This window comes from Hyla sarda, chromosome 12, assembly GCF_029499605.1.
Source record: "Hyla sarda isolate aHylSar1 chromosome 12, aHylSar1.hap1, whole genome shotgun sequence".
Classification (NCBI taxonomy): Eukaryota; Metazoa; Chordata; class Amphibia; order Anura; family Hylidae; genus Hyla; species Hyla sarda.
The window spans coordinates 19680275-19752363 of record NC_079200.1 but is presented as its reverse complement, the minus strand read 5'-3'; the positions used below and the strand labels follow the sequence as shown (position 1 = coordinate 19752363).

The 72089-nt window shown below is 47.0% G+C and overlaps 1 protein-coding gene across 1 annotated transcript; it reads left to right on the top strand.

The window, feature by feature from the left end:
• The first annotated feature begins 32718 nt into the window (after nucleotides 1–32718).
• Nucleotides 32719–70711, top strand: LOC130296265 (NXPE family member 1-like). The gene is made up of 6 exons (XM_056547656.1): nucleotides 32719–33085; nucleotides 48214–48347; nucleotides 63771–64477; nucleotides 64813–64817; nucleotides 68403–68621; nucleotides 69994–70711. The coding sequence occupies exons 1-6, from the start codon at nucleotides 32719–32721 to the stop codon at nucleotides 70530–70532; spliced, it is 1971 nt and encodes a 656-aa protein (XP_056403631.1). The 3' UTR covers nucleotides 70533–70711.
• Nucleotides 70712–72089: the final 1378 nt, after the last annotated feature.

Below are 72089 nucleotides of genomic sequence, written 5' to 3'. Positions count from 1 at the left end.
CTTAAAAATAGAAGCCCCCAAAACTTACAAAATAGTGTTTTTTCATCAATTTTGTCGCACATTGATTTTTTTTCCCGTTTCACCGTAGATTTTTGGGTAAAATGACTAATGTCATTACAAAGTAGAATTAGTGACGCAAAAATTAAGCCATTATATATAATTTTAGGTGAAAATTTTTAAGAGTTATGATTTTTTAAAGTTAAGGAGGAAAAATTGAAAATGAAAAAACGGAAAAAGCCCGGGTCCTTAAGGGGTTAATCTTATTGTTTCAATGCATTCCACTGATGGAAAAACAGAGAGAGCAATAGCTTACACACATTATATGTCTGGTTCATTACACATCTACACATTCTAAATCCTTCCACAATGTGTTTGGGGAACAGGATTAAAATGTGAAATAAGAAACTATAGGGGATTCCTAAACTAAACACACTGAAGCCCAATGGTTTAAATATAAACTTTATACTTCATAGTGCATCACAAGATTTTGTTCTGCCTGAGTAGCCTGGAAAGGTAGTTTGTTGACACCCTCTTTGCATAGGCCAATCAAGTATATATTATAATATATATATATATATATATATATATATATCTGTTTCCAGGTTTAGAGCCTTTTTTGTTTTGGTAAAGTCTCAGAGATGCGTCTGTTGTGCCAAATTTTTTTGACTTTTGCCATGTTTTTTGCTTTTTTGTTTTTTAATCGATACTTTTCAGTATTTCACTATAGCCTCAGTAAGTGCGGCTATTCAAAAAAGAAAAAAGTTGCTGTCATATTACTGATGGCATGATGACAAGGGATTTTAATGGTCACTTCTGAGCACCATTTCAGTTATACACTTAGGCTGACATTTATCATTGTCTTTAGACTGTTTTTTGTGTCTACAAAAGACGCAAAAAAGGCGCAAGCAGGGTTTATTTGCCCCCTTTTTTGCGCCTTTTGGTTTACACATTTCTGCTGATTTTGAGTTGCAATCCACTGATTTTGGTAATACACAAGATATTGAAGGGTTTTAGGAACTGCACCTTTTTACAAAAAGGCACAAAAATGGCGCAAAGCCACTGAAAAGACTTAGCTTTTTAGTGTATGTGGAGAGAGAAATTTCTGAAAATGTGACCTGCACCAAATTCATCTTATGCTCTGTGACCATTTAATACATTTCGTGCTCCTGATAAATGCCGGCCATAGTTTCATTTTAACCCCTTAACCCCTTAAGGACCAAAGACGTACTGGTATGTCCTTGGTCCTGCTCTCCTGATATAATGCGGGGTTACACAGTAACCCCGCGTGATATCACGGCGGGCCCGGCGTCATAGTGAAGCCGGGACCCGCCTCTAATAGCGCGCAGCGCCGATCGCGGCGTCGCGCGCTATTAACCCTTTAGCCGCTTGCTCAGAGCTGAGCCGCGCGGCTAAAAGCGAAAGTGAAAGTTGCCGGCTAGCTCAGTCGGGCTGTTCTGGATAGCCGCGGCTAATCGCGGCATCCCGAACAGCTTACAGGACAGCGGGAGGGCCCCTACCTGCCTCCTCGCTGTCCGATCGCCGAATGACTGCTCATTGCCTGAGATCCAGGCATGAGCAGTCATGCGGCAGAATCATCGATCACTGGTTTCCTATGAGAAACCAGTGATCAATGATGAAGATCAGTGTGTGCAGTGTTATAGGTCCCTATGGGACCTATAAGACTGCAAAAAAAAAGTGAATAAAGATCATTTAACTCCTCCCCCATTAAAAGTTTGAATCACCCCCCTTTTCCAATAAAAAAAAAAACACAGTGTAAATAAAAATAAAAATAAACATATATGGTATCACCACGTGTGGAAATGTACGAATTATAAAAAATATATCATTAATTAAACCGCTTGGTCAATGGCGTGCGCGCAAAAAAATTCCAAAGTCCAAAATAGTGCATTTTTGGTCACTTTTTATATCATTTAAAAATGAATAAAAAGCGATCAATAAGTCCAATCAATGCAAAAATTGTACCGTTAAAAACTTCAGATCACGCCGCAAAAAATGAGCCCTCATACCGCCCCATACACAGAAAAATAAAAAAGTTATAGGGGTCAGAAGAGGACAAATTTTAACGTATTAATTTTCCTGCATGTAGTTATGATTTTTTCCAGAAGTCCGACAAAATCAAACCTATATAAGTAGGGTATCATTTTAACCGTATGGACCTACAGAATAAAGATAAGGTGCCTTTTTTACCGAAAAATGTACTACGTAGAAACGGAAGCCCCCAAAATTTACAAAACGGCGTTTTTGTTTTTCAATTTTGTCGCACAATGATTTTTATTTCCGTTTCACAGTAGATTTTTGGGCAAAATGACTGACGTCATTACAAAGTAGAATTGGTGGCGCAAAAAATAAGCCATAATATGGATTTTTAGGTGCAAAATTTAAAGAGTTATGATTTTTTTAAGGCAAGGAGCAAAAAACGAAAATGCAAAAACGGAAAAACCCCTGGTCCTTAAGGGGTTAAGGACCCATGACGTACCGGTATGTCATGAGCCCGCTCCCGTTCTATAACGGGCATGAGCAGTCAAACGGCAGAATCATTAATCAATGGTTTCCTATGAGAAACCACTGATCAATGTAAAAGATCAGTGCGTACAGTGCTATAGCCCCCTATGGGAGCTATAACACTGCAAAAAAAAAGTGAAAAAAAAAAGTGAATAAAGATCATTTAACCCCTCCCCTAATAAAAGTTTGAATCACCCCCCTTTTCCCATAAAAAAAAAAACTGTGTAAATAAAAATAAACATATGTGGTAATGCCGCGTGCGGAAATGTCCGAATTTTAAAAATATATTGTTAATCAAACCACGCGGTAAATGGTGTACGCGGCCAAAAAATGTTGTCACTTTTTTGTGACTTTTTATATCATGAAAAAATGAATAAAAAGCGATCAATAAGTCATTTCAATGCAAAAATGATACTGAATAAAACTTCAGATCATGGGGGGCGTGGCTTGGCGCGCTGGAAGGAAGAAGTGCCTAGTGTGAGCTCCTGCTAGGGCCAACGGATTGAGGGCTAATTATAAGTGTTATGGGATGCAGAAGCAAGCACAAGGGGCAACAGCAGCTCACCCAGGACACGGGGAACCCTCTGCGCCCGATCACTTCTTTTCATCCCAGACTGTGAACACGGCCACTAACTCTGCATCGAGTCCTGCCGGAGCAGTAATGGCTGCAACCGGATCGGGTTCGGGTCCCGCAGTAAGCGCGGCGCACGGTCTAGAGAAAACTGCGCTCCTCACAGCTCCAACAGCCGCACCAACAACAAGAACAGTGGTGGGACTGAACAGTGATGTAAACGGGGCCCAGAAGGAAGGTAGGAATGTGTCACTTACCTCCTCCGTTCAGACAGTAGAAGCTCCTGCTCCGTCCCGGCAGCCTATGGCTTCCTCCTCCCGTGCAGTGACAGAAACACAGATACAGCTCCCACTGCCGCCCGCAGCCCCAGTCACTGCACCTCAACAATATACTACAAGAGACAGCACTCCAAACCCTGTTGCTCCTCGCCCACAGTGGGGCTTAGAGGATTTTCCACCCCTGGAGACCCCTCATCTGCAGACTACTCCTCAGGCAGGCAGTCCCCCTGCTCACAAAATGGGAGATGACACAGACCCTGCTCTCCACAGTAATGTAACTCAGCAACTGCAGGCTCCCCTACCTCTTTCAAGTGTGCAGAGAGATGAACCCTCCACAAACGACATTAATGACACAACAAGCAGCAAGGTGCTCCCTGTTTCCCACAGTGCTTCTAAACATCAAGCTTCTGCTACAGCCTGCACCCAGGTCCCAGGTCCCCCACCCAGGAACGTCCTGGACTGGGCAAATGAAATGGAGATGGCGGATGATGGCTCTGACAGAAGTTCCTGCGACTCATCTGATGATACTGATACACCTGCATATTGGGGGGCTAGCCCACCGGCTAAAAAAAAGCTCTTTAAGACTCCTTTGAAAATCGGTGCCCTACGTACACAGGCTTCCAGTTATTCTTCCTCTGACGACTCACAGAGCTATTCAATACGCACGCCCAAATCTTCCAAAAACCGTGCTTCCCACTTGCCGTCTGGGCACTTGGGGCGGTTGACACAAGGGGAATTCAGCACTGCTCTACCTTCCCCAGAAATGGCAGTCAACACGCTCAAAGGTCATCCCAAGCTCCAAGCATTGCTGGCTCTCCTTCCGACGAAATCAGACATGCTTTCATTAGCAGCAGACTTGAAAACAGCCTGGAAAAAGGACCTCCAGCCAGTCAAAGCGGAAGTTTCCAACCTGCAGACTAGAGTACAGCAGCTCGAAGACTTTAAAGCCTCCGTCTCCATGCAAATGCAGACCCTACAAGAATCAACAAATGCCCTATCCTTGCAGCACGCCAATGTGGTCGACCATATGGATGATATGGACAATAGAAATTGTAGAAACAATATAAGGATTAAGGGACTGCCTGAAAAAGTGCTTCCCCAAGATCTGTCTGCGACATTGCAAAGAATCTTTAATGAGATCCTTAAAAAACCTCCTGACCACGTTATTGAATTGGACAGGGCGCACCGTGCGCTGAAAGCAAAACATCCAGACCCAAAACGGCCACGTGATGCTATATGCAGGGTCCACCACTTCTTACAGAAAGATGAGATCATGCGAAAAGCTCGCTCTCTCAAGGACCTCAAATACAATGGAATTGCAATCCAGTTATTCCCAGATCTCTCCCTCCGCACTCTTCGTCTTCGAGCAGCGCTGAGGCCTCTCCTGCAATTGCTCCAGAATGCAAACATCTCATATAGATGGGGATTCCTCTTTGCCCTTATTGCACGATACGGAGATACTACAGCGACCCTGAGGAAACCTGAAGACATCACTCACTTCTTACGTACCTTCAAGCTTCCACCTGTGGCTTTGCCCGATTGGGACTCTCTTTTTCCCAAGAACACTCAGCGATTACCAGATCTCCGGCCCCCTGTACCTGCTAGTGCCCGGGAATCCCGTTCTCCGAACCCGTTACCTCAACGTCAGAAGAGGAAGACATGATTGAAACCCAGTGGATGCTGTTGCCCTGCCGTGTCCTGCTCTGAAACACCGGTCCGGACGGTGTGAAGCGATGTTCTCGCTGCTGATTCATGTGGACTTCTCCTACGTAACGATTTTATGTTGTTTTCCCATACACACGTTATATGTTCATTATATGGTTGATACTTAATACTGCCTGACCACATATTGATTACACTTTCTGCACCTCTGCAGGACCAACACTGTAGACACCCTACTACCGACTTAATTTCTAAACATCGCCTTGGCGATACTATACTATGCCCCTGATCTCTGCCTCCTGCTCACATAACCGAGTTAACAACCCGACCAAATTGCCCCAGCCCTCTACCTTCAGTGCCAGCCCTCTGATCCACAGAGTGCTTGGCGTCATACGTAATACTATGGCCCTGGCCTTATCACTCCACCCTATATATACACATGCTTGCCATACAATTATATGTCTGCGTGGCTTACTACAGCCTCGCCTTCCATGCTACCCCCATTAGGATGCATGCCATGCTGGCCCTGGCATCACTGAGAGCCCTTATGGCTACTTCTTTTAGAACCTGTGCTGACGTGTCTGTGCGCCAGCTTCTTTGTCTTTTCTCTGCTCCTAACTACTGTTGTTCCCCCTCTTCTTATTTTAGGTCGAACCTGACAAATGCTCCTGTGCCTCTCGACGTGGACGACGGGATAACCCCTGGTCATCCGGGTAAGACGCTCACCCTCCAATACACACAACATGGCGGTTGACATCAAGGTGGCGTCCCTGAATGTCCGGGGCTTCAACACCCCAGAGAAAAGAGCCCAGCTACTATACTCCCTCCATAAGCAAAAAGTGCACATACTCGCTTTACAGGAAACCCACTTCAAAGTAGGGCATACTCCGTCCCTGGCCTCTAGATACTTTCCTCTGTGGTCACATAGTCCCAATCCCGAGGCCAGAACGAAGGGGGTCTCCTTGGCGTTTCACAGGTCCTTGCCGGTACAGATCACTTCCACTAAATCTGATCCCAATGCTAGATATTTGTTCATCAATTGTACTATAGCGGACCGACACTTTACTATAGCCTCCGTCTATGCGCCTAATCTCGCACAAGTCTCTTTCTTGATTTCCACTCCTACGAACTTTTGCGTCGGGCGCCATTATTTTATGTGGAGACTTAAATATACCGATTTTTCCCTCCTGTGATACCTCCACGGGACACTCAACGATCTCTCATTCTCAATTGAGAGTGTTGCGAAAAACATTACAGGATATGCAACTGAGCGATGTCTGGCGGGCCCTACACCCACAAGGTAGGGATTATACATTTTATTTGCACCCTAGAAACTCATACAGTAGAATAGACTATATATTTTTTCCGCATTACCTCCTCCAACACACCACTGCGGCCTCAATAGGGGTTGTGACACTCTCTGACCACGCACCAGTGTTCTGTTCTTTTACGCTCCCATCCTTGACCAAGCCCCATGCTTCGTGGAGACTTAATGAATCGTTACTCTTGGACACGCTTTGTCTCCAAGACATCAGAGACGCAATCCTTCACTTTGCACAAGATCATGCCGCTGATCAAACGGCTCCCACAGTGAAATGGGACGCTTTAAAATGTGTTATACGGGGTATCCTCATGAAGCATGGGGCTAGATTGAAGAGGGCGACATCGGTAAAGTTCCAATCGCTACTTAAAATCTTGCAGACGTTGGAAACACAACATAAACGAACACAACAAGATCAAGTATATAGAGAATTGATAAAGGTGCACCATGATCTGTTAGATCTCATGAACAAGAAACACCGCTACTATAGGCAGCTCACTGGCATTCTATGAGTGGAGTAACAAATCTGGTCGCCTTTTAGCTTCTGCCCTTAAACATAAGAAATCTTCCACTTTTATACCAGCCATTAGAACGAACTCAGGCACTACCTCATACCTTACCCCTGACATCCTAACAGCATTCCATAATTATTACTCAGATCTCTATAACTTGCCCAAACCGACTGCACTCTCTGGCCAGACACGACACCCACTCTCTCTCCAAAGGTACATAGAGTCGACAGCGCTCCCTTCACTCATGGCCAGTTCCGCCCAAGCCATGGAGGCTCCCTTTACACTGGAGGAGTTGGAGTCGGCAGTCTCATCGCTGCCTGCGGGTAAAAGCCCGGGCCCCGATGGATATACAGCAAAGTTCTACAAAGTGTTGCGATCGGAACTGTCGACTCCTCTCCTCATTGCCTTCAATAGTGTGTCTCAGACTACTCCACTCCCTCCCTCTTTTATGTCTGCCTATGTTACGGTAATACCTAAAGAAGGGAAGGATCCCCTGCTCTGCCCCAGTTACAGACCAATCTCTTTAATTAACGTTGATGCTAAATTGTTTGCAAAACTCATAGTGCACCTGGGTTCTCTCATTCATCCTGATCAAGTGGGTTTCATCCGCGGACGAGAGGCGAGAGACAATACCTTAAGAACCTTCTCCACCATCCATCATGCCAAACGTCAGGGAATTCCGCTCTTGCTCTTGTCTCTCGACGCAGAGAAGGCCTTTGATAGGGTGGACTGGGACTTCCTCTCAGCCTCGCTCGCCCAAATTGGCCTGGGGGACTCCATGCGACACCGGATCATGGCCTTGTATGATAACCCTAAAGCCCAGCTCCGCATTAATGGCCAACTCTCCGACAGTTTCCCCATTTGTAATGGCATGCGTCAGGGCTGTCCCTTATCCCCACTTTTGTATGTTCTCTGTATGGAACACTTGCTTATAGACATTAGACAGCACCCTGATATACGCAGAGTTTCATTGCCGCCGTGCCATTACAAATGCTCGGCATACGCCGACGATTTATTACTGTTCTTGTCCTCCCCGTTAATTTCATTGCCCTCTCTATTAGCTGTGATACGCAGATTTTCAGAGGTCAGTAACTATAAACTCAACCCCTCGAAATGTGAGGCACTGAACATTACTATACCTCAACACATCATACGATCCCTACAAGCTTCATACCCGTTCAAATGGCAACCCCATTCATTACAATATCTAGGCATTCAAGTCCCTTCAGAACTAGCCGACACATACCGCCTCAACTTCCCACCCTTTCTTCAAACGCTGCGCTCCGACCTGTCCAGATGGGAGCGCAGGGACTTCTTGTGGTTGGGTAGGATCAATGTGTTCAAGATGAACGTACTCCCACGACTACTGTATCTGTTCTCGGGTATCCCGATTGCACTGCCCCGCTCATTCCTGCGAGAGGTCACTGCGCTGCAGAAGGACTTTGTCTGGGCGCACCGACACCCCCGCCTGGCCAGACAGATCTTAATTAGACGAAAGGAGAAAGGTGGACTAGCGCTGCCTGACTTCACCGCTTACTACTTAGCTACGGTTCTAACTAGAGTGCTAGATAGCTGTTACGCCGAGCGCTCCGGGTCCCCGCTCCTCCCCGGAGCGCTCGCTACACTCCTCTCACTGCAGCGCTCCGGTCGGTTCCACGGACCCGGGGCGCTGCGATACCGCCTCTGGCCGGGATGCGATTCGCGATGCGGGTAGCGCCCGCTCGCGATGCGCACCCCGGCTCCCGTACCTGACTCGCTCTCCGTCAGTTCTGTCCCGGCGCGCGCGGCCCCGCTCCCTAGGGCGCGCGCGCGCCGGGTCTTTGCGATTTAAAGGGCCACTGCGCCGCTGATTGGCGCAGTGGTTCCAATTAGTGTTTACACCTGTGCACTTCCCTATATCACCTCACTTCCCCTTCACTCCCTCGCCGGATCTTGTTGCCTTAGTGCCAGTGAAAGCGTTTCCTTGTGTGTTCCTAGCCTGTGTTCCAGACCTCCTGCCGTTGCCCCTGACTACGATCCTTGCTGCCTGCCCCGACCTTCTGCTACGTCCGACCTTGCTTCTGTCTACTCCCTTGTACCGCGCCTATCTTCAGCAGCCAGAGAGGTTGAGCCGTTGCTAGGGGATACGACCTGGTCACTACCGCCGCAGCAAGACCATCCCGCTTTGCGGCGGGCTCTGGTGAAAACCAGTAGTGACTTAGAACCGATCCTCTAGCACGGTCCACGCCAATCCCTCTCTGGCACAGAGGATCCACTACCTGCCAGCCGGCATCGTGACAGTAGATCCGGCCATGGATCCCGCTGAAGTTCCTCTGCCAGTTGTCGCTGACCTCACCACGGTGGTCGCCCAGCAGTCACAACAGATTGCGCAACAAGGCCAACAGCTGTCTCAACTGACTGTTATGCTACAACAGTTACTACCACAGCTCCAGCAACCATCTCCTCCGCCAGCTCCTGTACCTCCTCCGCAGCGAGTGGCCGCTTCTGGACTACGACTATCCTTGCCGGATAAATTTGATGGGGACTCTAAGCTTTGCCGTGGCTTCCTTTCCCAATGTTCATTACACTTGGAGATGATGTCGGACCAGTTCCCCACTGAAAGGTCTAAGGTGGCTTTCGTAGTCAGCCTGCTGTCTGGAAAAGCCCTGGCTTGGGCCACACCGCTCTGGGACCGCAATGACCCCGTCACTGCCTCTGTACACTCCTTCTTCTCGGAGATTCGAAGTGTCTTTGAGGAACCTGCCCGAGCCTCTTCTGCTGAGACTGCCCTGTTGAACCTGGTCCAGGGTAATTCTTCCGTTGGCGAGTATGCCGTACAATTCCGTACTCTTGCTTCTGAGTTATCCTGGAACAATGAGGCCCTCTGCGCGACCTTTAAAAAAGGCCTATCCAGCAACATTAAAGATGTTCTGGCCGCACGAGAAATGCCTGCTAATCTTCATGAACTTATTCACCTAGCCACTCGCATTGACATGCGTTTTTCCGAAAGGCGTCAGGAGCTCCGCCAAGATATGGACTCTGTTCGCACGAGGCGTTTCTTCTCCTCGGCTCCTCTCTCCTCTGGTTCCCTGCAATCTGTTCCTGTGCCTCCCGCCGTGGAGGCTATGCAGGTCGACCGGTCTCGCCTGACATCTCAAGAGAGGACACGACGCCGCATGGAGAACCTCTGCCTGTACTGTGCTAGTACCGAACACTTCCTGAGGGATTGTCCTATCCGCCCTCCCCGCCTGGAAAGACGTACCCTGACTCCGCACAAAGGTGAGACAATCCTTGATGTCCACTCTGCTTCTCCACGTCTTACTGTGCCTGTGCGGATGTCTGCCTCTGCCTTCTCCTTCTCTTCTGTGGCCTTCTTGGACTCTGGATCTGCAGGAAATTTTATTTTGGCCTCTCTCGTCAACAGGTTCAACATCCCAGTGACCAGTCTCACCAGACCCCTTTACATCAATTGTATAAACAATGAAAGATTGGACTGTTCCATACGTTTCCGCACGGAGCCCCTTCTAATGAGCATCGGATCTCATCACGAGAGGATTGAACTTTTGGTCCTCCCCAATTGCACCTCGGAAATTCTCCTTGGACTTCCCTGGCTTCAACTTCATTCCCCAACCCTGGATTGGTCCACTGGGGAGATCAAGAGTTGGGGGCCCTCTTGTTCCAAGGACTGTCTAAAACCGGTTCCCAGTAACCCTTGCCGTAACTCTGTACTTCCTCCAGTAACCGGTCTCCCTAAGGCCTATATGGACTTCGCGGATGTTTTCTGCAAAAAACAAGCGGAGACTCTACCTCCTCACAGGCCTTATGATTGTCCTATCGACCTCCTCCCGGGCACTACTCCACCCCGGGGCAGAATTTATCCTCTCTCTGCCCCAGAGACTCTTGCCATGTCTGAATACGTCCAGGAGAATCTAAAAAAGGGCTTTATCCGTAAATCCTCCTCTCCTGCCGGAGCCGGATTTTTCTTTGTGTCCAAAAAAGATGGCTCTCTACGTCCTTGCATTGACTACCGCGGACTTAATAAAATCACGGTTAAGAACCGCTACCCCTTACCCCTCATCTCTGAACTCTTTGATCGCCTCCAAGGTGCCCACATCTTTACTAAATTGGACTTAAGAGGCGCCTATAACCTCATCCGCATCAGAGAGGGGGATGAGTGGAAAACAGCATTTAACACCAGAGATGGACACTTTGAGTATCTGGTCATGCCCTTTGGCCTGTGCAACGCCCCTGCTGTCTTCCAGGACTTTGTTAATGAAATTTTTCGTGATCTGTTATACTCCTGTGTTGTTGTATATCTTGATGATATCCTAATTTTTTCGGCCAATCTAGAAGAACACCGCCAGCATGTCCGTATGGTTCTTCAGAGACTTCGTGACAATCAACTCTATGCTAAAATTGAGAAATGTCTGTTTGAATGCCAATCTCTTCCTTTTCTAGGATACTTGGTCTCTGGCCAGGGACTACAAATGGATCCAGATAAACTCTCTGCCGTCTTAGATTGGCCACGCCCCTCCGGACTCCGTGCCATCCAACGTTTTTTGGGGTTCGCCAATTATTACAGGCAATTTATTCCACATTTTTCTACCATTGTGGCTCCTATTGTGGCTTTAACCAAAAAAAATGCCGATCCCAAGTCTTGGCCTCCTCAAGCGGAAGACGCCTTTAAACGACTCAAGTCTGCCTTCTCTTCGGCTCCCGTGCTCTCCAGACCTGACCCATCTAAACCCTTCCTATTGGAGGTTGATGCCTCCTCAGTGGGAGCTGGAGCTGTCCTTCTACAAAAAAACTCTTCCGGGCATGCTGTTACTTGTGGGTTTTTTTCTAGGACCTTCTCTCCGGCGGAGAGGAACTACTCCATCGGGGATCGAGAGCTTCTAGCCATTAAATTAGCACTTGAGGAATGGAGGCATCTGCTGGAGGGATCAAGATTTCCAGTTATTATTTACACCGATCACAAGAACCTCTCATACCTCGAGTCTGCCCAACGGCTGAATCCTCGTCAGGCCAGGTGGTCTCTGTTCTTTGCCCGATTTAATTTTGAAATTCACTTTCGGCCTGCTGATAAGAACATTAGGGCCGATGCTCTCTCTCGTTCCTCAGATGCTTCTGAAATTGAACTCTCTCCTCAACACATCATTCCTCCTGACTGCCTGATTTCCACTTCTCCAGCCTCCATCAGGCAAGCTCCTCCAGGAAGGACCTTTGTTTCTCCACGCCAACGCCTCGGAATCCTCAAATGGGGTCACTCCTCCCATCTCGCAGGTCATGCGGGCATCAAGAAATCTGTGCAACTCATCTCTCGCTTCTATTGGTGGCCGACTCTAGAGACTGATGTGGTGGACTTTGTGCGAGCCTGCACTATCTGTGCCCGGGATAAGACTCCTCGCCAGAAGCCCGCTGGTTTTCTTCTTCCTCTGCCTGTTCCCGAACAACCTTGGTCTCTGATTGGTATGGATTTTATTACTGACTTACCCCCATCCCATGGCAACACTGTTATTTGGGTGGTCGTTGATCGATTCTCCAAAATGGCACATTTCATCCCTCTTCCTGGTCTTCCTTCAGCGCCTCAGTTGGCTAAACAATTTTTTGTACACATTTTTCGTCTTCACGGGTTGCCTACGCAGATCGTCTCGGATAGAGGCGTCCAATTTGTGTCTAAATTCTGGAGGGCTCTCTGTAAACAACTCAAGATTAAATTAAATTTTTCTTCTGCATACCATCCTCAATCCAATGGACAAGTAGAAAGAATTAACCAGATCTTGGGTGACTATTTACGACATTTTGTTTCCTCCCGCCAGGATGACTGGGCAGATCTTCTACCTTGGGCCGAATTCTCGTATAATTTCAGAATCTCTGAATCTTCCTCCAAATCCCCGTTTTTCGTGGTGTACGGCCGTCACCCTCTTCCCCCCCTCCCTACCCCCTTGCCCTCTGGTCTGCCCGCTGTGGATGAAATTTCTCGTGATCTTTCCATCATATGGAGAGAGACCCAAAATTCTCTCTTACAGGCTTCTTCACGCATGAAGAGATTCGCGGATAAGAAAAGAAGAGCTCCTCCCATTTTTTCCCCTGGAGACAAGGTATGGCTCTCCGCCAAATATGTCCGCTTCCGTGTCCCTAGCTATAAGTTGGGACCACGCTATCTTGGTCCTTTCAAGATTTTGCGCCAGATTAATCCTGTCTCTTACAAACTTCTTCTTCCTCCTTCTCTTCGTATTCCTAATGCCTTTCATGTTTCTCTTCTTAAACCACTTATCATTAACCGTTTCTCTCCCAAATCTGTTCCCCCCACTCCTGTCTCCGGCTCCTCGGACATCTTCTCCGTCAAAGAAATTTTAGCATCTAAAAAGGTCAGAGGGAAAACCTTCTTTTTAGTGGATTGGGAGGGTTGTGGTCCAGAAGAGAGGTCCTGGGAACCTGAGGACAATATCCTGGACAAAAGTCTGGTCCTCAGGTTCTCAGGCTCCAAGAAGAGGGGGAGACCCAAGGGGGGGGGTACTGTTACGCCGAGCGCTCCGGGTCCCCGCTCCTCCCCGGAGCGCTCGCTACACTCCTCTCACTGCAGCGCTCCGGTCGGTTCCACGGACCCGGGGCGCTGCGATACCGCCTCTGGCCGGGATGCGATTCGCGATGCGGGTAGCGCCCGCTCGCGATGCGCACCCCGGCTCCCGTACCTGACTCGCTCTCCGTCAGTTCTGTCCCGGCGCGCGCGGCCCCGCTCCCTAGGGCGCGCGCGCGCCGGGTCTTTGCGATTTAAAGGGCCACTGCGCCGCTGATTGGCGCAGTGGTTCCAATTAGTGTTTACACCTGTGCACTTCCCTATATCACCTCACTTCCCCTTCACTCCCTCGCCGGATCTTGTTGCCTTAGTGCCAGTGAAAGCGTTTCCTTGTGTGTTCCTAGCCTGTGTTCCAGACCTCCTGCCGTTGCCCCTGACTACGATCCTTGCTGCCTGCCCCGACCTTCTGCTACGTCCGACCTTGCTTCTGTCTACTCCCTTGTACCGCGCCTATCTTCAGCAGCCAGAGAGGTTGAGCCGTTGCTAGGGGATACGACCTGGTCACTACCGCCGCAGCAAGACCATCCCGCTTTGCGGCGGGCTCTGGTGAAAACCAGTAGTGACTTAGAACCGATCCTCTAGCACGGTCCACGCCAATCCCTCTCTGGCACAGAGGATCCACTACCTGCCAGCCGGCATCGTGACAATAGCTTTCATAATAGGCTCGAGAAACAATGGGTGGCGTTCGAGAGTAGGGTCTCAAAGATTGACCTCAAGTCGCTGCTCTGGCTGCCGAGCGATACATTCACTAGAAAGATGATATTGGCCCTTCCACCAGTGGCCGCTTCAATTATCACTGCTTATAAGACCTACCTGAAGAGCCTACCCATTGTTTACCCCACGGGCCCGCTCGTACCACTGTTTGGTAATCCGTCCTTTCCGCCGGCTTATAACTCCTCAACGTTTCTATCCCTTAAAAGGAATGATGCACCGTCATTACATGACGTGCTAACTCGGACGGGTCTTAAACACATCTCTGATCTCTTCCGACACACCCACCCCACACCTACGCACCAAATGCAATACCACCAACTTAAACACTTTTACAATGCCCAGAAGGAACATCTGAGGTTCCATAGAGACCTCACTGAGTTCGAACGTTTATGCACATCCTCGGATGCGATTTACAGGCCCGTTAGCACCTCCTATGCTCTCTTATTAGACTCCTTCACAAACGAGCCGATGGCTTTCTGCTCTGCCTGGGAGAAAGAACTGAGTTGTCCCATATCAGAGAAGGAATGGAAAACGGTATTCTCACGGTGCCACAGGTCCTCCACGTCGTGCAAGTCACACGAGACAAACTACAAAATTCTCACTCGGTGGTACCAGGTGCCCTCTCTTTTAGATCGTTTGTATCCCAATGTCCCGGACGTCTGCTGGCGCTGTGGCGACCCTGGTGGCACCATGACACATGTCTGGCTTGAGTGTCCAGCCCTGATTCCCTTTTTGTCACAGGTCCTTGACATTCTATCCAAAATACTTACCCATCCGATCCCTAAAACGCCTAAGCTGATCCTCCTTTCCATTCCCCCGACCTCCCTACCGAACTTATCCATAAAATTACTTCTACATCTCCTAATAGCGGCTAGGGCGGTCATCCCTCTGTTATGGAAATCGTCCACTTCACCTTCCGTCTCGTCCTGGCTTCGGGAGGTTTCTCACATTCACAGGATGGAGGAACTCCTAGCTGACTCCAAAAAACAACTGGAAAGGTTTAATGCTGTCTGGAGGCCATGGACGGACTTCATGTCCTCCACGGACTTCAGGACGCTCCATTTATCTGACTAGTTGGGCCCACACTGTTTTGAGCGACTCAATAGCCCATGTTGGTTCCGCTGTGGTGTCCTGGGGTTTCCCGGTTCGTCTACTCCAAGAGGTAAGCACACACTCCTTCCTAGACCTTTCCTTCTCTCCCTACCCTCCTATCTTTCCTTCATCTCTCTGCCCCTTCCTCCTTTGGATCTTTTTTCACCCTCCTCCCTCTCATCTTTCCCATCCCCCTCCCCCTGCCCCTTCTCTTCTTTCTCTATTTCCCTCTTTCCCTTTCGTACCTACACTTCCACTCTCTACCTTCACTTATCTAGATCTCTAATGTACCCATAGATAGCGCCTCTAGTGGCTCCCTGAGCAATCACTTGGTACCCCGAAGTGCACGACCGCCTGACTGCACACAAATGCCTCGTGGGATATGCTTTTTCGTATCCTTGTTGGATAGCCTTAGGACTTTTCCACAGAGTTTACTTATGTTATAATATTGACATGTTTAATGATGCTCGGTATTTTGTTCGGAAACACTGTCCTGTTTGCTTTTTGCTCCTTGCTTGACCCTTGAGGCTCTTGGCCCTCCCGAAACACATTAATGTGCGAAGGCAATGTAAGACGCTATATTTTCTGTTCTACTTTGTTAATCTGTGACAAAATTCAATAAAGATATACTTTGAAAAAAAAAATTCAGATCATGATGTAAAAATGAGCCCTCATAGAGCATGATTTCACACGGGGGCGGAGGCGTGACGTCACACGCCGTCGGCCCTGCGGTCGCCGGTAATCAGTCCTGGAGCGAACATGCTCCACGTCTGATTACAAACGGGGTGCCGCGTGCATGATCCCGGGGGTCCCCAGCGGCGGGACTCCCGCGATCAGGCATCTTATCCCCTATCCTTTGGATAGGGGATAAGATGTTTAAGCACCGGAGTACCTCTTTAATGTTGCAGTCATCTACACTCTAAACCTGAGAACATTCTGTTTCTTTATGAAGCTGATCTCGGCTGCTGCACCTCAGACATCTGGTGCACGGAGCGAACTTCACTCCGTGCCAGATGACTGGCAATGCAGGGTGGAGGCTCGTGACATCACTGTCACGCCCCACTCGTGATGTCATAGCCATGCCCCCTCAATGCAAGTCTACGGGAGCGAGTTTGATGGCCGCCACGTCCCCCCCCCCCCCATTGACTTGCATTGAGGGGGCGTGTCTGTGACGTCCCCTCAAAGCAAATATAGCATACCGGCACTACACCCGACGCTCTACACGAACACCGGGTGCAGCAGGGAGATCGCGGGACCCCTGTGATCAGACATCTTATCTCCTATCCTTTGGAGGAGATAATATTGCATAAAAGTTGCCTGGAGTCCATAAAGGCCTGTAAATGCTATATAGGGCAATTCTCACCTGCTGCACAAGTTAGGGTATAATATAATACAGTGCTCCCTCAAGTTACAATATTAATTGGTTCCAGGATGACCATTTTATGTTGAAACCATTGTATGTTGAGCCCATAACTCTATGGAAACCTGGTAATTGGTTCTGATGCCACCAAAATGTCATCCAAAAATAGGAAAAGGTGAGGATTAAAGAAAAATAAGTAGATAACTAATACAGATAAATCAAGTTCTTCCATATAAAATTAAGAAAGATCTGCTGGGAGCTGTAAATCACTGTCTATGTCAGTGTTTCCCAACAAGGGTGTATCCAGCTGTTGCAAAAATACAACTCCCAGCATGCCCGGACAGCCTATAGGGACCTATACAGTACACACAGTGGAGCCACCCTTACTTGGTGTCCAAAGGAGCAGCTAACCCTGGCACAGGTAAGGAGTAGTACAGAACTTGTAGTTCCTCCCTGTACTGTAGGGGGCGCTACCAGACAGCCAGTCAGTGCATGTACTTCAGTAATAGAGGTGGTTTACCAGTAAAATGTCCATTCTGATTGGTCAGTTCTTCCAGTTGTGACAAGTTTCACAGATCTGGACTGTCTGTACATTGTATGTTGAGTCTGGTTTCAAGTTACAATGGTCCAGAAAAGACCATTGTATGTTGAAACTATTGTATGTTGAGGCCATTGTAAGTTGAGGGATCATTGTATATCCAATTGTGTGATATTGAAGTGGTTATCCAGCTTCAAAAAACCTATTCCATAACCACAGTATGGGGATAACTGTCTGATCACAGAGGATTTGACCACGGTAACCACCTGTGAGCTCAATAGCGGGGCCCAACTCTTCCCACTGAGTGCTCCGAGGAAAGGGTCTCGACAGAGACAGCTCACTCAACCAATCATCAAATGAGGCAGGACACCAGATTGACTGAACCCCATCTGACTAGTATGTCCGGAGTACACAGGAGGAAGAGTCGGGCCCCGTTCTGAAGATCAGAAGGGAGTCCAAGTGGTCATAATGCCCTTGTCTCTTATCCACTATAATATAATTAGGGGATACGTTGTTTGGTTTTTTGTTAAATGGATAACACCTATAATTTCCTTGCTCGGAAAAGAGCCGCATGTAATAATTTACACTGAAAAGGATCCAATAGATCAAAATCCAAGTCACCATAAAGTCAACAATGTGGTAGAAAAATGGCAGCTGTGTTTACCCCAGTCCGGCCTTTTTACAAGCCACCAAAACCAAAGCAACAATTGGATAGGGGGGGGGGGGGGGGGGCTCAACTTTGTATGTGTACATATATATATATATATATATATATATATATATATATATATATATGTGTGTGTGTGTGTGTGTGTGTGTGTGTGTGTGTATAAAACTAGTGGGTGCTGCTCCAGTGAAAGAGCACATACAACAACTACTAGACCAAAGTACAAAGATTTTATTAGAACACATATCAAATACCGTAAACTCAGGGACATTTAAAAACAATTAAAACAGCTCAAACAGAGCAAAGCACAACCCTGGGGAAGGGCCATGATCCCTATCCCACAGGTGATCCACAGTTAAAAATAGTACTGGATGATACTTAGGCAAGAGACAGAGATGGACATCCAATAAACAAGGACGGGGTCACGCCAGAGCCCCACGCGTTCCGTCGCAGAGCGTAGCAGAGAGTCGCAGAGTTGTCAACACCCCTGAGGAAGTCGCTCTGTGATGGAACGCGTGGGACTCTGGCGTGACCCCGTACCAGCAGCGGTGCGGACGCCGGACAGGATCATTATCCAGCTCTCTCACACTGAACACCAATGAAGTTTGGGAACTGTTAAGTGGATCTGAGGAAGGCATCAGCAGATGCCGAAACGCGTTGTCCTATTACTTTCAATAAAATTAAGTTATCCTGCACCGCCTGAGTATTCCTGTAATTTCGCCATTTGAGCAGCGCCTCCATTGTACCGGCTTTTTCCCACATTGTCTCCCTATATTGCATATCGGCTTCTAACCTAGGAGTCCGATGCCGGTGGGAGTGCTGCAGCTCATCTAACGTAAGGGCTGCACAAGTCAAAGTGCGGCTCTTCCAAGGTCGGTATATCACTGTTGGTGTGGTGGAGGGTGCACATCAGTGAATATACTATCTCAGGGAGCGCCCCCTGTATCTTTTTTTCTCTCCCCTCGCATCCATGATTACATTTATGGCGGTGTGCACTTTCTTCCAGTGAATACTTTGGTCTAGTGGTTATCACAACCAAAGCACCAAAGCAGCATATAAAAACACTGTAGCATTATGCTGCTATGGTTGTGATTAAAGATTTTTGAAAAATTTGATTCAGCCAAATTTGGCCGAATTTCCCCCCAAAAATTGTCTCGGTACAAATTTATTTGCGGCAAATTGCTATTGAAAACAGCTATTTCTGGCCTGAAGAGAGCCTCAATAGGAGTGTAGAACACTTTGCCTTGCTATAACATGCTTAGGGTGTATCCTGGATTATTTAAATAATACTGTTATTCAGTATGACATGCAGATCAGAGGCATCACTATTAGAATCACTGTCGCAGAGAGGCACAATGACAGAGCCTGGAGGTGGCATTAAAATGAGGAGACCATATGGTGGCTAAGTGACACAGCCTAGAGTTAGCTTCAGCATGAGGAGAACATATAGCGGCTGAATGACACAGCCTGGAGGTGGCGGAAGCATGAGGAGACCATATAGTGCCTGAATGACACAGCATCAAGGTGGCGGCAGCATGAGGAGACCATATAGTGGCTGAATGACACAGCGTGGAATTGGCGGCAGCATGAGGAGAGCATATAGTGGCTGAATGACACAGCCTGGAGGTGGCAGAAGCATGAGGAGACCATACAGTGGCTGAATTACACAGCGTGGAGGTGAATTCAGCATGAGGAGAAAATATAGTGGCTTAATGACACAGCGTGGAGGTGGCAGCAGCATGAGGAGACCATATAGTGGCTGAATGACCCAGCGTGGAGGTGGCGGCAGCATGAGGAGAACATATTGTGGCTGAATGACACAGCCTGGAGGTGACGGCAGCATGAGGAGACCATATAGTGGCTTAATGTCACAGCCTGGAGTTGGCGGCAGCATAAGGAGAACACATAGTGGCTGAATGACACAGCCTGGATGTGGCAGCAGCATGAGGAGCACATATGGTGGCAGTATGAGACAGCTTGGAGCTGCCATCAGCATGAGGAGAACATATGGTGGCAGAATGAGACAGCCTGGACCTGCCATCAGCATGAGGAGAACATATGGTGGCAGAATGAGACAGCCTGGAGATGGCAGCATCAGGAGTCCTGAAAGTGACCCGGTGACATAGTGGTGCAGTGGGTGGCAATACCAGTACCCGGTGACGAAGGTAGGTAAAAAAAGGAGAACTTGGCATCAGATGTGTGGAATCAGAAGGGTGGCAGGATCAGAATAGTAGCTGAAGCCGGTACGCAGAAGAAAATGGTCTCTTTTGTAAAACTGTTAGTGATCACAAAAAAACATTGAGGATATGCATTACGTAAAACTTAACTTTTAATAATATGCTTAGGATAAAATATATGGACCCACATTTTTTTTTTTATGAAACAAAAGGAAAGGTGTGCAAAAAACATCATGTGCCACCTACACCACCAACTATTGATGTGATGCAAAGACCTCTAAAAGGTGGAAGGGAACAACGTATGGACCATTGTAACCGGTGGGGGTAAAAACTTTCCCAGTAAGGCCCTACTCTCGCATTATTAATTCCCTTCTTGGCAAGTGTTACTCGCCCTAAAAAGGGCGGACCCACACAGGAACCTCTCCCTATTTCTACCTACAAACACTGCCATTTCCTAGGGTTTTTAGGTGGAAATGGGGATTGGTTTCTGTGTGGGGCCACTCTTTTTAAGATGAGTAACACTTTCCTCGAAAAGGTGGAAGGGAACAATATATTGTCCATTGTAGCAGGTGGGGGTAAAAACTTCCCCTGTAAGGCCCTACTCTCACCCTATTAATTCCGTTCTTGGCAAGTGTTACTCACCCTAAAAAAGGCAGCCAAACACATGAAACTCTAAATTTTCACCTAAAAACCCTGGGAAATGGCAGAGTTTGTAGGGGGAAATAGGGAGAGGTTACTGTGTGGGGCTGCCCTTTTTAGGGCGAGTAACACTTGCCAAGAGGGAAATTAATAATGCTAGAGTAGGGCCTTACAGGGGAAGTTTTTACCCCCACCAGTTACAATAGACCATACGTTGTTCCCTTCCACCTTTTAGAGGTCTTTGCATCACTTAAATACTTGGTGGTGTGGGTGACACGTGGTGTTTTTTGCACACCATTCTTTGGTTTGATTTAAAAAAAACTTTGGGTACATATATTTTATCCTAAGAATATTATTAAAACTTAAGTTTTACATAGTGCATATCCTCAATTCTTACTTCTGGTCTGATGCTGAGGAATGTCTGAAACTGGGGAACAGCGCCTTAAATATGTTTTGCACTCTCCATATTTGTGAAGTGTTGGTGTGGCACCCTGGTCAATCTACTCTGATACATGAGGCATTGGTGGATGGAAATCCTGGCTGATCAATGCCTGATTCATTTACACAAAGGTCAGTCTCTCCACATTTTTTAGTGGACAGACGAGTTCTCTAATGGCACACAACTGGCTGGGCAGGACGGCTTTTCAGGGCAAACTCTGGTAGTTGCGGCCACAAATCAAGTTTGGCTACCCAGAAGTCCAGTGGATCTTCAAGGTGTGTTGGCATGGTTATGCCAAGCTATGCCACCACCTGCTGGTTCAGGTCCTGCTCCAGGTCTACCTGCTGCTGATGAGTTGCTTCACTATGCGGGTGAAGAAAGGCACATGTCATGCTGCTGCTGATGGAGCTGGTACTGCTCCTGCATGTCCAGCAGCCATGGCAGTGGAAGGTGAGCGCAGCGAGCCCCCTGAGTCAGACCTGCAAGAGTATGGACGATGGTGCCGATAGGCATCGGCCAACTGACTACGTAAGATGTCTCTGTAGTAGGTCAGTTTGTCCTCCCTCTCAGTGAGTGTAAAAAAGATCCCAATTTTGAGCTGGTAGCGAGGGTCCAATAAGGTGGCGAGCTAGAAGTCATCCAGCTGCCAAATGGTGACATTTCAGCGGTCACTACGCAAGCAAGTGAGAATGCATCATGACATTTATGCAAGTGACTCAGAGGGACTCCCTGACTCCATCTCCACTGTATACTGCCACGGTTTGTCTGTGTCCTGTCTCGCCTTCCTTATAACCCTCTAGCTCCTCTGGCTGCTCCTGCTCCTCCTCTCCTGTCAGATGATTAGAAAAACCTAACTAAACTAAAACCTAAACTGTGCTCCACTGTGCCCCTCCTCCTCCAGTTCAGCCCCCACAGGGCTCATTTGGCCGTGAGATGTAGGCACCATGTCTCCATTGCCCTGACCAGCCATCGTTTCAATCATTTGTTGTAGGAAATGAAGGAGTGGAATTACGTCGTTCATGCCGTAATCCAGGCGACTTACAAATAATGTGGGAGTCCACCTATCCGCTTGGATCATCAAGAAATCGGTGATAGCTTTTCTCTGTTCGTATAGTCGGTCCAACACATGGAGGGTGGAATTCCAACGTGTGGCAACGTCACAAATAAGATACCGTTGTGGGATACCATATGTTGTGGGATGCCGTTCTGACGCTGCAACTCCAGGAGGGTGTGCTTTGCGGTGCACGAGTGTCTGAAGTGCATGTAAAGTTTTCTTCCCATTGTTAGGATGTCTTACAGGAACTGCTTGACAACCAGGTTGTACATGTGTGCCATGCAGGGCGCATGTCTCAGGCTTCCTTGTCCCAGTGCAGACAAGATGTTCTTCCCGTTGTCGGTCACCATGGTTCCCATTTCCCGTTTTCATGGAGTAAGCCATGATTCGATTTCTTGATGAATGACTTTTAGCAGTTCTTCCCCTGTGTGACTCCGTTTGCCAAGGCAAACCATGTGAAGAACAGCGTGACAGCGCCGTGCCCTGCACACATGGTATGCTGGAGGGGCACTGAGACTTGTCCGTGCAGTGAAGGCTGAGGACACGGTGGAGGATGAGGAGGCAGAGTCGCTCACTGTCACAAGATCAACGGCCTGGTAGGTCCAGGATGTAGGGTGCAGTAAGTAAGTAGGTATGAACTATTACAGCGTGAAGATTTACTTTAAGCTTCCCTTGAATCACCTCACACTCCTGCTGTCTTTTCTCCACACTGCAGCACCATGACTCCTAACAAATATCCTTTACATTTTTTACAGGTACAGTATAAAATATTATAAATTAACAGGAAAAGACTACATTGAATATTAAAGCATCACCTGAGTAACAGGACCCAGTACAGGCACCTGAAGCAGTGTTAACCTGACAGGACTATTCCGGTACTGGGACACCGCACATACAGATGGTGGATGACCGTTGTTTTAACAGTGGTTACCTGCTTTTGTGCTGGGGATGCTGCAGGTGGTGCAGTGGGGGCCCAAGCTGTTTATGGATATTGGCCCTGCTAGCCAGAATCTAACTGTTCAGAACTTTTGACAAGTCTCTATGAAATGTTTAATGATTTTTAAGCCATAGTTGTCACGATGCCGGCTGGCAGGTAGTGGACCCTCTGTGCCAGAGAGGGATTGGCGTGGACCGTGCTAGTGGACCGGTTCTAAGCCACTACTGGTTTTCACCAGAGCCCGCCGCAAAGCGGGATGGTCTTGCTGCGGCGGTAGTGACCAGGTCGTATCCACTAGCAACGGCTCACCTCTCTGGCTGCTGAAGATAGGCGCGGTACAAGGGAGTAGGCAGAAGCAAGGTCGGACGTAGCAGAAGGTCGGGGCAGGCAGCAAGGATCGTAGTCAGGGGCAACGGCAGAAGGTCTGGAAACACAGGCAAGGAACACACAAGGAACGCTTTCACTGGCACTAAGGCAACAAGATCCGGCAAGGGAGTGCAAGGGAAGTGAGGTAATATAGGGAAGTGCACAGGTGAAAACCCTAATTGGAACCACTGCGCCAATCAGCGGCGCAGTGGCCCTTTAAATCGCAGAGACCCGGCGCGCGCGCGCCCTAGGGAGCGGGGCCGCGCGCGCCGGGACAGAACAGACGGGGAGCGAGTCAGGTAGGGGAGCCGGGGTGCGCATCGCGAGCGGGCGCTACCCGCATCGCGAATCGCATCCCGGCTGGCAGCAGGATCGCAGCGCCCCGGGTCAGAGGACGTGACCGGAGCGCTGCAGCGGAGGGAGTGAAGCGAGCGCTCCGGGGAGGAGCGGGGACCCGGAGCGCTCGGCGTAACAGTACCCCCCCCCTTGGGTCTCCCCCTCTTCTTGGAGCCTGAGAACCTGAGGAGCAGACTTTTGTCAAGGATGTTGTCCTCAGGTTCCCAGGATCTCTCTTCAGGACCACAACCCTCCCAGTCCACTAAAAAAAAATTTTTCCCTCTGACCTTTTTGGCAGCCAAAATTTCCTTGACCGAGAAGACGTCCGAGGAGCCGGAAACAGGAGTGGGAGGAACAGATTTGGGAGAAAAACGGTTGAGGATGAGTGGTTTGAGAAGAGAGACGTGAAAGGCATTAGGGATACGAAGAGAAGGAGGAAGAAGAAGTTTATAAGAGACAGGATTAATTTGACACAAAATTTTGAAAGGACCAAGATAGCGTGGTCCCAACTTGTAGCTAGGGACACGGAAGCGGACATATTTAGCGGAGAGCCATACCTTGTCTCCAGGGGAAAAAACGGGGGGAGCTCTTCTTTTCTTATCCGCGAACCTCTTCATGCGTGAAGAAGCCTGTAAGAGAGAATTTTGGGTCTCTCTCCATATAATGGAAAGGTCACGAGAAATTTCATCCACAGCGGGCAGACCAGAGGGCAAGGGGGTAGGGAGGGGGGGAAGAGGGTGACGGCCGTACACCACGAAAAATGGGGATTTGGAGGAAGATTCAGAGACCCTGAAGTTATACGAGAATTCGGCCCATGGAAGGAGATCTGCCCAGTCATCCTGGCGGGAGGAAACAAAATGTCGCAAATAATCACCCAGGATCTGGTTAATTCTTTCTACTTGTCCATTGGACTGGGGATGATATGCAGAGGAAAAATTTAATTTAATCTTGAGTTGTTTACAGAGAGCTCTCCAGAATTTAGACACGAATTGGACCCCTCTATCCGAGACAATCTGCGTAGGCAACCCGTGAAGACGAAAAATGTGTACAAAAAATTGTTTAGCCAACTGAGGCGCAGAAGGAAGACCAGGAAGAGGGATGAAATGTGCCATTTTGGAGAATCGATCAACGACCACCCAAATAACGGTGTTGCCACGGGAAGGGGGTAAATCAGTAATAAAATCCATACCAATCAGAGACCAAGGCTGTTCGGGGACAGGCAGAGGGTGAAGAAAACCAGCGGGCTTCTGGCGAGGAGTCTTATCCCGGGCACAGATAGTGCAGGCTCGCACAAAGTCCCCAACATCCGTCTCCAGAGTCGGCCACCAATAGAAGCGGGAGATGAGTTGCACAGATTTCTTGATGCCCGCATGACCTGCGAGATGGGAGGAATGACCCCATTTGAGGATTCCGAGGCGTTGGCGTGGAGAAACAAAGGTCTTTCCTGGAGGAGTCTGCCTGATGGAGGCAGGAGAAGTGGAGATCAGGCAGTCAGGTGGAATGATGTGTTGCGGAGGGAGATCAACTTCTGAGGCATCCGAGGAACGAGAGAGAGCATCGGCCCTAATGTTCTTATCGGCAGGACGAAAGTGAATCTCAAAATTAAATCGGGCAAAGAACAGAGACCACCGGGCCTGGCGAGGATTCAGCCGTTGGGCCGACTGGAGGTAGGAGAGGTTCTTGTGGTCGGTGTAGATAATAACAGGAAATCTTGATCCCTCCAGCAGATGCCTCCATTCCTCAAGTGCTAATTTAATGGCTAGAAGCTCTCGATCCCCGATGGAGTAGTTCCTCTCCGCTGGAGAGAAGGTCCTAGAGAAAAAACCACAAGTGACAGCATGCCCGGAAGAATTTTTTTGTAGAAGAACAGCTCCAGCTCCTACTGAGGAGGCATCAACCTCCAATAGGAAGGGTTTGGAAGGGTCAGGTCTGGAGAGCACGGGAGCCGAAGAAAAGGCAGACTTGAGTCGTTTAAAGGAGTCTTCTGCTTGAGGAGGCCAGGACTTGGGATCAGCATTTTTTTTGGTTAAAGCCACGATAGGAGCCACAATGGTAGAAAAATGTGGAATAAATTGCCTGTAATAATTGGCGAACCCCAAAAAGCGTTGGATAGCACGGAGTCCGGAGGGGCGTGGCCAATTTAAGACGGCAGAGAGTTTGTCTGGATCCATCTGTAGTCCCTGGCCAGAGACCAAATATCCTAGAAAAGGAAGAGATTGGCATTCAAACAGACATTTCTCAATTTTGGCATAGAGTTGGTTGTCACGAAGTCTCTGAAGAACCATACGGACATGCTGGCGGTGTTCTTCTAGATTGGCAGAAAAAATTAGGATATCGTCCAGATATACCACAACACAGGAGTATAACAGATCACGAAAAATTTCATTGACAAAGTCTTGGAAGACGGCAGGGGCATTGCACAGTCCAAAGGGCATGACCAGATACTCAAAGTGTCCATCTCTGGTGTTAAATGCCGTTTTCCACTCGTCCCCCTCTCTGATGCGGATGAGGTTATAGGCGCCTCTTAAGTCTAATTTAGTGAAGATGTGGGCACCTTGGAGGCGATCAAAGAGTTCAGAGATGAGGGGTAAGGGGTAGCGGTTCTTAACCGTGATTTTATTAAGACCGCGGTAGTCAATGCAAGGACGTAGGGAGCCATCTTTTTTGGACACAAAGAAAAATCCGGCTCCGGCAGGAGAGGAGGATTTACGGATAAAGCCCTTTTTTAGATTCTCCTGGACGTATTCGGACATGGCAAGAGTCTCTGGGGCAGAGAGAGGATAAATTCTGCCCCGGGGTGGAGTAGTACCCGGGAGGAGGTCGATAGGGCAATCATAAGGCCTGTGAGGAGGTAGAGTCTCAGCTTGTTTTTTGCAGAAAACATCCGCGAAGTCCATATAGGCCTTAGGGAGACCGGTTACTGGAGGAACCACAGAGTTACGGCAAGGGTTACTGGGAACCGGTTTTAGACAGTTCTTGGAACAAGAGGACCCCCAACTCTTGATCTCCCCAGTGGACCAATCCAGGGTTGGGGAATGAAGTTGAAGCCAGGGAAGTCCAAGGAGAATCTCCGAGGTGCAATTGGGGAGGACCAAAAGTTCAATCCTCTCATGATGAGATCCGATGCTCATAAGAAGGGGCTCCGTGCGGAAACGTATGGTACAGTCCAATCTTTCATTATTTACACAATTGATGTAGAGGGGTCTGGCGAGACTGGTCACTGGGATGTTGAACCTGTTGACGAGAGAGGCCAAAATAAAATTTCCTGCAGATCCAGAGTCCAAGAAGGCCACTGTAGAGAAGGAGAAGGCAGAGGCAGACATCCGCACAGGCACAGTAAGACGTGGAGAAGCAGAGTAGACATCAAGGACTGTCTCACCTTTGTGCGGAGTCAGCGTACGTCTTTCCAGGCGGGGAGGACGGATAGGACAATCCCTCAGGAAGTGTTCGGTACTAGCACAGTACAGGCAGAGGTTCTCCATACGGCGTCGTGTCCTCTCTTGAGGTGTCAGGCGAGACCGGTCGACCTGCATAGCCTCCACGGCGGGAGGCACAGGAACAGATTGCAGGGGACCAGAGGAGAGAGGAGCGGAGGAGACGAAACGCCTCGTGCGAACAGAGTCCATATCTTGGCGGAGTTCCTGACGCCTTTCAGAAAAACGCATGTCAATGCGAGTGGCTAGGTGAATAAGTTCATGTAGATTAGCAGGAATTTCTCGTGCGGCCAGAACATCTTTAATGTTGCTGGATAGGCCTTTTTTGAAGGTCGCGCAGAGGGCCTCATTATTCCAGGACAATTCTGAAGCAAGTGTACGGAATTGTACGGCATACTCGCCAACGGAAGAATTACCCTGGACCAGGTTCAACAGGGCAGTCTCAGCAGAAGAGGCTCGGGCAGGTTCCTCAAAGACACTTCGGATTTCCGAGAAGAAGGAGTGTACAGAGGCAGTGACGGGGTCATTGCGGTCCCAGAGCGGTGTGGCCCATGACAGGGCTTTTCCGGACAGAAGACTGACTACGAAAGCCACCTTAGACCTTTCAGTGGGAAACAGGTCCGACATCATCTCCAGATGCAGGGAACATTGGGAAAGAAAGCCACGGCAAAACTTAGAGTCCCCATCAAATTTATCCGGCAAGGATAAGCGTATCCCAGGAGCGGCCACTCGCTGCGGAGGAGGTGCAGGAGCTGGCGGAGGAGATGATTGCTGAAGCTGTGGTAGTAACTGTTGTAGCATAACGGTCAGTTGAGACAGCTGTTGGCCTTGTTGCGCTATCTGTTGTGACTGCTGGGCGACCACCGTGGTGAGGTCAGCGACAACTGGCAGAGGAACTTCAGCGGGATCCATGGCCGGATCTACTGTCACGATGCCGGCTGGCAGGTAGTGGACCCTCTGTGCCAGAGAGGGATTGGCGTGGACCGTGCTAGTGGACCGGTTCTAAGCCACTACTGGTTTTCACCAGAGCCCGCCGCAAAGCGGGATGGTCTTGCTGCGGCGGTAGTGACCAGGTCGTATCCACTAGCAACGGCTCACCTCTCTGGCTGCTGAAGATAGGCGCGGTACAAGGGAGTAGGCAGAAGCAAGGTCGGACGTAGCAGAAGGTCGGGGCAGGCAGCAAGGATCGTAGTCAGGGGCAACGGCAGAAGGTCTGGAAACACAGGCAAGGAACACACAAGGAACGCTTTCACTGGCACTAAGGCAACAAGATCCGGCAAGGGAGTGCAAGGGAAGTGAGGTAATATAGGGAAGTGCACAGGTGAAAACCCTAATTGGAACCACTGCGCCAATCAGCGGCGCAGTGGCCCTTTAAATCGCAGAGACCCGGCGCGCGCGCGCCCTAGGGAGCGGGGCCGCGCGCGCCGGGACAGAACAGACGGGGAGCGAGTCAGGTAGGGGAGCCGGGGTGCGCATCGCGAGCGGGCGCTACCCGCATCGCGAATCGCATCCCGGCTGGCAGCAGGATCGCAGCGCCCCGGGTCAGAGGACGTGACCGGAGCGCTGCAGCGGAGGGAGTGAAGCGAGCGCTCCGGGGAGGAGCGGGGACCCGGAGCGCTCGGCGTAACAATAGTGACTTCCCTGATGACCCAATATAGATTTGATCTGAAACTAGATGATTTTTCTGATGGGACATGTTGCTGTTCTGCTTCAGAATATTTCAGTGCAGGTGTGCAGTGTCACTTGATATGTTAACTGGCAATTATTTCTTTTATTTTAAGTACATTATTATGGGCGAAGCAACCTTGCCTGAGCTGCTAATAATATAGAAAATAAAATGGATAATTAGAAGAAAAATCCTAATATATGATTAACATAACACTGATTTAAACAGGTCATTTTCTGATAGCCCTTTTAATGATGACTAATAATGTGTCAGGATATCATTACTGTTTTACATAAATCATATATAATTATTAGAGATGAGGCTCGGGCAATGGTGTTCTTATAGCAGAAGGAATAGGAACATGTGGCATTTTGACGCCTGAATGCATCATAGGAGGAGAAATGAAACACTGAGATGATGTCAGGGTAGCCCAGCATACCTTGCTGCAAACAGTAACATCCCATGACCCTAGGTTAGCCATTTATTGCTTGCATTATGTGACAAACAGCTCCCAAGCCAATCAGAAGAAATTTTTTGTAAACATAATTTCATTAAGATTTTCATAACAATATACAAAAAGGAATGGAGCAATATTTAGCTCCTCGGGTAAGGGGGAATGCAGGAACAAATATAAAAGTGAAGTAACTAGCATGACTCTGCGGACTACTACATACATACAGTATATTAAAATGGTAGTGGTCCTATATAAGAGTTAAAGGGGTACTCCGGTGGAAAACGTTTTTTTTTTTTATTAACTGGTGCCAGAAAGTTAAACAGATTTGTAAATTACTTGTATTAAAACATCTTAATCCTTTCAGTAATTTTTTGCAGCTGTATTCTACAGAGGAAAATCTAAATTTTTTTAATTTCTTTTTTGTGTTGTCCACAGTGCTCTCTGATGATACCTGTGTTCCAAAAAGAAAAGAATTTCCTCTGTAGTATTCCTGAGCTAATAAGTACTGGAAGGATTAAGATTATTTAATAGAGGTCATTTACAAATCTGTTTAACTTTCTGGCACCAGTTGATTTAAAAAAAAAGTTTTCCACTGGAGTACCCTTTTCAGAGTGGCTGTGGAATAGGCAATTTACGCCAAGTTTTGTATAGTTTCTGGGTTTAAAGAAAAAATCCAGTGGTAGACAACATATTCCCTTCACAGGATAGGTTAAGTGTCTGATCGTGGGGGGGTCCGATCGCTGGGACCCCCCACAATCTCCCGTATGGGACCTTGGCTCTGCCTCAGCTCTGCTTCACTAGGTTGACTGTCACACCCAGCACTGACGTAGGTTGAAATACGCCTCCTCCATTCATTTCTATAGTAAAATTGTGTGCTTGTGTCTCTGCCTCTCCCATGTAAATGAATGGACGGGGGGTGTTTTGACGAGCATCAGTGCTGGGTGAGAAGCGTCACTTCCAGAAGCAGAGACGGGGCTGTAGAGTCGGGCCCCCCTGATTATCCGGCAGATAGGGGATAAGTTGTCTACCGCTGGATTTCTTCTTTTCTTCTTTAATCAAACACAGCAATTCTACTTGGGTTTAACATAAGTAGGCATTAAAAGCGTTGAGAGGGAATGAAGTATAAGCATCTTATGCCAAGTTACGTGAATTTTTTTTTTGTTTAATCAAACATATAGCTTTTCTACCTGGTTTTACTGTAACATAAATACACATTTATTGAGAGCATTGAGAGATAAAATTGACTGACAGTTTCTCCACTACCTGACTAGTATGGGAATAATAAATCACACAAAACATAAAAATGACCTCAAAATCTTTTTCAATAAAAAAAAAATGTCTGGTAAAGGAATTGTTAAATAAGGACAGGGTACAGGAAAGAGTTCTTATGTCATGTCCTCTGCCAGTAAGCATGTTGGTGTAATTTCACATTAATACACATAATTTTTTATTTATTTATATCTTTCTTTTTTTTTTTTTGTATGTATGGATTGTTTTGGTTACACCTGGTGAAAATTTTATGTCAATAGCACCTTAGGAAATATAGTTAGTAAGAAAAGTGGTCACGTGTTCAATACTGATTTTACCCGCAGTACATTATGGACACAGAATAAATTAGATATGCACATATTTAAGAGATAATTGGCTAATGGTGGATGATGATTGCATTAAATCAGATATAATCTATCATGGGAAGAGCTATTATTTGTATTCCATAATTACTCCACCCTGCAAACACTTACATGGAGAGAATGCGTACATGGTGTGACAAATGGAGAATTTATGTAGGTTTCATGTATGTAAGGCAAAAATCTGAGTTTGTCTCTTCTACTACAAAGTTTATGGAGAAGAAGACTTAAAGGGGTACTCTGGTGGAAAACATTTTTTTTCGATCAGCTAGTGCCAGCAAATTAAACAGATTTGTAAATTCCTTTTATTTAAAAATCTTAATCCTTCCAGTACTTATCAGCCGCTGTATACTACAGAGGAAGTTCTTTTTTTATTATTTATTTTTTGTCTGACCACAGTGTTCTCTGCTGACACCTCTGTCCATGTCAGGAACTGTCCAGAGCAGGAGAAAATACCCATAGCAAACCTCTCCTGCTCTGGACAGTTCCTGACATGGACAGAGGTGTCAGCAGAGAGCACTGTGGTCAGACAGAAAATAAATTAAAAAAGAAAAGAACTTCCTCTGTAGTATACAGCAGCTGATAAGTACTGGAAGGATAAATATTTTTAAGTAGAAGTCATTTACAAATCTGTTTAACTTTCTGGCACTAGTCGATTAAAAAAAAAAATGTTTTCCACTGGAAGGGGTACTCCAGCGGAAAACATTTTTTTTTTTTTTTAAATCGACTAGACTTGCAGGTTGTGGTATTGAATTTGACCTATGTAGTGCAGCTTCAAACCTGTACAACTTACTCCCCTCCCCTGTAATGTACAGGCCCCTTTACACAGGCCGATAATCTGTAGGATCGCATGTTCCTGATAATTGGCCCTTCTAAAAAGGACCAGTGATCAGCCGATAAATAAGAAAACACTTAATCTTTTGTGCTGCCAATAAAAGAATGTGAGGCTGAAAACGATGAAGATAAGGACTACAAGAATAAACCTGCGATCGTTCGTGGAGCCCAGCGAAGACTCTCATTTGCCAAGATCAGCATTTATCATGAGCAGACCTTTTGGAATTCACAGTGTATGGTTCAGTAGAACTGACCTGTGCCTCAGTATTTCCTTCTAATCTCAGGGAAAGCAGAAGAAACTAAGGGGGAAGTTTATCTCACGTGCCAGTCTAAATCGTTCTCCCTCCAGGATCAAGGGTAGTGTATGTGTAGGCATGGGATAACCAAGAAAAAAGGAAAGGAGCCGGCATGTAGACATGCAAGTAATGTGTGGATCTGACGCACCGAGGCTATGGAGGAGGTGCCGCTAGATCTCTGGATGTAACAGGTGGTGCTCACGTGACAATATACAGTCCCAAATGATACAAGAAAACAGATGTAACGGAGCACTCACCTGGTAAAATCCAGATCAACGTAATTGTCCACTTCGGACAGGAGCGGGGAGGTGGCAATTGGAACCGGGGGAGTTTCAGACGCTGGCCACGGACCGTATCACGCCGCTTGGTGCTTCGTCAGGCCGCACTCGCCTGCGAGTGCGGCCTGACAAAGCACCAAGTGGCGTGATACAGTGGATGTCCAGAGTCGTACCACTGCAGGAGAGACAGCTGCTGGTCTGCCGTCATTGAGGTTAGGTGATTGAACCACCATCTCCGGTGCCCCTGGGAGTATCCCCGATGCCGGTATGGGATGTGTTAGGTGTGGCGAGTGGCGCCTTGGGCTGGAGGACCTGCGGTGGGGGGGGGTCAGGCGGCGAGCAGGCGGGGTCTTCCGGTGCTGGGGGTGATGTTCGCTTGGCAGATGCCTCCCGAGGTTTACATCCGCTTTGAAGGCCCCTTGAGGATGGATCTCAAGGCAAAGGTGAAAGACAAAATCTGGAAGAGGGAGTACGTGGAAATTTTTTCATTGCTCCCTCTGGAAAAATTCAACCGGGGTCGGGTTAAATCAGAAGAGGGGGAAAAAAAAGGAGGAGGAGAAACACAGGTGGTGTCCGTTGATCCCGCAGATTTTCTCCAATTGGCTGCAAGCCTACGTGATATTGGCCAGTGTGGTGGCATGCCGAGTTTATGGCGGGACAGTGTGGTGGCATGCCGACTCCGGTACGACGAGCAGTTCCGGCAGCAGATGGCGGTGCAGCCTTCTCTGCTGTGGGACCATGAAGACATAGGTTTGTGGATGTGGCATATGGGGTGTCACGATCCCGGCTGGTAGGAGGTGGATCCTCTGTGCCAGAGAGGGATTGGCGTGGACCGTGCTAGTGGACCGGTTCTAAGTCACTACTGGTTTTCACCAGAGCCCGCCGCAAAGCGGGATGGTCTTGCTGCGGCGGTAGTGACCAGGTCGTATCCACTAGCAACGGCTCACCTCTCTGGCTGCTGAAGATAGGCGAGGTACAAGGGAGTAGGCAGAAGCAAAGTCGGACGTAGCAGAAGGTCGGGGGCAGGCGGCAAGGTTCGTAGTCAGGGGAGATAGCAAAGTTCTGGTACACAGGGTATAAACACACAAAAACGCTTTCACTAGGCTCAAGGGCAACAAGATCCGGCAAGGAAGTGCAAGGGAGGAGACTAGATATAGCCAGGAAACAGATGGGAACCAATTAAGCTAATTGGGCCAGGCACCAATCATTGGTGCACTGGCCCTTTAAGTCTCAGGGAGCTGGCGCGCGCGCGCCCTAGAGAGCGGAGCCGCGCGCGCCAGCACATGACCGCAGGAGACGGGAACGGGTAAGTGACCTGGGATGCGATTCGCGAGCGGGCGCGTCCCGCTGTGCGAATCGCATCCCCAACGGCCATGACAGGGCAGTGCTCCCGGTCAGCGCTGACCGGGGAGCTGCAGGGAGAAAGGCGCCGTGAGCGCTCCGGGGAGGAGCGGGGACCCGGAGCGCTAGGCGTAACAGTACCCCCCCCCTTAGGTCTCCCCTTCTCTTTATCGGGTAACTGCCTCCCCTGGGATGAGGACACCGGGAAAGGATGGAGGGATTCCTCAACGGCAGGCAGAACCGCAGGGGTAGGAATGGGGAGAGAGGGCAGAGGGCGAGACCTGGCACGGGGCAGTGTGACACCAGGACGAGGGCCATGAGGGGACACAGAAGCTTGCCTGATGGAACTGGGAGGGGGGGAGGGGCATTTCCTGTGGCAGGCAGAGTCCTTAATGACCTTAGGGGGACCGGATACAGGAGGAACCACAGAGTTACGGCAAGGGTTACTGGGAACCGGTTTTAGACAGTTCTTGGCACAAGAGGACCCCCAACTCTTGATCTCCCCAGTGGACCAATCCAGGGTTGGGGAATGAAGTTGAAGCCAGGGAAGTCCAAGGAGAATTTCCGAGGTGAAATTGGGGAGGACCAAAAGTTCAATCCTCTCGTGATGAGATCCGATGCTCATAAGAAGGGGCTCCGTGCGGAAACGTATGGTACAGTCCAACCTGGCTCCGTTGACCGCGGAAATGTGGAGTGGCTTGACAAGACGGGTCACCGGAATATGGAATTTATTCACAAAGGACTCCCGAATAAAATTCCCAGAAGCTCCAGAGTCCAGACAGGCCACGGCTGAGAGGGGAGAGCTGGCTGAAGTGGAAATCCGAACAGGTACCGTGAGACGTGGAGAAGCCGACTTGGCATCAAGAGACGCCACACCCACGAGAGCTGAGTGCGAGCGTGCGTTTCCCAGACGTGGAGGACGGATTGGGCAATCCACCAAAAAATGTTCAGTACTGGCACAGTACAGACAAAGATTCTCTTCCTTACGGCGATTCCTCTCTTCCAGGGTCAGGCGAGACCGATCCACTTGCATGGCCTCCTCGGCGGGAGGCCTAGGCGCAGATTGCAGTGGAGACTGTGGGAGAGGTGTCCAGAGATCTAAGTCCTTTTCCTGGCGGAGCTCTTGATGCCTCTCAGAAAAACGCATGTCAATGCGAGTGGCTAGATGAATGAGTTCATGCAGGTTAGCAGGAGTCTCTCGTGCGGCCAGAACATCCTTAATGTTGCTGGATAGGCCTTTTTTAAAGGTCGCGCAGAGAGCCTCATTATTCCAGGATAGTTCAGAAGCAAGAGTACGGAATTGTATGGCGTACTCGCCAACGGAGGAATTACCCTGGACCAGGTTCAGCAGGGCAGTCTCAGCAGAAGAGGCTCGGGCAGGTTCCTCAAAGACACTTCGAATTTCCGAGAAGAAGGAGTGTACAGAGGCAGTGACGGGGTCATCGCGGTCCCAGAGCGGTGTGGCCCATGACAGGGCTTTTCCAGACAGAAGGCTGACTACGAAAGCCACCTTAGACCTTTCAGTAGGAAACTGATCCGACATCATCTCCAGATGCAGGGAACATTGGGAAAGAAAGCCACGGCAAAACTTAGAGTCCCCATTAAATTTGTCCGGCAAAGACAGGCGGAGGCTAGGAGTGGCCACTCGCTGCGGAAGAGGTGCAGGAGCTGGCGGAGGAGATGGTTGCTGCTGCTGTAGCTGAGACTGAATCTGCTGTAGCTGCGACTGGAGTTGCTGAGTCATGGTGGTCAAGTACGACAGCTGGTGATCTTGTTGGGCAATCTGTCGGGCTTGCTGGGCGACCAGTGTGGGGAGGTCGGCGACAACAGGCAGAGGAACTTCAGCGGGATCCATGGCCGGATCTACTGTCACGATCCCGGCTAGTAGGAGGTGGATCCTCTGTGCCAGAGAGGGATTGGCGTGGACCGTGCTAGTGGACCGGTTCTAAGTCACTACTGGTTTTCACCAGAGCCCGCCGCAAAGCGGGATGGTCTTGCTGCGGCGGTAGTGACCAGGTCGTATCCACTAGCAACGGCTCACCTCTCTGGCTGCTGAAGATAGGCGAGGTACAAGGGAGTAGGCAGAAGCAAAGTCGGACGTAGCAGAAGGTCGGGGGCAGGCGGCAAGGTTCGTAGTCAGGGGAGATAGCAAAGTTCTGGTACACAGGGTATAAACACACAAAAACGCTTTCACTAGGCTCAAGGGCAACAAGATCCGGCAAGGAAGTGCAAGGGAGGAGACTAGATATAGCCAGGAAACAGATGGGAACCAATTAAGCTAATTGGGCCAGGCACCAATCATTGGTGCACTGGCCCTTTAAGTCTCAGGGAGCTGGCGCGCGCGCGCCCTAGAGAGCGGAGCCGCGCGCGCCAGCACATGACCGCAGGAGACGGGAACGGGTAAGTGACCTGGGATGCGATTCGCGAGCGGGCGCGTCCCGCTGTGCGAATCGCATCCCCAACGGCCATGACAGGGCAGTGCTCCCGGTCAGCGCTGACCGGGGAGCTGCAGGGAGAAAGGCGCCGTGAGCGCTCCGGGGAGGAGCGGGGACCCGGAGCGCTAGGCGTAACATGGGGGTGGGGAACCCTAGTGTGGGTGGCTCTTTTAGAGCTGTTCCTGATTGTGGTCGCAGTAAAGGGGGGGGAAGCCTTTTGCAATCGGAAGATCTGCTTCCATTGTGAAAACCTGGGGATGGTGCAGGCCATTAACGCTGAAACGGCGAACTCTCCACCAGTGGTCAAACTGCTGTGTAGATTAGTTACTGGAGGTTTAGAGTTGAATTCTCAGTTTGTGGTGTTGCATATGCCTGACCCCATTTCTCATTTTCAGTGAGAGCAATTCCAGGAGCTGGTGCCAGAGTCCCTTGTCTGGGTTGGCTGTGAAGTCTGGTGTAGCCATGGCATTGGGGTTGGTTTGTTGTTCCATGAGTGGGGCTACGTGGACGGTCTATAGTCGGTGGTGGGCTGACTGGGAGGCTTTGGCAGGTCGGCTGGGTTTTGCAGGGGCCCCTGCAGATTGGAAGGTGGCACTCCTTTTTTATGTCGGTAGGGCATTTTGTGAAGGTGTTTTTCCTTTGGGGCTTGGTCGTTGGCTGGTGGCATTGGCATTCTGGTTTAAGTCTTGGGGGCTGCCAGATATCTGTGTCTTTTTTGGTTTGGCAAGCGGGGTTTTCGGAAGGGGGTGGTTACCAGGGAGCCTGTGTCCTTTTCTCTGTTGCTGCTTTTTGGGGGGTCTTGTTGTTGGGGGGGGGCTGTTTTTCTGTTTATGAGTCTATGAGCTTTTTCGCCTGGCCTTTTCTTTGGCTTTTTTTGGAGCCTTTCGCAGTTTGGAGCTGGCGGCTCCCAGCAGAAACAGGATAAGGAGTTTTCTGGTCTCTAATGTGCGTTTGGTCAAGGAGGGCCTGGAGTGTTTGCTTCGCCGTTTCAAGACAGATCAGTTGGGGAGGGGGGGGTGGTTCGCTTGGCGCCTCTCTGGGGTTTAGCCGTGTGCCTGGTGGCTTGTTATTGGGATTTTTTGGAGGTTCGAGCCGAGGGGGTGGGGTCTCTCCTGGTGCACGGGGGATTTTTGTCATGTTTTCAGTTTGTGGGGGTCTTCCGCAAATGCTTGCATGAGGCTGGTTGTGTGGCGAAGGAGTATAGTTCCCACTCTTTTCGCATAGGAGCGGCCACTGAGGCATCGCATTGGGTGGAGGGAGTTAGAGAGGTTCCGTTTGCATTTGTTGTGAGGGATGTGGTTTTTATTCTGCTGTTGTGTGTGCCTGTATTGTTTGTCTCTTTTTTGTAGTTCTAGGTCCCAGATCGTGCTAGGTGTGGATCGTTGGGCATTCCTATGTCACTCGGGGTGGGGTTTGGGCAAAGGAGTGATGTGGGGGGCCGAACTGTTGTCTTGGGGGAAGTTTTATGCCCACATAGATAGGGTCCCTGATTTGGCGGCCAGACGGTCGAGAGACCAGATGTGGGATATAAAGCTTGACCTGTTGCGGTCTTCCTTCCCTCGGTTATTTCTTGTGTGGTCCAATTTTGGGGCTAGGAGGCACTGGCGTCAGGCCAGATTGGTGGCTAGTTAGAATAGGGTGGGGGCTAAGGTGAATAAGGTGGTGGGGAAGTTCATGGCTCGGAATAGCGGGCTGGTAGTGTGGCCCAGGGAGTTGGAGACAGGAACTCCAGAGTTTTTGGCAATGAATGGGGTAAACTTAAAGAAAAAAGGTCACCCATTCACCTGTTCACCCACACTAAACCTAATACACGGGTTGTAGTACGGGTGAACAGGAGACCGATGCAGGCTCTCTGACTAATATACATAACTGCAGTCCAGCGCCCAGTCCCTCTGAAGATCCTCTTCTTTCTGCACTGAAGTGCACACTGGAAGCAGGACCCTGGATTTGACTATTTATGTTCGCTGGTCACGTGAGCGCCTCTGCCTACTGAGCGCTCACATGACCAGCGACCATGAATATTCAAATCCAGCCGGCGGGCCCGCCTCCAGCATGCAATTCAGCACAGAAAGAAGCAGATCTTTAGAAGGACCGGGCACCTGACTGCAGGTATGTATATTAGTCAGATAGCCCGCATCAGTCTCCTGTTCACCGGCCCTACAAACCGGTGTATTGGGTTTAGTGTGGGTGAACGGGAGACCGTTTTCCTTTAAATGATTTTGGTATGGATTTGTGGTCCCTGGAGTTTACGGTTGAAAGAGCAGTTTCGTTGTGGAGGAACAGTGGCGAGTGAGGTGAGGGGCAGGATAGGGATCTGGAAGCACCATTGGACATCTTGGTGGCTTGTGGAATGGGATGGTACCGAGCCCGGTGGTGAAGTCTCTGTAGGCATTGGGCCCCAAGGGAAGGGTTTGGTACTCCGTAAAAAATTGGGATCCTGGGTAAGGGGATGTATGGCTAGGAGTAAATTGGGAGGACCTATACTTGGAGTTTTATGGTGGAGATAAAGGGGACGGTGCCTTCAGATTTTTCTCCTTCTCTTTATAGATATTAAGACTCAGGAGAATGGCTGTTATTATAATTTCTGGTAACGTATGATGTTCATAAGAAGTTGCAATATTTTAATTGTTTTTGTTAAATAAAATACAGCAGTTATAATATCCCCTAGTCTTGCTCTTCCTTCTTACAGACACCTCTTTTATATTCATCTCTCACATACAGCTTTTTATGTCCTTCCATGGTCTATAAGAGGAAGCCAAACACTGATAGTTCAGCTTTCTGATTCCTTATTGCACTGATAAAGAGATGAATTGAGGGAGGAGATAGAAAACACTATGCAACTGTGAGGCCATGTTCACATGTCAAATTCCGCTCTGCAGAGTTCTGTTGAATTCAATGGGATTCTGCTGTGCATTTTCCATGTCCGCACAAAGAATGAACACGTTCACGTCTATGAGACGGCGCATTCCTGTGTGGTCCTACAGCAGTTTGCGGAATGTTTGCATGGAGATTCTGCGTGCGGACATTTTGTCGTGTAAACATAGCCTAACTGTAGGGCGACACAGTTCTCTGTATAATTGTGAGGGTAGGGGACAGACCTTTATTTCGGCAGCTATGTACTGCTGTTGATCAGATGTATCCACCACAGGGATGACAGTCAGCAGTGAGACCTTAAAGGGGTACTCCACTTCCCCAGCATTCGGAACATTTTGTTCCGAACACTGGGTGCGGACTGCGGGGGTCGTGACATGACGGCCACGCCCCTTATGATGTCACGCCATGCCCCCTCAATGCAAGTCTATGGGATGTGACTGCCACACCCCCTCCCATAGACTTGCATTGAGGGGGCGTGGTGTGATGTTACGAGAGGCGTGGCCATGGCATCCCACCCAGCGTTCGGAACATATTATTTGGAACGCTGGGGCAGTGGAGTACCCCTTTAATACTGAAATCACATAAATTGCAGATCCCTATGGTCAGTCCTTTATGAGTGCAACTTTTTCATAGGACAGAGAGAACGCCAAACAGAGATCTCTTAAATACGATTTCCCTTGATACACACAGTTTAAGATAAACCTTTGTAAATACCACTTTCACATATATAATTGTATAATTCAAATCCAATAATAATTAATTCATACATGTCTTACAGAGCTAGTCTTAAGGTGATGTCTGGTACTTGGAACCATAAGATCTTTCTGGCTACTACATTTATAACCATCATGTTCATAAGTTTCCTAATGCATCGTCAGTTCACACAGGTACAGTATCTTGTTCATATTTTTAAACCTCATTAACCCCTTAACAACCATCCACCATGATGCCCACTTATGGAAGTTTTTATTGACTTTTCTTTAACCCCTTAAGGACTCAGGGTTTTTCCATTTTTGCACTTTTGTTTTTCCTCCTCACCTTTTAAAAATCATAACGCTTTCAGTTTTCCACCTACAGACCCATATGAGGGCTTGAAAGACATCATTCATTTCTCCATAAAATCTACCCCGAAACAAAAAAAAATTATTTGTGGGACCAATTTGAAAAAAAAAAACGCCATTTTGTAATTTGAAGCAGCTTTCTATGCAGTGCACTTATCTTTATTCTGTAGATCCATGCAATTAAAATGATACCCAACTTATATACGTTTGATTTTGTTTTACTTCTGTTAAAAAATTATAACTTTGTGCATGAAAATGAGAAAATTTAAAATGGTCCTCTTCTGACCCCTATAACTTTTTTTATTTTTCTGCATATGGGGATGCAAAAAACAAGACCTTATATGGGTCTGTAGGTGCAAAATTGAAAGTGTTATGATTTTTAGAAGGGAAGGAGGAAAAAATGTTAATGCAAAAATGAAAATTTGCTGCATCCTTAAGGTGAAAATGGGCTGAGTCCTTAAAGGGGTACTCCGCACCTAGACATCTTATCCCCTATCCAAGGATAGGGGATAAGATGTCTGATCACAGGGGTCCTGCTTCCCCGAGTCATCAGCTCTCCGGAGCTAGGTTTGCTTCATGGCTGATGACTGATGATACAGGGACCGGAGGGTCGTGATGTCATAGCTCCGCCTCCTCATGATGTCACACCCTGCCCCCTTAATGCAAGTCTATGGGAGGGGGTGTGACTGTTACCAAGCCCCCTCCCATAGACTTGCATTAAGGGGGTGGGGCATGACGTCACAAGGGGACGGAGCCATGACGTCAAGAACCGCCGGCCCCTGTCATCAGCCACGGAGCAAACTTAGCTCCGGAGAGCTGATGACTTTAAAAAAAAAAGTATTTCCTTAAAAAGAATTATATAAAAACAGCCCTAAAGTTCATGAAAAAAAAATGTTCAAAAAAGGTTTTGGTTACATACATAGTTACATAGTTAGTACGGTCGAAAAAAGACATATGTCCATCAAGTTCAACCAGGGAATTAAGGGGTAGGGGTGTGGCGCGATATTGGGGAAGGGATGAGATTTTATATTTCTTCATAAGCATTAATGTTATTTTGTTCCATGAATGTATCTAATCCTGTTTTAAAGCTGTTAATTGTTCCTGCTGTGACCAGTTCCTGAGGTAGACCATTCCATAAATTCACAGTCCTCACGGTAAAGAAGGCGTATCGCCCCTTGAGACTAAACTTTTTCTTCTCCAGACGGAGGGAGTGCCCCCTCGTCCTTTGGGGGGGTTTAACCTGGAACAGTTTTCTCCATATTTTTTGTATGGGCCATTAATATACTTATATACGTTTATCATATCCCCCCTTAAAATCTCTTCTCAAGACTAAACAATTGTAACTCCTTTAATCGCTCCTCATAGCTAAGATGTTCCATGCCCCATATTAGTTTAGTCGCGCGTCTCTGCACCCTTTCCAACTCCGCAGTGTCCCTTTTATGGACAGGTGCCCAAAACTGAACAGCATATTCCAGGTGAGGCCGTACCAATGCTTTATAAAGGGGGAGTATTATGTCCCTGTCCCTTGAGTCCATGCCTCTTTTGATACATGACAATATCCTGCCGGCTTTGGAAGCAGCAGCCTGACATTGCATGCTATTCTGTAGTCTGTGATCTACAAGTACACCCAGATCCTTCTCTACCAGTGACTCTGACAGTTTAATCCCCCCTAAGACATACGATGCATGCAGGTTATTAGTACCCAGATGCATAACTTTACATTTATCCACATTGAACCTCATTTGCCAAGTGGATGCCCAGACACTTAGTCTATCCAAGTCATCTTGTAACTTATGCACATCCTCTATAGACTGTACCATGCTACAAAGCTTGGTGTCATCTGCAAAGATAGAAACAGAGCTGTTAATACCATCCTCTATATCATTGATAAATAAATTAAACAACAGCGGTCCCAGTACTGAACCTTGGGGTACACCACTAATAACCGGGGACCAATCAGAGTACGAATCATTGACCACCACTCTCTGGGTACGATCCATGAGCCAGTGTTCAATCCAGTTACAAACTAAAATTTCCAAACCCAAAGACCTTAACTTACCTGTCAGACGTCTATGAGAGACAGTATCAAACGCTTTAGCAAAATCCAGAAACACCAAAGTTTTGGTGACTTAACAATGTGCAAAAAAGTACTAAAAAGTTCCTAGAATGGAAAGTTTCTCCTTGAGGAGAGTGCAGAAAGGCATGTTGAGTCTTAAAGGCCATGCAGTGCTTCACTGCAAAAAATAAAAAATAAATGCAAAATTACCTTCCTCCAATGCTTAGCCCCTTTAAAGAACCTTTAAATATGACTGAGGATTATTATCCAAGCTAGATTCTCCTAGAATCCCCTCTGTAGTGTCACATAGGGGCAGGGAATAGGTAGAGTTCTGCACTCGCACACAGCCTTTGTCCCTTCCCATAGCGCATTCACCCTAACTGACAGATCCACAACCACGAAGCCGGGGTGCTGGTATAATGATCCTGGTGAGGTCTGAACAGTTTCAGACCTCAGTAGCGCAGAATCTTGCCAGGATCATTATACCAGCACCCCGGCTTGTTTTTACAGCCCTCTGGGATATATCTGGTGGACCGGAGGAAAGCACAGTGCCAAAACGCATTTACAAATTGTACAAGATTAAACTACATGTTGTCCTGTGCTTGCCTGTGGTCGTTATTGTCTTTTCACTGAGCAGCGCCTTCTATACCACTTTTCGCTTGGTTTCTTCCATCCTTCTATTGTATATCCGCTCCATCTGGGAGTAGGATAGAGTTGGAGAGCAACAGCTCTATCGATGCATCTGGTACCTATATTTTGAGTTGAACCTCCCTCTTTTTCAACTTTTAACCCGTTCAGGACCCATGACGTAACGTTACGTCCCGACACCCTGGGTCTTAAGGACCCATGACGTACAGTTACGTTATGGGCAGTTCCGGTCCCCGCCGTGCGCCGGGCGGGGATCGGAGTGGGATGCCTGCTGAAATCATTCAGCAGGCATGCCGTGCAAATGCCCAGAGGGGTCATCAGAACCCCCATGTCGGCGATCGCGGCAAATCGCAAGTGAATGCACACTTGCGATTTGCGCGATTCCGGGTCATTACAGGTCTATAGTGACCCGGTGACCCGCAATGTAAGGGGGATCGCGGGTGTCTAAGACACCCAGGATCCCCCTGAAGCGATAGGAGTGACGTGGCATGGGTGCCACCCCTCCTATCCCTGCTATTGGTGGTCTAGAGGCGACCACCATTAGCAGATCGGGGGCGGGGGGGTTTACTTTCGTTTTCCCCGTCCTGCCCTCCCACAATAGGCAGGGCAGGACGGGGAAACGACAGGAACCGGCGCCGAAGATCCACTTACCGATCCGGGCGGGCGACGGAGGCTGCAGGCGACGGAGATCGGCGGGCGGCGAGGACGTGCGGCTGGTTCCGACGGAAGCCAGTGAGTTGCCTAGCAACATCTGGAGGGTACAGTTTGAGACCATTATACAGTGGTCTCTAACTGTAGCCCTCCAGATGTTGCAAAACTACAATTCCCAGCATGCCCAGACAGCTGTTTGGGCATACTGGAATATGTAGTTTTGCAACAGCTGGAGGGCTACAGTTTGAGACCACTATATAGTGGTCCCTAAACTGTAGCCCTCCAGATCTTGCAAAACTACAACTCCTAGCATTCCCAAACAACTGTTTGCTGTCAGGGCATGTTGGGAATTGTAGTTTTGCAACAGCTGGAGGACCACAGTTTGGAGATCACTTTGCAGTGTTCTCTAAAACTGTAGCCCTCCAGATGTTGCAAAACTGCAAATCCCAGCATGTCCAAACAGCAATCAGCTGTCTCGGCATGCTGGGAGTTGTAGTTGCGTACCTCCAGCTATTGCATAACTACTTCTCCCAGCATGCCCGTCGGCGATCAGTACATGCTGGAAGTTGTAGTTTTGCAACAGCTGGAGGCACACTGGTTAGAAAATGCTGAGTTAGGTAACAGAACCTAACTGAAGGTTTTCCAACCAGTGTGCCTCCAGCTGTTGCAAAAGTGCAACTCCCAGCATGCACGGTCTGTCAGTACATGCTGGGAGTTGTAGTTTTGAAACAGCTGGAGGTTTTCCCCCCCATGTGAACGTACAGGGTACATTCACACGGGCAGGCTTACAGTAAGTTTCCTGCTTCAAGTTTGGACTGCGGCAAATTTTTCGCCGCAGCTCAAACTCCTAGCGGGAAACTGACCGTAACCCGCCAGTGTGAATGTACCCTAAAAACACTACACTATACTACACTAACACATAATAAAGAGTAAAACGCTACATATACACCCCCTTATACTGTCCCCCCAATAAAAATGAAAACTGTATTGTATGGTAGTGTTTCCAAAACGGAGCCTCCAGCTGTTGCAAAACAACAACTCCCAGCATTTCCGGACAGCCATTCCCTGTTTGGGAATCACTGGCGTAGAATACCCCTATGTCCACCCCTATGCGATCCCTAATTTGGTCCTCAAATGCGCATGGCGCTCTCTCACTTCAGAGCCCTGTCATATTTCAAGGAAACAGTTTAGGGCCACATATGGGGTATCTCCGAACTCGGGAGAAATTGCACTACAAATATTGGGGGCTTTTTCTCCTTTTACCCCTTATGAAAAGGAAAAGTTGGGGGCTACACCAGCTTGTTAGTGTAAAAAAAAAAAAAATTACACTAACATGCTGGTGTTGCCCTATACTTTTTATTTTCACAAGCGTTAAAAGGAAAAAAAGACCCCCAAAATTTGTAACGCAATTTCTCCTGAGTACGGAAATACCCCATATGTGGGCGTAAAATGCTCTTCGGGCGCACAACAAGGCTCAGGAGTGAGAGCGCACTATGTACATTTGAGGCCTAAATTGGTGATTTGCACAGGGGTGGATGATTTTACAGCGGTTCTGACATAAACGCAAAAATATAAATACCCACATGTGACCCTATTTTGGAAACTACACCCCTCATGTAATAAGGGGTACAATGAGCATTTACGCCCCACAGGTGTCTGACAGATTTTTGGAACAGTGGTCCGTGAAAATGAAAAATTTAATTTTTCATTTGCACAGTCCACTATTCCAAAGATCTGTCAAACGCCAGTGGGGTGTAAATACTCACTGCACCCCTTATTACATTCTGTGAGGGGTGTAGTTTCCAAAATAGGGTCACATGTGGGGGGGTCCACTGTTCTGGCACCACGGGGGCTTTGTAAAGGCACATGGCCCCTGACTTCCATTCCAAACAATTTTTTTCCCAAAAGCTCAATGGCGCTCCTTCTCTTCTGAGCATTGTAGTGCGCCAGCAGAGCACTTGACGTCCACACATGGGGTATTTCCATACTCAGAAGAGATGGGGTTACATATTTTGGGGGGTCTTTTCTGCTATTAACCCTTGCAAAATTGTGAAATTTGGGGGGAAGCGCACATTTTAGTGAAAAAATTATTATTATTTTTTTTACATATGCAAAAGTCGTGAAACCCCTGTGGGGTATTAAGGCTCACTTTATTCCTTGTTACGTTCCCCAAGGGGTCTAGTTTCCAAAATGGTATGCCATGTGTTTTTTTTTTTTTGCTGTTCTGGCACCATAGGGGCTTCCTAAATGCGACATACCCCCCAAGCAAAATTTGCTCTCAAAAAGCCAAATATGACTCCTTCTCTTCTGAGCATTGTAGTTCACCCGTAGTGCACTTCAGGTCAACTTATGGGGTACCTCCATACTCAGAAGAGATGGGGTTACAAATTTTGGGGGGTCTTTTCTGCTATTAACCCTTGCAAAAAAAGTGAAATTTGGGGGGAAACACACATTTTAGTGAAATTATTTTTTTTTTGTTTACATATGCAAAAGTCGTGAAACACCTGTGGGGTATTAAGGCTCACTTTATTCCTAGTTACGTTCCTCAAGGGGTCTAGTTTCCAAAATGGTATGCCATGTGTTTTTTTTTTTTGCTGTTCTGGCACCATAGGGGCTTCCTAAAGGCAACATGCCCCCCAAAAACCATTTCAGAAAAACGTACTCTCCAAAATTCCCTTGTCGCTCCTTCGCTACTGCGCCCGCCAAACAATTTACATAGGCATATGAGGTATGTGCTTACTCGAGAGAAATTGGGCTACAAATATAAATATAAATTTTCTCCCTTGTAAAAATTAAAAAATTGGGTCTACAAGAACATGCGAGTGTAAAAAATGAAGATTGTGAATTTTCTCCTTCACTTTGCTGCTATTCCTGTGAAATACCTAAAGGGTTAAAACACTTACTGAATGTCATTTTGACTACTTTGGGGGGGGGGGTGCAGTTTTTATAATGGGGTCATTTATGGGTTATTTCTAATATGAAGACCCTTCAAATCCACTTCAAACCTGAACTGGTCCCTGAAAAATTGTGAGTTTGAAAATTTTGTGAAAAATTGGAAAATTGCTGCTGAACTTTGAAGCCCTCAATTTTATGATGCAAACATAAAGTAGACATATTGTATATGTGAATCAAAAAAATTTTTTATTTGGAATATCCATTTTCCTTACAAGCAGAGAGCTTCAAAGTTAGAAAAATGCAAAATTTTCAAATTTTTCATCAAATTTGGGTATTTTTCACCAAGAAATTATGCAAGTTACCACAAAATGTTACCACTATGTTAAAGTAGAATATGTCACGAAAAAACAATCTCGGAATTAGAATGATAACTAAAAGCATTCCAGAGTTATTAATGTTTAAAGTGACAGTGGTCAGATGTTCAAAAAATGGCTGGGTCCTACAGTGAAAATTGGCTGGGTCCTTAAAGGGTGAAAGGTCAGTATATCACTTTGCTGTGGTCGAAGGTTTACATACCAATTGATATACTATACAAGGGAGCGCCCCCTGTTTTGTTTTCTTTCTCCAAATCTCTCTAAATAGTCTATGGTACTAAAGTGCACACATCATAGGTACTGGATGACTATAGTCGGTTGGATCAGTATGTATTCAAATAATGTATGAGAAATTACTGTTAAAAACAATTAGATTAAACATTAAAGATTTAAAGAAGCGGGGAATTGCAAAATGGCTCATCACCATTATTCACTTAGTCATCTTTGGCTGAATGCATACTGTAGCTCTCTCTGCCCCCAGGCTTCCTTTAATGCACTGAATAAATAAAGTATTGGAGTTTGAAACGAATGAGTTCCACTATAACTCTTCTTTTTCAATTTTAACGTTAAGGGTATGCTCATATAAGGGTATTTTTCTGCGTATTTTGCTGCATATTTTCTACAACTAATTTTGCTACCATTTGTGGTGCCTACGGGGTGGATATTTTAATACTCAGCTCAAGACGCCAGGGCAACGTTAATCTCTGAAGATTGAGATAGCTCTCCTGGGCAGAGCATGGGGGCAATGATGACCATGATGCAAGGTCACGGAAAATAATATTTTCTGAGCAGGAACGTTGTTAAATCCTTCACAGTACATGTTATGTAGGGGGGAAGCGCAGAGTGAGCCGGGAGCATGTTGCCTTGCTGGAATTTGTAGTTGCTGCAATTGCAGACTTGTGATTAAGGACAGCCCACACTGAATTGGAGACTTTATACTGACTTACTGAAGAATATTTTCCCCACTGCAGCATTGTGCTTACTGCCAGGCTTGAACTTCACCTGAGCAATGGGGTTTTACTGAAGTTGGCGTGGCTGCAGATTTTAGGTTTCCTCCTCTTAGGCCTCAGACTTCTCCTCACACTGTTACTCCACACTGTACCACAAGAAGAACCGAACTAGACTAGACTTAGCCTTAGACAGAACCGCTTCTCCTCCCTACTCTATATAGGGGCTAGTTATGGGGCTCCCATTGGAACATCTGGGTACCCTGGGTCACTGCAAAACTTCATTAAATAGACAGTAACATAGTTGATTATAACATAACAGGAAATTACAGTACAATGCAACAGAATATGCCAGGGAGCAGTGGGCCCAGAACAGTGGCACAATGGATGCATGAAGCAACATTTAGCCCATAGGATGACATCCTGTACTGGGACACCACACATTGCCTTCAATGAATAGCAAAATCAGCAGCAAAAATACGCAACAAAATACGCACATGTGAACATACCCTAAAAAGTTATTTCTATCTTGGACATTTATGGCATATCTTAAGAATATTCCATAAATGTCTGATAGTTGAAGATTTCACCTCTAGGACCAACAGCTATGGTCATGAAACTGAAAACAGCCCAATGGACTTTGGTGCTGAAGGTGGTTGCCAAACTTATAATCTCACCTTTCTATTTTTCAGCCAAGTGTCAGGCTGGTGGGGCCAAACTGCTTAAAGGGGTATTCCAGGAAAAAACTTTTTTATATATATCAACTGGCTCCAGAAAGTTAAACAGATTTGTAAATTAATAGAAAAAGGTAGTTCAGCACAGCTAGGTTAGTGATCCCTGGGTAGTTAGCGCTGTAGCGGCATACACTTTAGAAGCAGGTGGTGCTCAGACTATACAAAAGGTAAATCCAGATATATTTGCAGATATGTATTGGCCACTCACCAATCTTCTTATTTCAGCAAGATTCTTTTATTTAGCACATACTTACAACCATGTTGCCCAGGGAGAAGACATAGATGGTAACAAAGGGGGGGGGTACCACTGAGAGGCGACAACGCTGTTTCGCACTGAATGAGTGCTTCAACTGGCCTAACACAGAGCCGGAACTTCTCACCTTATATACAGGTGAATAATCACTATCACCTATCCCCTGCTTAACACCTTGTGATGTAAACCACCGTGGAAGGGGAAAAGAGGGGAAGGAGTAGATATCTGATTATTTGACACTTATAGCCGATATATCATTGATCAAAAGCGTACACTTCGTATATTCAAAAACAGACTGAAACATTCACCTTACCATTGAGTCCCCGAACCCCCAGGGCATCAGTTGACAGTATCCAGTGTGTTCCTCTTCTAAGGAGATTCTTCTCTGTCTTGATGCCTGGTTGTGCTGTGACTCTTTCGATGCCAGCAAAAGGCAGTGTTTCAGGGCTTCCTCCGTGTGTATCTATTACATGCGAAATAAATCTGGGTGCGCCTTTCTTTGTGCGCAGGGAGTAGAAGTGCTCCCTAATCCTAGCACATAATTGTCTTATGGTTTTTCCAATGTAATAGAATCCACACGGACAGAAGATTATATACACAACCTTTTTTTGGTTTACAGATGATCAACTCATTAACTGTGTGGTATACAGGACCAATCCTAAACGATCTGTTACGCCTAGCGCTCCGGGTCCCCGCTCCTCCCCGGAGCGCTTACGGCGTCTCTCTCCCCGCAGCGCCCCGGTCAGTCCCGCTGACCGGGAGCGCTGCACTGTCATGGCCGTCGGGGATGCGATTCGCACAGCGGGACGCGCCCGCTCGCGAATCGCATCCCAGGTCACTTACCCGTCCCGGTCCCCTGCTGTCATGTGCTGGCGCGCGCGGCTCCGCTCTCTAGGGCGCGCGCGCGCCAGCTCTCTGAGACTTAAAGGGCCAGTGCACCAATCATTGGTGCCTGGCCCAATTAGCTTAATTGGCTCCCATCTGCTCCCAGACTATATCTGTTCACTTCCCCTGCACTCCCTTGCCGGATCTTGTTACCTTGTGCCAGTGAAAGCGTTTAGTGTGTCCAAAGCCTGTGTTACCTGAACTTCTGCTATCCATCCTGACTACGAACCTTGCCGCCTGCCCCCGACCTTCTGCTACGTCTGACCTTGCCTCTGCCTAGTCCTTCTGTCCCACGCCTTCTCAGCAGTCAGCGAGGTTGAGCCGTTGCTAGTGGATACGACCTGGTTGCTACTGCCGCAGCAAGACCATCCCGCTTTGCGGCGGGCTCTGGTGAAAACCAGTAGCCTCTTAGAACCGGTCCACTAGCACGGTCCACGCCAATCCCTCGCTGACACAGCGGATCCACAACCCGTAAGCCGAATCGTGACAGTAGATCCGGCCATGGATCCCGCTGAGGTGCCGCTGCCAAGTCTCGCTGACCTTACCACGGTGGTCGCTCAGCAATCGCAGCAAATTGCCCAACAAGGACAGCAGCTGTCGCAGTTGACCGCCACGTTACAGCAACTTCTGCCTCTGCTACAGCAGCAACCATCTCCTCCGCCAGCTCCTGCACCTCCTCCGCAGCGAGTGGCCGCTCCTAGCCTCCGCTTGTCCCTGCCGGACAAATTTGATGGGGACTCTAGACTCTGCCGTGGATTTCTGTCTCAGTGTTCCCTGCATATGGAGATGTTGTCGGACTTGTTTCCTTCAGAACGGTCTAAGGTGGCGTTCGTAGTGAGCCTTCTTTCAGGAAAGGCCTTGTCTTGGGCCACACCGCTTTGGGACCGCAATGATCCTGCCACAGCCACAGTCCAGTCCTTCTTCGCTGAAATCCGGAGTGTCTTCGAGGAACCAGCCCGAGCTTCTTCTGCCGAGACTGCCCTGTTGAACCTGGTCCAGGGTAATTCTTCAGTGGGCGAGTACGCCATCCAATTTCGTACTCTTGCTTCCGAGTTATCATGGAATAACGAGGCTCTCTGCGCGACCTTTAAAAAAGGCCTATCCAGTCGCATCAAGGATGTGCTGGCCGCACGAGAGATTCCTGCCAACCTGCAAGAACTCATCCATTTGGCTACCCGCATTGACATGCGTTTTTCTGAGCGACACCAAGAGCTCCGCCAGGAAAAAGACTTAGATCTCTGGGCACCTCTCCCACAGCATCCTTTGCAGTCTATGCCTGGGCCTCCCGCCGAGGAGGCCATGCAAGTGGATCGGTCTCGCCTGACCCAGGAAGAGAGGAATCGCCGTAGGGAAGAAAATCTCTGTCTGTACTGTGCCAGTACCGAGCATTTCTTGGTGGATTGCCCTATCCGTCCTCCACGTCTGGGAAACGCACGCACGCACCCAGCTCACGTGGGTGTGGCGTCTCTTGGTTCTAAGTCTGCTTCTCCACGTCTCACGGTGCCCGTGCGGATTTCTCCTTCTGCCAACTCCTCCCTCTCAGCCGTGGCCTGCTTGGACTCTGGTGCCTCTGGGAATTTTATTTTGGAGTCGTTTGTGAACAAATTCCGCATCCCGGTGACCCGTCTCGTCAAGCCGCTCTACATTTCCGCGGTCAATGGAGTCAGACTGGATTGCACCGTGCGTTACCGCACAGAACCCCTCCTGATGTGTATTGGACCTCACCACGAAAGGATTGAGCTCTTCGTTCTCCCCAACTGTACCTCTGAGGTCCTCCTCGGTCTGCCATGGCTCCGGCTTCATTCTCCCACCCTTGATTGGACCACCGGGGAGATCAAGAACTGGGACTCTGCTTGCCATCGGAAGTGCCTCTCCCCCCCTCCCAGTCCCGTCAGGCAAGCCTCTGTGCCTCCTCATGGCCCCCGTCCTGGTGTCACACTGCCCCGTGCCAGGCTTCGCCCTCTGCCCTCCCTCCCCATTCCCACTCCTGCTGTACTGCCTGCCGTTGAGGAAACCCTCCATTCTTTCCCGGTGTCCTCATCCCAGGGGAGGCAGTTACCGGACAAAGAAAAGGGGAGACCTAAGGGGGGGGGTACTGTTACGCCTAGCGCTCCGGGTCCCCGCTCCTCCCCGGAGCGCTTACGGCGTCTCTCTCCCCGCAGCGCGCAGTCCCGCTGACCGGGAGCGCTGCACTGTCATGGCCGTCGGGGATGCGATTCGCACAGCGGGACGCGCCCGCTCGCGAATCGCATCCCAGGTCACTTACCCGTCCCGGTCCCCTGCTGTCATGTGCTGGCGCGCGCGGCTCCGCTCTCTAGGGCGCGCGCGCGCCAGCTCTCTGAGACTTAAAGGGCCAGTGCACCAATGATTGGTGCCTGGCCCAATTAGCTTAATTGGCTCCCATCTGCTCCCAGACTATATCTGTTCACTTCCCCTGCACTCCCTTGCCGGATCTTGTTGCCTTGTGCCAGTGAAAGCGTTTAGTGTGTCCAAAGCCTGTGTTACCTGAACTTCTGCTATCCATCCTGACTACGAACCTTGCCGCCTGCCCCCGACCTTCTGCTACGTCTGACCTTGCCTCTGCCTAGTCCTTCTGTCCCATGCCTTCTCAGCAGTCAGCGAGGTTGAGCCGTTGCTAGTGGATACGACCTGGTTGCTACTGCCGCAGCAAGACCATCCCGCTTTGCGGCGGGCTCTGGTGAAAACCAGTAGCCTCTTAGAACCGGTCCACTAGCACGGTCCACGCCAATCCCTCGCTGACACAGCGGATCCACAACCCGTAAGCCGAATCGTGACACGATCTTTGGCATAAATTAAACTTGCAAAAATTGCAGTTTTTACATTGGAAGTTCCCTTTTGGGGTTTGTTCACTGAGCCAGTCACTACCTTTCTTTTTCTTTTCTTCACCTGAACTTTGTTGTTTTAGCTCATCCCCTAACGTTTTGTTTCTTCTATATGACATTAGTGGTTTATTAATAGCTATTTCTTTTATGTCATCATCCATCTCTAGAGTAAACCCCTTTTTTTCTCACTGCTCTTTCAATGATTTTATTTACAGGTGTATTCTGAAATGTAAAAGTAAACCTTTTTGGAGATTTGTCAGTTTTTAAAAGTTTATTTTTTTATTTTTTCGAACCTAACAACTCTGTTCGTGTTTTTTGTTCTGCTTTCTCTCTTCCTTTTTTAACAAGATTTTTAGGGTATTTTCTTTCTTGCAACCTATATTCCAATTCATCGGCTTGTTTTTGATATGTACTGTCGTGAACGTTATTCCTTTTTAAACGCAGAAATTGCCCATATGGAATACCATTTTTTACAGGTGCTGTGTGTGAACTATGGTAATGTAAAATTGAGTTACGTGCTACATCCTTTCTGTAACCTTCACTTATCAGTGTACCGTTATCAACTTTAATCTGGACGTCTAGGAATTCAAGTTCGGTACCACCGAATTGATATGTGAATTCCATGTTATATCCTTTTGTACTATTTAGGTATGTGACGAAACTAGCAAACTGGCTTTTTGACCCCGACCATACCATCAGGATGTCATCCACAAAACGGACGTAAGTCCTGATGTACTGAATGAATAGGTTATTAGTGAAGTATACCACTTCATCTTCAAATTTTGCCAGATATAGATTTGAGTGCGTACAGGACACCGGTGTCCCCATTGGGGTCCCGGCGTCCTGTCTGTACCATTTGCCGTCATACCTAAAAGTACTGTTTTAAGTACAAATCTAAGAGCTTCACTCACGAATTTGACAAAGGTGTCAGGTTTATCTGTCTTTTTCAGAATGTCTTCTATTGCTTGCACTCCCGCATTATGCGGGATGCGAGTATAGAGACTAACAACATCCACTGAGCATAGGCTCCAACCCTCTTCCCAACCTATGTCATTGATAATAGAAAGCAGGTGGCCTGTGTCTTTTATGTATGCTGGGACTGCAGGTAATAGGGGACTTAACAGAAAATCCAGGTATTGAGATAGGTGCTCAGTCACTGAGCCGATCCCCGCCACTATCGGGCGGCTCAGTGACTTATGCACCTTAGGTAAATGGTACCACTTTGCTGCAATTGAACATTCAGGTATTAGCTTTTCTGCTGTATGATTTGATATAATATTAGCAGTTACATATTTATAGAGCATGCATCTAAGATTATCCTTAATATTATTGGTGGGGTCTAAGGGTAGAAGCGTATATGTTGAAGTGTCGGACGATTGCCTTATTGCTTCTTCGTTGTATATAACTTTTGGCATCACTACTACGCTTCCACCCTTAACCGCCCTAATGATGATTACATCATCACGTTTTTTTAAGGTTTTTAGAGCTTCCTGTTCATCGGAAGGCAAGTTAGATACTGCTTTAGGATATAAAATCGATTTAACATAATTTATTACTGCTTTATGAAACATATCAATGCAGCCACCTGGTGCCACCGGAGGGGAGAAATTAGATTTTTTTCCTTTCAAAAAACGCTCATCAGGAAATACCTTGTCTGAACTAGGCATATTACTGAACTCAGATTAACATCTCTACACATTGGCCCTCATTTACTTAGAAAATCGGGTTGTAAGTCTATGTTGCTTTCTTACCCGACTGCTTTTTTCCCCTGGTATTTATTATTATGTCGCATCCCGTTTGTCGCACTGGGTTTTGTTGGTTTTGGTTTCCAACTCCTCTGAGTTGTCGGGAAAAAATCCACAACAATTCAACAAATTCGGGTTGGAAACCTTTATAAATACGTGGGAAAGCTTAGAAATGTCGGGTTACGCCCCTTTTTCGGGTTTGGGAGAATCCACATCGGGTCCGTCGGGAAAAAATGTTGCATCGTGTCCAAAAAAAACCGACAAAACAAGTTGGGTTTACAATAGTAAATGAGGGCCATTGTTTATCTATATTAGAAAACGTGGTAGGAATAAAGCATAGTTCCCCTATACTTGCTGGAGTGTCCCCTGTGCATGATCTTTTTTCTGTGGTGGGTTTTTGAGAAAAGAAATTTTTTAGATTTATGTCTCTGATCGATCTCTCTAAGTCTATTTCAAAAGTAGTGAAATTGAAATCCTCGGATAGTCCATAATTTAAGCCTCTTGTCAGCAAGGATATAGTCACAGCATCCAATTCATTCTCAGTAAGATTTATGACATTCGAGGAAGTTGTTATTTTTTCCAAGGATTTATTTTCCTTTTCCTCTGTTCCTTTTCTTCCTTTTCTCCTGCCACGTCTTGTGTTTGGTTTCCTAAAGGGACATTCTGTGATCGATTTTCTGGTACTGGTTCAGACTCATAGTTTTCAGGTTGCGATGTGGTAGTTTTGTATGATTTTCTGTTGGTTTTCCGATTTTTAGTTAATTCGCCTCTTTTGTTCTTGTTTTTAAGGTGCCAGTTGAAAACAGAATCATTCACATAGTCCGTTTTATCACGGAGAAATTTTTCTCTCTCTGATTTTAATTTCATCTTGGTAAGAGAGCATTTTAGTTTTTATTTTTGCAAAAAACGCTTGTGCAGCTTCTTCTTTTACTTTCTTCACATACACTGCTTTAGCTTTGGTTAATTTTTCCGAGACACGATCGTATTCTATTCTGTTACGGGTAAGCACCAGGTGCAGAAGTTTTTAGGCGTGCTAGTTGTGTGCCTGATTTTAATCAACTGGTGCCAGAAAGTTTAAAAGATTTGTAAATTACTTCTATTTATAAATCCTAATCCTTCCAGTACTTATCAGCTGCTGTACACTACAGAGGAAGTTGTATTTCTTTCTTGAGTTCTTTCCAGTCTTACCACAGTGCTCTCTGACACCTCTGACCATGTCAGGAACTGTCAAGAGCAGAAGAGGTTTGCAATGGGGATTTTCTCCTGCTGTGGACAGTTCCTGACATGGACAGAGGTGTCAGCAAAGAGCATTGTGTTCAGACAAAAAAGAAATTAAAAAAGAAAATAACTTCCTGTGGATCATATAGCAGTTGATAAGTACTGGAAGGATTAAGATTTTTAAATAGAAGTAATTTACAAATCTGTTTAACTTTCTGACACCAGTTGATTAAAAAATAATGTTTTCCAATGGAGTACCCCTTTAAAGAATACAAAACAATGTTTAGGTGACATTGTCAATTTTTTTTTGCAAATGAACAATGGCAAATTAAACATTATTTTATTGATAATCTATGTTTGTGGACTAATACGGTAAACTGAATTTATCTTCTGTTAGCTACATACCGTATATACTCGAGTATAAGCCGAATTTTCAGCACGATTTTTCATGCTGAAAACGCCCCCCTCAGCTTATACTCGAGTGAACTCTCTGCCTGTCAATCTTAGTGGTCTTCAACCTGCAGGCCTCCAGATGTTGCAAAACTACAACTCCCAGCATGACCGGACAGCCATTGGCTGTCCGGGCAGGCTGGGAGTTGTAGTTTTGAAACATCTGGAGGTCCACAGGTTGAAGACCACTGCGACCTTCATCATCATCATCCAGACCCCCCTTTAGTTTTCTACTCACCTCCCCTGGTGGGAAGGAAGGGTGAGTTGGTCCGGGCCATCTATGCTGCAGGGACCTTCCGGTGGGGAGGGTTAGTCGTTCCGGGCTGTACATTTTCACTGGGAGGCCCTCTTCTCCGCTCCGGGCCGGGACTAGTGACGTTGCCTTGACGACGATGCACAGGGACGTCTGTGCGCAGCAGACGTACCTGCACATGAATATCCCTGTGAGAGGGTAGAAAACTAAAGGGGGGTCTGGATGATAATGAAGGCCGCAGTGGTCTTCAACCTGTGGACCTCCAGATATTTCAAAACTACAACTCCCAGCATGCCTGGACAGCCAATGGCTGTCCGGGCATGCTGGGAGTTGTAGTTTTGAAACATCTGGAGGTCCGCCGGTTGAAGACCACTGATGAAGGGATTGACAGGCGGTGATGATGAAGAGGGGGGAATGATAACGGGGGTGATGATGACTAGTGTTGCTCGCGAATATTTGCAATGTGAATTTTATTCACGAATATCGCATATTCGCGAATTCGCGAATATTCGCAAATATAGCACTATATATTCGCAATTACGAATGTTCTTTTTTTTTTTTTTTCTCAGTACACATCACAGTGATCATCCCTCTCTGCTTCCAGCTTGTGTGGGTAAAGAAGGCTCTAATACTACTGCGTGAGACTGGCGTACGAATTTTCGCATATGCGAAAATAAACCGCAAATATTACGAATATGCGAATTTAGCGAATATATGACAAATATTCGTGCATATATTTGTGAAATATCGCAAATTCGAATATGGCCTATGCCGCTCAACACTAATGATGACGGGGGTCTGGATGTTGACAGGGGGGGATGATGACAGGTTGATGATGATGGGGTTGAAAATGACAGGGTGATGATGATGAGGGTGATAATGACAGGGTGATGATGAGGGGGTGTGAATGACAGGGGTCTGGATGATGACAGGGGGGGATGATGACATGGGGGGGATGATGTATTTCCCACCCTAGGCTTATAGTCGAGTCAATAACTTTTCCTGGGTTTTTGGGGTGAAATTAGGGACCTCGGCTTAAATTCGGGTCGGCTTATACTCGAGTATATACGGTACTTAAAATAGAAACAAAATTGTATCCAATGGGTGCATCATGAAATAAATACAAAATTTTACATTTTCATTACAATCTATTGGTCCCTGTTATCAGCCATCTACAGATAGAATTAATAATGTATGTAAATAATAATAGAAGCTGATTTATAGGTGGATACATGTTTGGTAGCCTCAGTACAATCAGAAAAAGACCAAAGGTTGTATATTGTATATATGTCCGGGTTTGGCACTACTAAAATACTTGGCATATCCAGTTACAAGGGTTGTTACAGGTAGTTAATGGATTAGAATAATAATCTGGGTGTTGTTGAACATGTCTCTATATGATAGGACTGGAATGTTTCTTGATAAATGCAAATGGTAGAAGACAATTCTCAAAGTTCTAGCTTCTAGCCTAAGCCAAAATCTATATAATCTGTGTCATATTTTATGGAAAGTTGAGTAACAGGAGAATGCTATAATCTGTACCAATTTACAGGAGCATTATGGCTTCCTTAACCCCTTAGGGATTCAGCCTATTTTTCACCTTAAAGGGGTACCTCAAAGGATCGTGGGGGGTCCCGCCGCTAGGCATCCCCGCGATTTCAGCTGCAGCACCCCGCTGTCATTACTGCACAGAGCAAACTCGCTCTGTGCGTAATGACGGGCAATACAGGGGCCGGAGCATTGTGACATCATGGCTCCGCCCCCTCATGACATCACGGCCCGCCCCTCAATACAAGTCTATTGGAGGGGGCGTGGTGGTCGTCCTCCCATAGACTTGCATTAAGGGAGTGGGCCGTGATGTCACGAGGGGCGGAGCAGTGACGTCATGATGCTCCGGCCCCTGTATCGGCCATCATTACGCACAGAGCGTGTTTGCTCCCTGACAAAGCACAGAGCGTTGACGCCCCCTGACAAAGTGCAGCAGCGCGAAACGTACATTGGGGTAAGTGCAGGAGGTAGATGGTTATAATTTGTTTCTTATGTGTACATTATGACTCGTATCTCTAATTATCCTGTGTTAGTGTTAGGTATACCCTTAGTAGTATGTTTTCTTTGATTGTATGAGTGCACATTTATGTGCTTTCTTCATTCATCTGTTCCAATGTACTTGTATGTACTTCCTGCTATCTACTCAGTCCTTTGCACTGTGCTTATGGATTTATTTTAACATGTTTTATATATACTTCTAATAAAGTTTTCTACACTTTTGCGTACTTTTTCATGCTGAGTATTTATATTTGGTGTTAGATTCCTGTGACAGTGTGCGCCTCCGCCTCCTTATCCTCCACCGTGTCCTCAGCCTCCACTGCACGGACAAGTCTCATTCCCCCTCCAGCATACCATGTGTGCAGGGCACGATGGTGTCACGCTGTTCTTCACATGGTTTGCCTTGGCGAATGGAGTCAAACAGGGGAGGAACTGCTAAAAGTCATTCATGAAGAAATAGGTTTACTTGATGACAGTTTACGAAAACTGGAAATGGGAACCATGGAGACCGACAACTAGTGTTCCCCCCATCTGCAAGACATCCTATCTATGAGATGGAAACTTTCATGCACTTGTTAGGATGTCTTGCAGATGGGGGGGGGGGAGCACTTCAGGAATCGCTTGACAACCAGATTGAACACGTGTGCCATGCAGGGCGTATGCCACAGACTTCCTTGTCACAGCGCAGACAAGATTTCTTCCCATTGTCGGTCATCATGGTTCCCAGATAGAGGACCCAGACACACCGTAGTATGCAGTGGAGATGGAGGCAAGGAGTCCCTCCAAGTCACTTGCACAAATAGCACATGGCATACTCACTTGCTTGCGTAGTGACCGCCGAATTGTCACAATTCGGCAGCGGGATGACTTATGGCTCTCCACCTTATTGGACCCTTGCTGATGGCACAAAAAGGAGGCCTTTTTTTACACCCACTGAGAGGGAGGACAAACTGACCTACTAAAGAGAGATTCTACGTAGTCAGTTGGCCGATGCCTTTCTGCACCAACGTCCATCCTCTTGAAGGTCTGACTGTGCTCGGGGCCCTCTGTGCTCACCTTCCCCTGCCATGGCTGCTGGGGAGGGTAGGGGTGGCAGCCGGAGCAGTACCAGCTCCATCAGCAGCAGCCTAAGTCTACAGTCGCTGATGAGTACCTTTCTTCACCCGCATAGTAAAGCAACTCATCAGCAGAAGGTAGACCTGGAGCAGGACCTGAACCAGCAGGTGGTGGCATACCTTGACATGACCATACCAACACACCTTGAAGATCCGCTGGACTTCTCGGCAGCCAAACTTGATTTGTGACTGCAACTAGCAAAGTTTGCCCTGGAAAAGCTGTCCTGCCCGGCCAGTAGTGTGCCATCAGAGCGGGTCTTTAGTGCGGCGGGGGCCATAGTCACCCCATGGAGAACTCGTCTATCCACGAAAAATGTGTGAAGATGAATCAGGCATGGATCAGCCAGGATTTCCACCCACCAATGCCTGATGCATTAGAGTAGATTGACCATGGTGCCAAACCATCACTTTACAAATATGGATAGTGCAAAACATGTTAAAGGTGCTGCTCCCCTGTTACAGACATTCCTCTGCATCAGACCACAAGTAAGTATTGAGGATATGCATTATCTAAAACTTAAATTTTCTTAGCATAATATATATGTATCCAACATTTTTTTTAAATCAAACAAAAGGAAAGGTGTGAAAAAAACACCATGTGCCACCTACACCACCAAGTATTGATGTGATGCAAAGACCTCTAAAAGGTGGAAGGGAACAACATATGGACCATTCTAACAGGTGGGGGTAAAAACTTCCCCTGTAAGGCCCTACTCTCGCATTATTAATTCCCTTATTGGCAAGTGTTACTTGCCCTAAAAAAGGCAGCCCCATACAGGAACCTCTCCCTATTTCCCCCTACAAACACTGCCATTTCCCAAGGTTTTTAAGTAGAAATAGGGAGAGGTTCCTGTGTGGGGCCACCCTTTTTTGGGCGAGTAACACTTGCCAAAAAGGGAATTAATATTGCGAGAGTAGGGCCTTACAGGGGAAGTTTTACCCCCACGGGTTACAATGGACCATACGTTATTCCCTTCCCCCTTTTAGAGGTCTTTGCATCACATCAATACCTGGTGGTGTAGGTGGCACATGGTGTTTTTTGTACACCTTTCCTTTTGTTTCATTGAAAAACAATTGGGGTCGAAAGATTTTATCCTAAGAATATTATTAAAAGCAAAGTTTTACGTAATGCATATCCTCAATACTTACTTGTGCACACTAACACTCTTACAAAAGAGACTGTTTTCTTCTGCCTACCTGCCTCAGCTATTATTCTGATCCTGCCACCAGCATGATGCCACACATTTGATGCCAAGTTCTCCTTTTTTCACCCACCTTCGTCCCCCGGTACTGATATTGCCACCCACCGCCCCACTATGTCATCGGGTCACTTTCAGGACTCCTGATGCTGCTGATGACATCTCCAGGCTGTCTTCAACTGCCACCATATGTTCTCCTCATGCTGCTGCCACCTCCAGGCTGTCTCATTCTGCAACTATATGGTCTCCTCATGCTCCCGCCACCTCCAGGCTGTGTCATTAAGCCACTGTATGGTCTCCTCATGCTGTCGCCAATTCCAGGCTATGTCATTCAGCCACTATATGGTCTGCGCTTGCTGCCGCCAACTACAGGCTTTGTCATTCAGCCACTATATGGTATCCTCATGCTTTCGCACCCTCCAGGCTGTGTCACTGTGCCTCCTCATGCTGCTGACACATAAAATAAAACTTTTTAGGTTCATCTATTTGAAATTTTCAATTTAAATGTTAAAAAATATCTTTAACTTTTTCAATTGTGAGGCCCTATGGTCTCGTCAGGCAGTTGCCACCTCCAGGCTGGGTCATTCAGCCACTATATGGTCTCCTCATGCTACCGTCATCTCCACACTGTGTCATTCAGCCACTATATGGTCTCCTCATGCTACCGCCATCTCCACACTGTGTCATTCAGCCACTATATGGTCTCCTCATGCTGCCAACACCTCCACGCTGTGTCATTCAGCCACTATATGGTCTCCTCATGCTGCCACCAACTCCACGCTGTGTCATTCAGCTACTATTTGGTCTCCTCATACTGATGCCACCTCCAGGCTCTGTCATTGTGCCGCTCTAATTTTTTGTGCTGTGTTCGGAAGTTTTTATTGGTACCATTTTTGTATTGACCAGACTTTTTGATCGCTTTTTATTCATTTTTACATGATATAAAAAGTGACCAAAAGTACGCTATTTTGGAATTTAGAATTTTTTTGCGCATATTCCATTGAACATGCGGTTTAATTAACTATATATTCTTATAGTTCAGACATGTACGCACGTGGTGATACCACATATGTTTATTTTTATTGACAGTTTTTTTTATGGGAAAAGGGGGGTGATTCAAACTTTTGTTAGGGAAGGGGTTAAATGATCTTTATTAACTTTTCTTTTTCACTTTTTTTTGCAGTGTTATAGCTCCCATAGGGGGCTATAACACTGCACACACTGATCTTTTACCCTAATCCCTGCAAAGCCATAGCTTTGCATGGATCAGCATTCTAGGGGCTCGATTGCTCAAGCCTGTAGCTCAGGCTTCAAGCAATCAAACGGACGATCGGACGCGACGGAGCAAGGTAAGGGGGCCTCCGCTCGCATCCTACCTGATCAGGACATTGCGATTTTATTGCGATAGTCCCGATCAGCCCGACTGAGCTGCCGGGAAGCTTTTATTTTCGTTCTGGACGAGATGATCAACTTTGATCGCCACGTCTGAAGGGTTAATAGCGCATGGCACACGCCGCGCGCTATTAACCCAGGGTCCCGGCTATCATTAGCAGCCGGGACCAACCCGGTATGATGCGGGGTCACGGCGTGACCCTGTTTTAAATACCAGGACCGGGCGCAGGGCGTACAGGTACGCCCTGCATCCTTAAGAGGTTAAAGGGGTATTCCAGAATCTTTTTTTTATTTGACTGTGCTACAGGGGCTGTAAAGTTAGTATAGTTCATAATATAGTGTCTGTACCTGTGTGTGACGGTGGTCTTACAATTCTTCTGTGATTTATCACCCCAATATTTATTTTTAACAGCATACAAAATTACTTATGTCTTGGGATTTCCCAGGTTGCAGTGCTTCGAGACCTGACAGCACTAGTCAGGTGATCAGAGAGAGTCTGTCCTGCTTTAATGGGTGGAGCGACCGCTGGGTGGGAATGAGTTCATTTTGCAACAGCACCCTGATTAGAGAACACTGGTGCATTGCATTGAAGGGATCACAGTGTGTCAATGGGTGGGGTGGCTGATGTGTGGGAGGGGAGGAAATTGACCTCATACTTACAAACTATGGAACTATAGGATGTGTAGGAAATACCCAGTTCTGACAGGTACATTCTTCTAAAATCACCATATGGTGGATTTCCCCCTTTAACCTGCTTGAAATCGAGTTGTCTCCCATCCTGGAAGCTACAGCAGGTTCCTATCTGTATATTACAGGTACACATCCTGCTGCTGATCAACTGAGCACAATGATGGAACCCAAAAGATCAGCCACAGCTTTTCATGTGCTTAAAAGTATTGGCCTTGACCAGTAGCCCAGGCAGAGCTCTTCCTAAATTGTAATGAGAAAAAGCTAATAATCTGCACTAAAAAAATTTTAAGCCCTTTTCCCGTAGTCTGAAAAATATATCACTTTTAGAGTTACTCATTTTGTTACTGTAAGGAGGATATACAGCTATGGCCTCATTCACATTGGCGTTCGAATCCAACCTGTTAAAGGGGTACTCCGCACCTAGACATCTTATCCCCTATCCAAAGGATAGGGGATAAGATGTCTGATCGTGGGGGTCCCGCCGCTGGGGACCCCCACATTCTACCATGCGGCACCCACCTGTAACAGCTTCCGGAACCGCTGGAGGCCCTCAGGCTAATACCATCCCAACCACCGACTAATACCAGCTGTCACGCCCCCTCCCATAGACTTGCATTGAAGGGGCAGGGTGTGATGTCACACGGGGACGTCACATTCTTCCATCCCCGTGGTCGGGATGGTATTAGCCCGAGGGCCTCCAGCGGTTCTGGAAGCCGTTACAGGTGGGTGCCGCATGGTAGAATGCGGGGGTCCCCAGCGGCGGGACCCCCGGGATCAGACATCTTATCCCCTATCCTTTGGAAAGGGGATAGGATGTCTAGGGGCAGGGTACCCCTTTAAGGGTCTGATCAGCTCTTTTTCTTTTTTGAGCCGATCGGACCCTAAAACGGGTTGGATGCAAACGGCTACTATCGGATCCCAACGGACCCCATTCACTTGCATGGGGTCTGTCGATGATCCGATAATTTTACAGGAATGCTTGCACTATTTTTTTCTCCACTAAACTCTCGTCCTTCTTGCCGGATTGCCGATGGAACTCAGAATAGCGGAGTCCGACGGCAATGTGAACGAGGCCTAAACTGATACAGTATTAGCTATTTTGGGGATAACAGTAACCAGGTAATGAAAGACTAAGATTAAGTATACAGACACCTTTCTACCCCCACCCACATTAGCCTTGTGCTCCTTATCTCTGTATACTAAGGTAGGGACATTCATTTAACAGGTCCATTTAGTGCATTAGAGAAAATCTAAAATAAAGTGAGATGTAGAATTTTCCTTTTGAACAATTAAAATATTCTAACAACTATTTTAATTCTGTATTATTTAGGTTTCCCCTGCAATAATTCCCCTGCATTCATGTAAACTGACTCCAAACTCAGAAGTAAAGTCCAGAAGTGGCATTATCCTATCAGAAGATGAGCGTCTTATCCTCAACAAGATATCTGGATGGATCCATACAGGGTCCTTTAATGACACAAGGTTTGCCTCAAGTGCTAAGGACAGCAAGGCCACTATTCTTAACCCCAGGAAGAAGTACTGCACCGGAGACAAGTTAACTATCCAGATTGATATGTTTGATTACTTGGGTAATAGGAAGACATATGGAGGAGACTTCATAAGATCTAGAATATTCAACCCTACTCTGAAAGCCGGAGCATCGGGAGTGGTTGAAGACTTCAACAATGGAACCTATCATGTCCACTTTACTTTATTTTGGGAAGGCAAAGTTTATATTTCCTTGTTACTTTACCATTCAAGTGAGGCGGCTTCAGCCCTATGGAAAGCCAAGGACAATGACTATGGACTTATAGCCTTTGTGGGAACATTTGTGAACAAAAGCCAGTCCATTAAAAGTCCATGTGGGTTCAAACTCGACTCAGAAAACGAAGTCTGTGAATATAGACCGGGGAAAAACGTTGAATCATTTTACTGCATCAAACAGGACAATTTCCATTGTGGTTCCTTAACTACTCTCCAGTCGTTCAACCGAGACGTCTCCTTTCTTAAAAGCTCAGAGAAGCCACTGTTCAACAGGTAAACATTTTACAGTTGTTTACTGTATATGTATTTATTTCCTCTACTGCAGGGGTTCTCAACCAGTGGTACGCATACCCCTAGGAGTACGCTGATGCACTGACAAATACTGCACATGCATTGGCCAGTATTTGTCAGCACAAAGTGGGGAATGGCCACGGCAACAGCCGCAGCTCTGTCCGCAGCTAGTTTACGGGAGCTGCGTGGTTGCCAGGCAGATGTGTGACATCCCCTGACATTGCGCGGAGGTGCCGCACAGCGTAGGAGGACATCACCCATCAGTGCGGCCCGCTGAACAGGACTTCGGGAACGGGATGTGCTGTTTACCCGAACAGGACAAGTAATGTTAAAAAAAGTAAAACTAAGTGTGAGGGAGTGAGGGATGTTATTGTATGCACTTTATGTATGTATATATTAGCCCGGGGGATGGGGGGGGGGGGGAGAAATAATGGCACAAGGGCATTAAGATGGAGTGGGGGGGAGGGATAATGGAAAAAGGGGATCAGAGGGAGGGGGGAATAATGGCACAGGGGGATTAAGATGGAGGGGGTAATGATTATCCCCCTCCATCTTAATCCCCCTGTGCCATTATTCCCCCCTTTCTCTGATCCCCTTTTGCCACTATCCCTCCCCCCTTAAGATGGAGGGGGTGGGCGGGTGATGATTACCCCCCCCCCCTCCATCTTAATCCCCTTGTGCTGTTATTTCCCCTCCCTCTGATGCCCCCTTTGCCACTATCAGATAATGGCAAAATGGGATCAGAGGGAGGGGGAAATAATGGCACAAGGGCATTAAGATGGGGGGGAGGGATAATGGAAAAAGGGGATCAGAGGAAGGGGAGAAAAATGACACAGGGGGATTAAGATGGAGGGGAGGGGGATAATCATTCCACCCCCCCCCCCCCTCTGTCTTAATCCCTCTGTGCCATTATTCACCCCTCCCTCTGATCCCCTTTTACCATTATCCCTCCCCCCTCCCCATCTTAATACCCTTGTGCCATTATTCCCCCTCCCTCTTATCCCATTTTGCCATTATCTGATAGTGGCAAAACAGGATCAGAGGGAGGGGGGAATAATGGCACAAGGGCATTAAGATTGGAAGGGGGGAGGGATAATGGCAAAGGGGATCAGAGGGAATACAGGTAAGCTCTTCCATCCTGGTACTTAAAGGGGTACTCCGCACCTAGACATCTTATCCCCTATCCAAAGGATAAGGGATAAGATGTCTGATCATGGGGGTCCCACCGCTGGGGACCCCCGCATTCTACCACGCGGCACCCACCTGTAACAGATTCCGGAACCGCTGGAGGCCCTAAGGCTAATACCATCCCAACCACCAACTAATATTAGCCTGAGGGCCTCCAGCGGTTCTGGAAGCCGTTACAGGTGGGTGCCACATGGTAGAATGCGGGGGTCCCCAGCGGCGGAACCCCCGCGCTCAGACATCTTATCCCCTATCCTTTGGATAGGGGATAAGATGTCTAGGGGTGGAGTACCCCTTTAAGTACCAGGATGGAAGAGCTTACCTGTATTCCCTTCAGCCTTAATAGGTTAACAGAATGTCATCAATAAACAAGATAAAACATTATCATAAAACATTAATACCATTAATAGAAAAAAATAACATCAAAGCAAAAATAACAGATGAAAACTACAGCTCACAGTGAAAAAATGAGCCCTTATAAATATCTGTATATGGAAAAATAAAACAGTTATAGGGGTCAGAAATGGACAATTTTATGTATATGAATTTTGTTAAAAAAAAGTTTGCAAAGTTTTCAAGTAGTACAATCATAGAAGAACTATATAAATTGGGTGATGTTTTAATCAGATTTTTCTAAATTACCGTTTTAATATAATTTTTCTAAATTACCACTCTCAAATAATATTTTTTTGGTTTCATAGTAAAATGAGTCATGTCATTACAAAGTACAATTGGTCTCACTAAAAACAAGCCCTCATGTGGGTCTGTAGGTGAAAAAATAAAAGTTAGGATTTTATAAGGAGAGGAGTAAAAAACAAAAATGCAAAAATGAAAATTGTCCTGGTCCTTAACTCCTTGGGGACAGAGGGCATACCTATACGCCCTCAGCCCGCTCCCTGTCTATGACGTGGGGCCACGCCGGGACCTGTGGCTAATAGCGCGCGGCATTGATCGTGGTGCCGTGCGCTATTAACCCTTTAGATGCAGCGTTCAAAGCTGAACGCTGTGTCTAAAGTGAAAGTAAAGCAGTGTCGGTTAGCTCAGGGTGCCGTTCGGGATAGCCGTGGTGAAATCGCGGCATCCCAAACAGCTGTAAAGACAGCAGGAGGGTCCATACCTTCCTCCATGCTGTCCGATCGCCAAATGACTGCTCAGTGCCTGAGATCTAGGCCTGAGCAATCAAGCAGCAGAATCATTGATCAGTGGTTTCCTATTAGAAACCAATGAACAATGTAAAAGATCAGTGTGTGCAGTGTTATAGGCCCCTATGGAAGCTATAACATTGCAAAAAAAAGTGAGAAAAAAAGTGAATAAACATCATTTAACCCCTTCCCTAATAAATGTTTGAATCACCCCCCTTTTCCCAATTAAAAAAAAAACTGTGTAAATAAACATATGTGGTGTCGCCGCGTGCGGAAATGTCCAAATTATAAAAATATATACGCGCAAAAAAATTCCAAAGTCCAAAATAGCGTATTTTTGGTCACTTTTCATTTCATAAAATTTTTTATAAAAAGTGATCAAAAAGTCCTATCAATATATAAATGGTACCTCTAAAAACTTCAGATCATGGCGCAAAAAATTAGCTCTCATACCACCCCATACGCAGAAAAATAAAAAAGTTATAGGGGTCAGAAGATGACAATTGTAAACATATAAATTTTCCTGCATGTAGTTATGATTTTTTCCAGAAGTACGACAAAATTAAACCTATATAAGTAGGGTATCATTTTAACCGTATAGACCTACAGAATAAAGATAAGGTTTTTACCAAAAAATGTACTGCGTAGAAACGGAAGCCCCCAAAAGTTACAAAATGGCGTTTTTTTCTTCAATTTTGTCACACAATGATTTTTTTTCCGTTTCGCCGTAGATTTTTGGGTAAAATGACTGATGTCATTACAAAGTAGAATTGGTGGCACAAATAAAAAGCCATCATATGGATTTTTAGATGCAAAATTGAAAGGGTTATGATTTTTAAAAGGTAAGGAGGAAAAAACGAAAGTGCAAAAACTGGAAAACCCTCCGTCCGCAAGAGGTTAAAGGGGTATTTCACTAGAAAACTTTTTTATTTATTTTTTAAATCAACTGGTGCCAGAAAGTTAAACATAATTGTAAATTACTTCTATTAAAAAATCTTAATCCTTCCTGTACTTACCAACTCCTGTATGATTCACAGGAAATTCTTTTCTTTTTGAATTTCCTTTCTGTCTGACCACAGTGCTTTCTGCTGACACCTTTGTCCATGTCAGGAACTGTCCAGAGCAGGAAAGGTTTACTATGGGAATTTGCTCCTACTCTGGACAGTTCCTAAAATGGACAGAGGTGTCAGCAGAGAGCACTGTGGTCAGACAGAAAGGAAATTAAAAAAGAAAAGAATAGTATACATGCCTTGTCCTGCGTAAATTAGTTCAGCCTTCAGGTGCTCCGGTGGGCTGGAAAAGGTGGATACATTCCTAGGAAAGAGTCTCCTAGGACTGTATCCACCTTTTCCAGCCCATTGGAGCACCTGAAAGCTGAACTAATTTATGCAGGAAAAGTCATCAACTGCCGAGCCGAGAAGTTTGTGACGAATCGAATTTACTGTAAGTTCGCTCATCTCTAGTCGCCATCTACTAAAAACTTCATGTAATTGCTGGGTAAGAACACAACAGTAATCCCAGGGGGTTACACAACATATGTGATGCTTGAATATAATCTGTTGCTGTTCTCATCTCCACAGCTCCAGCTTCATCTAACTCAAGTATCTGTAAGATTGGAATGGAATCTCCATTTCCCAGTGGGTTTGTATTACAAAATAAGTGGAGACCTGTCTTCTGTAAGATCCCTGACTTTACCACCCAAGACAAGATGTACGCTTGTTTAAAGGATAAGCTGGTCTATTTGTTTGGAGACTCCACAGTGCGGCAATGGTTTGAGCATATTTTACAAACATTCAAAGGTATTTTGATATTGAATTTTCCAATTTGAGCACTTTGATGGGCACAGTGCAATGATTTTACAAGTGCTTCCCATTCAGAACATTCTTATACCCTCCAAATCTGATGTACCCTCCATCCCTAGACGTTTGATTGCATGCCACATTTCAGTGTAGTTACACTTAGATGGAGGTTACACATGCACACACTATACATACAGAACACACAAAAGCAAGCTCACCACTCATCAGATATGGATAGCAAATCATAATATTTGTTTAGTACATCCAGAAGAAAAAATGGCCTGAAGGTCAGCAGTGCACTGTACAATGGGCTTTAAGGGGGTACTCCGGTGAAATCTTTCTTTTTTTTTTTATGAACTGGTGCCAGGAAGTTAAACAGATTTGTAAATTACTTCTATAAAAAAAATCGTAATCCTTTTAGTACTTTTTAGCAGCTGTATGCTACAGAGGAAATTCTTTACTTTTTGAATTTCTTTTTTTGTGTTGACCACAGTGCTCTCTGCTGACACCTCTGTCCGTGTCAGGAACTGTCCAGAGCTGCATAGGTTTGCTATGGGGATTTTCTCCTGTTCCGGACAGTTCCTGATATGGGCGTCAGGTGTCAGCAGAGAGCACTGTGGACAACACAAAAAAGAAATTAAAAAAATAATGATTTTCCTCTGTAGTATATAGCTGCTAAAAAGCACTGAAAGGATTAAGATTTTTTAATAGAAGTAATTTACAAATCTGTTTATCTTTCTGGCACCAGTTCATTTAGAAAAAAAAAAAGAATTTTCAATCCCTTTAAAGGGGTACTCCGGCGCTAAGACATCTTATCCCCTATCCAAAGGATAGGGGATAAGATGCCTGATCGCAGGGGTCACGCCACTGAGGACCCCCGTGATCTTGCACGCAGCACCCCGTTACAATCAGTCCCCGGAGCATGTTCGCTCCGGGTCTGATCACTGGCGATCACGGGACCGGAGCATTGTGATGTCACGGCCCCGCCCCCATATGAAGTCACGCTCAGCCCACTCAATGCAAGCCTATGGGAGGGGCATGACAGCTGTCAATCGAGGGTACTCTTCTCCCCATGGTTCTGACTCAAAAAACATAAATCCAAATAATAAAAAGTAGAAGAGCGGCACTCCAATCCAAATAACTTGGTTTATTCACCTATTCATGTTACAGAGTGCAAGGTTTCAGCCTCACCATCAAGCCTTAAGGAACACCTTACGGTGAGGCTGAAACGTTGCACTCTGTAACATGAATAGGGGAATAAACCAAGTTATTTGGATTGGAGTGCCGCTCTTCTACTTTTTATTATTTGTTTAGTATAAATGTCAGATCAGAGGTTTCTACTGTGAAAAATTTCTACTTTTTTTCCCAACAGGATTCAAGAACTTTAATCTCGACCGCTCTGGTCTCAAGTCAAAGCTTTTTGCAGCAAATAATGAAAAGAATATCCTTCTGCTCTTTAAAAAGCACAGCCATCCTTTTATCGCATCGCGTTTCTATGTTGTTAAAGATGATTTGTCCATGAGCGATGAGATCGATCAATTACCTGGAGGTCCACACCACGTCCTGATCATCTCAATCGGTCAGCACTTCCGACCTTTCCCAATCCAGCTCTTCATCAGGAGGGTTATGAATGTACACAGAGCTGTGGAAAGACTCTTCTTAAGGAGTCCAGATACCAAGGTCATCATCAAGGCCGAGAACACTCGAGAAATCAATGCGGACATGGAGAGATTCAGTGACTTTCATGGCTACATCCAATACCTGATTGTAATGGAAGCCTTCAAAGATCTTCCTGTTGCTATAGTAGATGCATGGGACATGACAATCGCCTTCAACTCACATAGTGTCCATCCCCCAGAGCCTGTAGTCAGGAACCAGATATATATGTTATTGTCATATATGTGTTCATAACAGTTATAAAGGGATTGTCCAAAATTAGAAAAACTGGTCTTTTTATTTTTCAGTAACAGCATCACTCTTATTATGGACTGTGTCTTGTGTTGCATCATATTCACCAAACACATCCCATGGACAAGAGTGGTGCTGTTTCTGGGAAGGAAAGCAGTCTCATTTTTACAGTCTTTGACAACCTCAACAATGTGTTTAAAGGGGTACTCCAGCCCTAAGACATCTTATCCCCTATCCAAAGGATAGGGCATAAGATGTCTGACCACGGGGGTCCCGCCGCTGGGGATCTCCTCAATCTTGCATTTGGCAGCCACCTCTTTGAGCTGCACGCCGCGCTGCCAGCTCACAAACTACCGGGTGCTGACCATGGGGCCGAAGTATCGTGACATCACGACTCCACTCCCGTGTAACATCCCGCCCCACCCCCGCTATGCAAGTCTATGGGAGGGGACGTGACGGCTGTCATGCCCGCTCCCATAGACTTGCATAGCGGGGGTGGGATGTGACGTTACACGGGGCGGAGTCGTGATGTCACAATACTCCGGCCCCTCCCATAGACTTGCATAGCGGGGTCGGGGCGTGATGTTACATGGGGCGGAGTCATGACATCACAATACTCCGGCCCTTCCCATAGACTTGCATAGCGGGGGCGGGGCGTGACGTTACACGGGGGTGGATTCGTGATGTCACGATACTCTGGCCCCTCCCATAGACTTGCATAGCGGGGGCGGGGTGTGACGTCACGCAGTTTGTGAGCTGGCAGCGCGGCGTGCAGCTACAAGAGGTGGGTGCCAAATGCAAGATTGTGGGTGTCCCCAGCGGCGGGACCCCCGCAGTCAGATATCTTATCCCCTATCCTTTGCATAGGGGATAAGATGCCTTAGGGGCGGAGTACCCCTTTAACTTGATACACAACTTTACACTGTTGTTCATCTAGACATAACCCACATATAAAAAATACCATTTTTATACCCATTTGAAATGTCATAATTACATATCGGTAGTTTTAATTGAAGAGGATCGAGGTGCCATAGACCACCACTGAGCACTAAGTCAATAAGGAAGAAGAGTTCTGCTGAGAACTGTGCCCTTTCGTACTGAACAGAAAAAGCCGAAACCTCATGAGACTTTCTATGAATCTGTACAAGGCAGGCTCAGCTTTTTCAGGGCTTTGGGGTCTTAGCATTCTGATCCCACCAACCAAAATGGTTCACTATTTGAGCAATGTTGTAAATATTGGGAAAAAAGCCAAATGCTTAGATGTGAATGTAGTCATGTAGTCATATAGGAACTGGAGGAACTGGACAATGCAGAATGATGTCCAATAATTTATTATGCCAACACACAGGAATCCCCACACAGGACGCCACAACATTTTTACTGTGGACCCGAGGAAGGCGTGATAACACGCCAAAACGCGTTGTCCAGTTGTACCTTTTATACGAACGAAATAAAAGAATCCTGTGTACTTATTGGCATATCGACTATAATTTACAGTAGCGCTTGGGAGACAGAACCCCTGCATTTTCTGTACTTCCTTTTCCTATATAGCTCTTTCCG

Bases quoted from the DNA above. Each gene is read 5' to 3' on its own strand.
- LOC130296265 (XM_056547656.1), top strand. From the start codon at position 32,719: ATGCCTCCCGAGGTTTACATCCGCTTTGAAGGCCCCTTGAGGATGGAT. The intron at 33,086-48,213 runs GTTTGTGGATGT...TTTCACCTCTAG, and splicing joins GTGGGACCATGAAGACATAG to GACCAACAGCTATGGTCATG. The intron at 68,622-69,993 runs GTATTTTGATAT...TTTTCCCAACAG, and splicing joins TATTTTACAAACATTCAAAG to GATTCAAGAACTTTAATCTC.